The sequence below is a fragment of the Hordeum vulgare genome, chromosome 1H, assembly GCF_904849725.1.
Source record: "Hordeum vulgare subsp. vulgare chromosome 1H, MorexV3_pseudomolecules_assembly, whole genome shotgun sequence".
Lineage (NCBI taxonomy): Eukaryota > Viridiplantae > Streptophyta > Magnoliopsida > Poales > Poaceae > Hordeum > Hordeum vulgare.
Window position 1 is genome coordinate 14,058,437 of NC_058518.1, and position 72,089 is coordinate 14,130,525.

At 46.4% G+C, this 72,089-nt stretch overlaps 2 protein-coding genes across 2 annotated transcripts; one reads left to right on the plus strand and one right to left on the minus strand.

Annotated features, from left to right (window-relative positions):
- The first annotated feature begins 39,330 nt into the window (after positions 1–39,330).
- LOC123448093 (histone H2A.2.1-like) lies at positions 39,331–40,273 on the plus strand. The gene is made up of 2 exons (XM_045124900.1): positions 39,331–39,627; positions 39,759–40,273. Exons 1-2 carry the CDS (start codon positions 39,424–39,426, stop codon positions 40,038–40,040), a joined length of 486 nt encoding a protein of 161 aa, XP_044980835.1. The 5' UTR covers positions 39,331–39,423; the 3' UTR covers positions 40,041–40,273.
- A 796-nt stretch (positions 40,274–41,069) lies between these two features.
- LOC123448005 (soluble inorganic pyrophosphatase 4-like) lies at positions 41,070–44,551 on the minus strand. Its single transcript, XM_045124797.1, has 9 exons — positions 44,396–44,551; positions 42,998–43,145; positions 42,886–42,914; positions 42,551–42,616; positions 42,352–42,459; positions 42,118–42,183; positions 41,924–42,044; positions 41,506–41,587; positions 41,070–41,410 (listed from the first exon to the last, which is right to left on the minus strand). The coding sequence occupies exons 2-9, from the start codon at positions 43,134–43,136 to the stop codon at positions 41,368–41,370; spliced, it is 654 nt and encodes a 217-aa protein (XP_044980732.1). The 5' UTR covers positions 43,137–43,145; positions 44,396–44,551; the 3' UTR covers positions 41,070–41,367.
- Positions 44,552–72,089: the final 27,538 nt, after the last annotated feature.

Consider the following 72,089-nt stretch of genomic DNA (forward strand, 5'->3'; position numbering starts at 1 on the left):
TATGTCATTCCCTTTGTCCTTCGGTATGTTACTTGCCCAAGATTCGATCGTCAGTATCCGCATACCTATTTCAATCTCGTTTACCGGCAAGTCTCTTTACTCGTTCCGTAATACAAGATCCCGCAACTTACACCAAGTCACATTGCTTGCAAGGCTTGTGTGTGATGTTGTATTACCGAGTGGGCCCCGAGATACCTCTCCGTCACACGGAGTGACAAATCCCAGTCTTGATCCATACTAACTCAACGAACACCTTCGGAGATACCTGTAGAGCATCTTTATAGTCACCCAGTTATGTTGTGACGTTTGACATACACAAAGTATTCCTCCGGTGTTAGTGAGTTATATGATATCATGGTCATAGGAACAAATACTTGACACGCAGAAAAACAGTAGCAAAAAAATGACACGATAAACATGCTACATCTATTAGTTTGGGTCTAGTCCATCACGTGATTCTCCTAATGACGTGATCCAGTTATCAAGCAACAACATCTTGTTCATAATCATAAGACACTGACTATCTTTGATCAACTGGCTAGCCAACTAGAGGCTTGCTAGGGACAGTGTTTTGTCTATGCATCCACACATGTAAATGAGTCTTCATTCAATACAATTATAGCATGGATAATAAACGATTATCTTGATACAGGCATTATAATAATAACTATATTTATTATTGCCTCTAGGGCATAATTCCAACAGTGTGACTTTTGGTGCACACTCGGAGCGAGTTTTTACTTAGGCAACTCTGGGTCGCAGCTCAGTCCCCGAGTGTGACTTTTGGTGCACACTCGGAGCAAGTTGTTTACTTAGGCAACTCTAGGTCGCAGCTAAGTCCCCGAGTGTGACTTCACTAGTGGAAAACGGGCCTTTGGCCGGGACCATTTAGTCCCGGCCTGCCTCTGGGACGGGACTAAAGGCCCGGCCACGTCGCCCCAATTCTCAATGCCTCCCTCGAGGCTTTAGTCCCGGCCCGTAAGGAGCCTTTAGTCCCGGTTCGTGTCCCAAATTGGGACTAAAGGGCTACGCGGCGGGCAGTGGTGGTGGCAACCGTTCGTATCCCCTTTTAGTCCCGGTTGATGGCTCAACCCGAAACTAAAGGACTAACACGTGTCCTGCCGTAGTGGTGGCGATCGTTGGTATACACCTTTAGTCCCGGTTGGTGGCTCAACCCGGGACTAAAGACCCAAACGGTTTGCATCCCGCGTCGTTTCGGGCGATGAAAAGCACGAACCAAAGCACAGTTGCCATTTCTCTGTTTCTTCTTCTCTCTCGCTCTCCCTCTTTGTTCTTCTCCTCTCTTCTTCCCTTCTCTTCTTCCACCATGCCAACTAGCTTTCATAAGGTGCTCGCACATGGCACGACCATGATCGATGTCGTGTACACGAACCTGAGTAGCGAGGTGTCGTTTTTTCTTCAACAGTTGAAGGAAAAATAGTTTGACAACACAGTGGATCATGAGAAGTTCTTGGGGCTTGATCTGGAGTACACGGCCGATCAACGCGGTGTTGCCGTCATCCAACTATGCTTCGCACGCCATGTCTTGATCTTCCAATGGGCGAGGTAAGTTTTGAGGCTTTCTTTGATCCAACATAATGACATTGTAAGTTTATTTGTTTCAATCATAGTTGGTTCCCTTCAAATAGTTGTAGTGAAACAATTTTGATTAGTTGAAGGGGAACACAATCTAATTGGAATAGTGTTTCATAATCTGAAAAACCGTATTAGAATCAACTAGTGTTTAATATGTTCCATTGGAATCATAGTTGGTTCCCTTCAAATAGTTGTAGTGAAACAATTTTGATTAGTTGAAGGGGAACACAATCTGATTGGAATAGTGTTCCATAATCTGAAAAATCGTATTAGAATCAACTAGTGTTTAATATGTTCCATTGGAATCATAGTTGGTTCGCTTCAAATAGTTGTAGTCAAACAATTTTGATTAGTTGAAGGGAACACAATCTGATTGGAATAGTGTTCCACAATCTGAAAAATCTGATTGGTTCAATATGTTCCATTGAAATCATAGTTGTAGTGATACAATTTTATGCGGTGTTCTTTGATCCAAGGTTATGAAAATTGAATATAGCTAGTGATCTCTCTAGGTTCCATTGGATAGCAATATGATATGTCATAGTCATGAAAATTGCATATAGCTAGTGATCTCTCTAGGTTCCATTGGATAGCTATAGTGATCTCTCTAGGTTCCATTGCATATGTTCTATTTGAATCCTAAAGATAATTTTCTCTTTAGTTGTAGTGAAACATGTTTCCTTATTGCAGCAGTATGTAACATTTGTTCCATTTTAATTTGTTTCTGTTGCAGGAGTGACAAGCATTGTCCAGAACTCATGGACTTCCTTCGCAGCGGCATCACTTTTGCTAGCGTTGACATAAGGAACGACAAGCTGAAGATGAGGCACAACTTCGGTATTGAGATACCAGCTGGTTGCCTCGTTGATCTCCAAACGATATTCAGGCTTCGACATGACAGGACTTCGATGGCTCATATGGCAGTTGCCTTGATCGACGATTCATATGCTGATATGAAGACCAGTTTCCCAAAGTCTCAGCACAAACTTTGGGAGAAGGGCCCACTTGATGATATCAACATTGAGTATGCAGCAAAAGATGCATACATTTCATACGAGTTGTACCGCAAGATTCGAGTCGTCCACTATGGCCAGCGTCACCTCGAGGAAGGTGGACATTCTGATTCAGACGATTCAGACGAGTAGTGTTGTGAACGACGAACACTTGTATATATATATATCTATGGTAGCTATTATTATGTACTGTTTGGACTAGTATCATGTACTTCTTGGACCAATTTATATATGTCTAGTTTCTGTTTGTGCCATTATAGTTTCCAAATTTGAATGGTTTAGCCCTTTCTAACTTCATTTGCTACTTTTGAATGGTTTAGCCCTTTCTAACTTCATGGTATCATGCATTTCGACCACATATATATACAAAAAGTCTTCAGTTCAAATAAGTTTAAAATATGAAATCCCTTTTGTAACAGATCTGTTTTTGATTAAAACAGTCATTTAAAAATGAAATACCATTAGTCCCACGTGGCGTGCAGCGGAACCATGTGGCGTGCAGCGGAACCACGTGGCGTGCCGCGGAACCACTTTTGTTGTGGGGTCGCTTCTCCTTCTTCTCCTTGTGCTAGATATTGGTTATGCACTAGGGGAAGTAGGAGTAGCGACCATCATCGACGGTTGAAAAATGAGGTGAGCTAGTGTCCACCATATATGAGAGAAGAAGAATGTCGTCTCTTATTGTGGGGGTCGCTTCTACTTCGAGAGAGATTGTCCATTTTGTGATGTGCCTTTGAATGGTGCATTTTGAACACACAAAAAAGTATGGAGTTCAAATAAGTTCAAAAAAATGAAATCCCTTTGTAAGAGATGAGTTCTCGTTCGAAACGCTGCTACTTCAAGAGAGATTGTCCATTTTGTACACGAACTGCATCCAGTTTTTGTCGTAGCCCTCTCAACTTTTTAACACATGCTATGTGGGTGAAATGATGATAGCATGCCAACTTTCAACATTTTCAGATTTCATTTGTAGTGCTTTTCAATTTCAGGGTCAACTAGCTCAAAAAAAATAAGTAAATGCACGAAGAATACCAAATGAAGTCAGAAATTGTTGAAATTTTGTGATGTGCCTTTGAATGGTGCATTTTGAACACACAAAAAGTATGGAGTTCAAATAAATTCAAAAAAATGAAATCCCTTTGTAAGAGATGAGTTCTCGTTCGAAACGCTGCTACTTCGAGAGAGATTGTCTGTTTTGTACACGAACTGCATCCAGTTTTTGTCGTAGCCCTCTCAACTTTTTAACACATGCTATGTGGGTGAAATGATGATAGCATGCCAACTTTCAACATTTTCAGAGTTCATTTGTAGTGCTTTTGAATTTCAGGGTCAACTAGCTCAAAAAAAAATTGTAAATGCACGAAATATACCAAATGAAGTCAGAAATTGTTGAAATTTTGTGATGTGCCTTTGAATGGTGCATTTTTAACACACAAAAAGTATGGAGTTCAAATAAGTTCAAAAAAATGAAATCCCTTTGTAAGAGATGAGTTCTCGTTCGAAACGTTGCTACTTCGAGAGAGATTGTCCGTTTTGTACACGAACTGCATCCAGTTTTTGTCGTAGCCCTCTCAACTTTTTAACACATGCTATGTGGGTGAAATGATGATATCATGCCAACTTTCAACATTTTCAGAGTTCATTTGTAGTGCTTTTCAATTTTAGGATCAACTAGCTCAAAAAAATTAAGTAAATGCACGAAATATACCAAATCAAGTCAGAAATTGTTGAAATTTTGTGATGTGCCTTTAAATGATGCATTTTGAACACACAAAAAGTATGTAGTTCAAATAAGTTCAAAAAAATGAAATCCCTTTGTAAGAGATGAGTTCTCGTTCGAAACGCTGCTACTTCGAGAGATAATAGTTTGGATAGTCAAAATTATTAATTATGAAAATAAAAAATAGTTTTGCATTATTTATTCAATTTGAAACACTTTTCATTATCATAGTTTTGTCAAATTCTCAAATATGCAAAAAGAATTTTTAATAAACATAGTTTTTAATTGAAAATAACAAAATAGATAATAGTTTGGATAGTCAAAATTATTAATTATGAAAATAAAAAATAGTTTTGCATTATTTATTCAATTTGAAACACTTTTCATTATCATAGTTTTGTCAAATTCTCAAATATGCAAAAAGAATTTTTAATAAACATAGTTTTTAATTGAAAATAACAAAATAGATAATAGTTTGGATAGTAAAAATTATTAATGATAAAAATAAAAAATAGTTTTGTATTATTTATTCAATTTGAAACACTTTTCATTATCATAGTTTTGTCAAATTCTCAAATATGCAAAAAGAATTTTTAATAAACATAGTTTTTAATTGAAAATAACAAAATAGATAATAGTTTGGATAGTCAAAATTATTAATTATGAAAATAAAAAATAGTTTTGCATTATTTATTCAATTTGAAACACTTTTCATTATCATAGTTTTGTCAAATTCTCAAATATGCAAAAAGGAATTTTTAATAAACATAGTTTTTAATTGAAAATAACAAAATAGATAATAGTTTGGATAGTCAAAATTATTAATTATGAAAATAGAAAAAAATTGAAACTATATTCAAAATCATAGAGAAAATTCAATCTGAATTCTCATTTGAATTTAGATTGAATTTTCCCTACAATTTCTAATATAGTTACAATTTTCAGTGAGTTTAGGCCCGTAAGCCTGCTTTAGAGAGGAGCTCGATGGAAAAGCTGCGACGGGGCTTATAAACAAGTGTTAGTCCCCCTTGCTGGGCGAGGTGGGACTAAACTTATCGTGCAGCCGAGGAGGGGCTTTAGTCCCGGGTGGAGCCACGCCCCGGGACTAAAGACCCCCTTTAGTCCCGGTTGGAGCGTCGCGCCGGGACTAAAGGCCCCTGCTTTCCCGCCTTCTGGTCTGCCCGAAAAAGGGCCTTTAGTCCCGGGTCGTGGCTCCACCCAGGACTAAAGGGTGTCTTTAGTCCCGGTTCGAGCCCCGAACCGGGACTAAAGATCCTACTATATATACGGCGCGGACGAAAATCCAAATCCAAACGCCATTTCGTTCTCTTCTTCCTCTCGCTCGCCTCTCCTGCCCGGCACGGCAACGGACGAACTCCTCAACGCCGCCAGGCTGCCCGCCATCGTCGTCGCCCTGCCGTCCTCCTCGCCGGCGCGGGACCTCCTCGCGCGCCCTTGTCCCCGTCGTCGACGCCCTGCCGTCCTGCTCGTCGGCGCCCTCCCACTCTGGTAAGCCCCCCACCCCCTCCTCCCCATGCCGAACACGTACAAAGGACGAGCCGCCGGCGCCCGCCGGCGGGGACGCCACCGCCGCCGTCATGCTGGTGAGGAGGAGAAGAAAAGAAGAAAAAGGAGAAGAAAAGAAGAAAAAGGAGAAGAAAGGAAGAAAAAGGAGAAGAAAGGAAGAAAAAGGGGAGAAAAGAAGAAAAATATTTTTTTGTCATTTAATTCCTATTGTTATTAGGTTTGTGCTAGATTATTAGGGTTAGTAATATTTAGAATTAGGAAAAAGGAAAATAAGAAGAGGAGGAGAAGAAAAGAAGAAAAAGGAGAATAAGAAGAGGAGGAGAGGAGAAGAAGAGGAAAAAATAGAAGAAGAGGAGAAGTAGAAGAAGAGAAAAAATTAGAAGAGGAGGAGAGGAGAAGTAGAAGAAGAGAAGAGGAGAAGTAGTAGAAGAAGAAGTAGAAGAAGAGGAGAAATAGAAGATGAGGAAAAATTAGTTTAGGGTTACAAGAAGAAGAAATATTGTATAGTGTATATGCTCAAGTGTTAATAGTGTTTCTAAGATTATTGCTTAATTTTGCTATTGTATATGCTTAAGTGTTAATAGTTTAATTTTGCTATTGTATATGCTTAAGTGTTAATAGTTTATTTTTAGCAAGAAAATTAATAGAACTAGTTTATTTTTTTAGTTCATTTTACGATGCCTATCCCGCATCCTCGCCGTCGACTCAGCGGAGGACACCTGCTTGATTAGAGGGGCCCTGTCCGGGACTAGGCTCCGCACGGCTGGTATTGGGAGGTGCTACCTTCCGGGGGGCGTAGGTTGCTGAGGAGCCAGCCCGTCGTTGACCCGATCCTTGTTTGGTGGCGGTCGTGTGGGCCAGTGAGGGTGCCGAGGCTTCCGGACACCGCGGAGGTGGTACGTCACCGTGTCAGCGAGGAGGATGAGCACGTCCGTCGCTACATGGTTGCGTTGGAGGGCAGGTTCGAGCATACCTCGCAGGTTCTTCGGGAATCTCACTAGAGCTATGATCCTGTGATGGTTCCTTCTCTTTGGGTGTCCACCGCCCGCGCCGATACCCGTCGGGCGCTACGGTTCTAGATGTATCAGTGATGCTATATGTATGATAGTATCCGAGGAGTATTAGTGATAATATTCGACGATGTACGGACAAAAGTGATGATGTATTAGCTTATAATTGAATGCATGCTAATTTTAATACTACTTTATTTTACGATTTGGTTTTGCTTATTGAATGCTCAAATTGGAAAAGTACTCCTACTTTGAATACTATGCAGAAATCTAGGAGTCCCGGGTGGAGCCACGACCCGGGACTTAAGTTGTTTTGGAACGGAGTTCCTGATAGAATAATTCTTTTTTGGTACAAAGGTTAAGAGAATCCGTTTTTTGCAGAACTATGGATCCACATATCAGGAACCTCGAAGAGGAAGAACTTCTCGAAGATATAATCAAAGACGGCCCCGACGTTGAACCAGCTGAATCTCCGTCGTCATATCTAAACCAGGACGTTGGAATGGAGGTCGAGCGACACGAAGATGAAGTCGATGGGGCAGGAGATAGGTCCAATGACGGAGAAGGTGATAGCTCCACTGATGGTGAAGCCGGTGAAGAGGAGAAGTCCGGCGAGGTATACATATGAAGTTCGACAATCACTTGTAATATGTGAAAAATATTGGAGATAGCTCTATATTGTATACATATACATTCATTTGATGAATGTTTCTCCCTCTTAGGCCTCCACATCGAGCAAAACTACGAAACGAGGCCCGACTAGAAAGTTGGATGCACGGACACACTACACATTTGAGGTGATATTTCCTACGGGCGAACCCAAGCTTCCTAAGAATGTCGCTGACACATTCAAGAAGCAATGCGGAGTTCTCGTTAGGGATCACGCCCCGATCAGCGTTCGGGAGTGGAACAAGCACAAAGGGGCAGCCGATAGTGACTATGTCGCCGAAAGGTACAAAGATAATCTTTGGAATGATCTCATGTCACATTTCAACCTGCCAGAATGTGAGAATGAAGACGCCGCAGACAAACTGAGGGCCAAAGTCAAGCAGTGGACTCTAAAGAAGATGGCTGAACTGTTCCGTAGCTCGAAGAAGAAGCTATGGAAAAACTATCTGAAGACAAAGAAAGTGCCAGTATTCGAGGGGTATCTAGCCAAGCAGGCGAATCACTGGAAGGCATTTCAAGAGTACAAGGAGTCAGAAGATGCCCAGGCATTATCAGAAAAGAACAAGATAAATGCCGACAAGAAGAAATATCACCACAAGCTGGGGCCAGGGGGCTATGAGATTGCCATCCCAAAGTGAGATAAGAAAGAGCAAGATCTGATACATAAAGGCATCGTACCTGAACCACTCCGTGATGAGTGGGAATTGAGAGCAAGAAATTGGTTCCTTGCACATGATGGGTCGTACGACGAAACAATAGGGGACCTCATCTGCAATGACGATCTTAGGATACCCAGGGAGAATTGGAAAAGGATAGTGAAAGAAATTAAGGAGGGAACAAGAAAGTTCACTGCAGATAGAGATAGAGATTTGCTCACACTGGTCCTCGGCAATGACGAACATGGAGGACGAACGCGAGGCTTCGGTCCTTCTTACCCGTGGTGGCTTGGGTTTACCAGAGACCAAGACACTTACAGAAGCCGAGAGAGAGCAAAGAAGCGGCAGCATGATGAGGAGAATGACAAGTTCAACCAGTTGCTTGCCAGGATTAACGAGCAACAGAAGCAGATTGATGAGCTTAGAGGAGTACCGCGCCAGGAAGATCCTGCACTTGATATTACCGGCGCCCCATCTAAGCGGAAAAGCAGCATGGCTGAATCTGAGGCCCCGCCCGACAATGAACGAAGAATGATAGAGGGCGGTCCCGGCTACCCCGTGGATGGAATCAAGGAGTCGACATCATGTGAACTCCATCAGAAACTCAATAACATATCCATGAAGGTGGCCGTCGGACAAGCTTTACCTACTAGCCCTGATGCACGCTGGCATGGCCGTGAGATTCCAGCTGGCTTTGCTAAAGTCGGGGTGGATGAAATCATGACGGGGTTTAATGATATGGAGCTCGACATAGCTGGACCCGAAGATGAGAGGACACTCGGAAAAGTACTGGGTGGAGTCATCCTATGGGACAAGAACTACATCAAGCTTCCAGGCTCGGCCCCAAGGACAACACCGCCTCCGAGTCATCGTAGGTCGCCTGCACCTCCATTACCTCCAAGCCCTCCACATGACGTCGGCCAGCACAACACGAGTCCATCTCGATCACCGTCGCCGGATTTGGGTCGTCTGTCTCCGCCGCCGCCCGCACATGATACTAAGCGGAAGCGTGCCAGCAAGAACGCTGCATCGATGATTTCTAAGCGACGGAGCTCCCCAAAGCGCAAACTATCGCCCCTCCCAAAGGTACCTCATGCTAATCTTCCTATCAGACCTTATGATCGTACCCCCGAGGAAAATGCCAGGATAGCAAAGGAACAGCATGATGCGCAGATGAAAAAGAAGGAACCCGAGCCCCGCCCGGAATACACCAAGAAGCAAATAGCATGGGCAAAAGACTTCATAACCCTTCCATCACAGTATGACTTACACTATAAGCCTGATGACTATACACGCACATTGCAGAAGGAAGTGAAAAAGAGCAGCTCACGTGCAAGTGCAAGTGGGAGCAAATCAAGTTCAACTACAAGCAAGAAAAAATCAGACGTTCCTCAGCTTGGACAACAGGCCAAACAGTCGATCCCACCCCTCAAGGTGTTAGCCGAGAATGTTCCCCCTCCGGTGCAGGGGCAAGCTTTTGAAAGAGCAAAGGAGTTGGCGGCTGAATGTGGTATCTCGGTTGAAGATTTGCTGGCTTCCCAAGACGACAGGATACCCAAGGCTGTGGTAGCCCCTAAGCCACAGTTTGTCATGGGTGAGCCTTTGGTCAGCAAAGATGATCTCCCAACAAATATGCTTTACTTGCATAAATGGTACTTAAGTGAATCAAAGAATGGGAGAACGATGATCGTGCTGAGTGTCCCACGGGAGTACTACGGCCGCTCCGAAGAAATCCATATCGACTTTGATGAACTCTTCCAGATGTACAATGGCGACGCCCTCGACAAATCGCTTATGAGTTGCTATTGTCTGTAAGTTTTTCAATTCGTTGTCTACATATAACTTGTTTAGTTATTTCAATTCATTGTCTATATATAACTTGTACTCTGTTATGCAGAATGAAGATTCTGGATTGTAAAAGTAAGAGCATCCTAAATATTGGGTTTATTGACCCAGATAAAATACATATAGCGACGCTAACTGATAAACCCAAGGAGACAGAGGAAAACCTTCTAAGGTTTCTAACATATCAAAATTTCTGTGACCACATACTGTTTCCATACAACTTCAGGTGAGGGTCTTTACTCTGTTGTGTCCATTCACTTATAAGTGTAATTGATAAGTTACTGACACACACACACACATATATATATATATACATGTAAAGCTTCCATTGGATTCTGTTGGACATTCAAATTGATAAGGGAAGAGTTGATGCCTTCGACCCATTATCGAGACCCTTGGAACAGTTCCAAAGCCTGCAGGACATGCTCCAAGGGTAATTTCAATCATTCTTGCACTCTATCGGTCTCTTTCGATGATTTTCTGATATATCAATTAATGAAAAACTTAGCAAATCATTATCCTTGTCGGGCAGGGTTTCGAAGCGGTTCAAGTGTGTGACTCCCGGTATCGAGCATGAGAAGCTGACCTTTAGAGCGGCTCAGGTAAGTAGTAGTATGATATACTTCTATTAATTTTCAATACATTTATGATGCTAGATTATTATTTTTATTATATATATTCTATTCTCGTAAAGTGCGACCAGTAGCCACGGGGAACGCATCTATGCAGATACTATGTTTGCGAGACCATTCGCACGTTTACCTCTGAGCTCAAGGATCACAGATTCGACGTAAGAAATGAACATTCACACCTCTATTTTTACCCGTCATTCTTTGTTATCATGATTGATATTCATATTCATCTCCTCTTCTTATATAGCACACGGCCATGAGGACGAAGGTCCTACCAGAGCAACGCGCGATTGCTGTTGCAGAGGAGCTTGCGGGATTTCTGAGGACGGAAGCTATAGATGACAAAGGACGATTTAGTGTAACTAGGGGCCATTACTGATGTTCGTCCATGTAATCGAATAGACGGGCTCTAGTCCCGATAATTCAGATCTGCATATAATTGTATATATATGCTCGCTTGTAAGATAAGTTAACTTTATATATATATGCATAATTATTTCTATTTAAATTATATGAAAACTAATTCTCGAACACCAAACGAGGCATCACGTTAATCTCCCGAACACCTAAACCCTAAAACCCTAAAACCCAAAAATAATTTCATTAAAAAAAACCCAAAAACCAGCAAAATCTGAAAATCTTTAGTCCCGGCCCGTGTAACGAACCGGGACTAAAGGTCCTGCCCCTGGGGCACTACGAGGCGCCCACGTGGAGCAACTTTAGTCCCGGCTTGTAAGAGGGCCGGGACGAGAGGTTAGGCCTTTAGTCCCGCCCCTTTAGTCCCGGTTGGTGAACCGGAACTAAAGCCCCTTACGGGTCGGGGCTAAAGGCCCCGTCCCTACTAGTGCTTTAGGTGCACACTCGGAGCAAGTTGTTTACTTAGGCGACTCTGGGTCGCAGCTAAGTTCCCGAGTGTGACTTTTGGTGCACACTCGGAGCAAGTTTTTTACTTAGGCGACTCTGGGTCGCAGCTAAGTCCCCGAGTGTGACTTTAGGTGCACACTCGGAGCAAGTTGTTTACTTAGGCGACTCTGGGTCGCAGCTAAGTCCCCGAGTGTGACTTTTGGTGCACACTCGGAGCAAGTTTTTTACTTAGGCGACTCTGGGCCGCGGCTAAGTCCCCGAGTGTGACTTTTAGTGCACACTCGGAGCAAGTTTTTTACTTAGGCGACTCTGGTTCGCAGCTAAGTCCCCGAGTGTGACTTTTAGTGCACACTCGGAGCGAGTTTTTTACTTAGGCGACTCTGGGCCGCAGCTAAGTCCCCGAGTGTGACTCTTAGTGCACACTCGGAGCGAGTTGTTTACTTAGGCGACTCTGGGTCGCAGCTAAGTCTTTGAGTGTGACTTTTAGTGCACACTCGGAGCGAGTTTTTTACTTAGGCGACTCTGGACCGCAGCTAAGTCCCCAGTGTGACTTTTAGTGCACAGTCGGAGCGAGTTGTTTACTTAGGCGACTCTGGGTCGCAACTAAGTCTCCGAGTGTGACTTTTGGTGCACACTCGGAGCAAGTTTTTACTTAGGCGACTCTGGGTCGCAGCTAAGTCCCCGAGTGTGTCTTTTAGTGCACACTTAGATTTAGTTTTTTAGACCGGAGTCTGCAAACGCGGAAGAATTTCGAATCGGCAAGAAATTAATCCGCTTTGTATTACTTCGATGACATTTGTTCTTTACATTGTCTCTGTCGGCGGTTATGTGTAGAAGCGCTTCAATAGATCTCCATTCCATGCTCGCGGCTCATCCGTCTCCCTGTCGAGGTTGTAGAGTCGATACACTCCGTTGTTCAGCACCTTAGAAATGATGAACGGTCCTTCCCAGGAGGGAGCCAACTTGTGTGGTCTTTGTTGATCCACTCGGAGCACCAGGTCGCCTGCCTGGAACGTGCGGCTCCTGACGTGTCGTGCATGAAATCGCCGCAGATCTTGTTGATAAATTGTTGAACGGATCAATGCCATCTCGCGCTCCTCTTCTAAAAGGTCCACTCCGTCTTGCCTGGCTTGCTCTGCTTCGGCTTCGGAGAAGAGTTCGACTCGTGGAGAATTGTGAAGCAAGTCACTCGGAAGAACTGCCTCTGCTCCATAAACGAGGAAAAACGGGGATCGTCCTATCGATCTATTCGGAGTTGTTCGGAGGCCCCACAGCACCAAAGGCAGCTCGGTGACCCATGCGCCGGCGGCATGTCCAACTTCTCGCAGGAGTCGAGGCTTCAACCCTTGAAGAATGAGTCCATTCGCCCGCTCCGCTTGTCCGTTTGTTTGGGGGTGCGCAACGGATGCAAAATCCACTCGGATACCTTGGCCTACGCAAAAACCTTTGAACTTGTCCGAGTCAAAGTTTGTGCCATTGTCGGTGATTATGTTGTGTGGAACCCCGTATCTGGCAATGATGTCTCTGATAAATTTGATGGCCGTAAGGGCATCAAGCTTCTTGATTGTCTTGGCTTCAATCCACTTGGTAAACTTGTCGACTGCTACCAGCAGATGGGTGAATCCTCCTTGGCTTGTTCTGAATGGTCCGACTGTATCTAACCCCCACACGACGAATGGACAAGAAAGGGGAATTGTCTTCAGCGCGGACGTTGGCTTGTGGGACTTGTTTGAATAGAACTGACAACCCTCGCAACGGTCGACTATATCTTTTGCCATTTCATTCGTCTGCAACCAGAAGAAACCAGCTATGAATGCTTTGGCGACGATCGCCCTTGAGGAGGCATGATGATCGTAGGTTCCCGAGTGGATTTCTTCCAAAATTAACTGTCCCTCCTCAGGAGAGATACAGCGCTGAAGGACACCTAAAACACTTTCTCTGTATAACTGGTCATCAATGACGGTGAAGGACTTCGACCTGTGAACGATCTGCCTAGCTTGGACCTCGTCTTCCGGTAACTCGTGCCTCAGGATGTACGCAATGAATGGCACTGTCCATTCGGGAATGACAACTAGAATCTCCATGACCAGGTCAACCACGGCGGGAACCTCGACTTCAGTCTAATCTGCTGAGCTCTTCGGTTGCACAGGTTCCTCTGTAAAAGGATCTTGTTTTACCGAGGGGAGGTGTAAGTGCTCGAGGCAGACATCACTCGGGACAGGTCTCCGTGTGGATCCAAGTTTTGCCAATTCATCTGCTGCTTGGTTTTTCAGTCGGGGAACATGGTGAAGTTCCAGACCTTCGAACTTCTTTTCGAGCTTTCTTATTGCGTTTCAGTATGCAGTCATGGTGGGGTTCCTTACGTCCCACTCCTTCATTACTTGATTAACCACTAGATCTGAGTCGCCATAGACCATCAGGCGACGGACGCCGAGTGTGATGGCCATGCGCAACCCGTAAAGGAGGGCTTCGTACTCCGCTTCGTTGTTGGAAGAATAAAAATGGATCTGCAACACATACTTGAGTTTATCACCTTTCGGGGATATGAGTACTACGTCGGCGCCGGAGCCATTCAACATCTTGGACCCATCGAAGAACATGGTCCAATGAGCCGAGTGGATGTGAGTCGGTCGCTGTTGCTCTACCCATTCTGCTATGAAATCAGCAAGAGCTTGAGACTTTATAGCTTTCTTGGCTTCGAACTTGATGTCGCAGTATAGCATCTCCATTGCCCACTTTGCCACTCGGCCTGATGCGTCCCGATTGTGGAGAATTTCCGACAACGGAGCATCAGATATGACAGATACCGAGTGGTCTTGGAAATAATGAGCTACCTTCTTTGCAGTCATGTAGATCCCATAAATAAGCTTTTGATAATGGCGATACCTCTGCTTGGAAGGAGTCGGGACTTCGGAAACATAATATACTGGCCGCTGAACCTTGTACGCTTTGCATTCTTCTTCGCGTTCGACTGTCAGAACGGTGCTGACGACTTGATTTGTAGTCGCGATGTACAGAAGAAGGGGTTCTTTACTGAGCGGGGCAGTAAGAACCGGCTTGGTGGAAAGCAGGGCTTTGAGGTCGTCGAATGCGATTTGGGCTTCGTCTGTCCACTCGAAGGTATCAGACTTCTTCATGAGTCGGTACAGAGGTAACGCCTTCTCGCCGAGTCGAGCGATAAACCTGCTCAAAGCCGCTAGGCAACCTGTGAGCTTTTCTACGTCATGTACTCTTACCGGCCACTCCATTCGAACAATGGTCCCGATCTTTTCGGGGTTGACATCGATCCCTCGTTCGGAAACGAAGAAACCGAGTAACTTCCCGCTGGGAACACCGAATGAACACTTGGCTGGGTTGAGCTTGATATCGTACCTACGTAGGTTGGCGAATGTTTCTGCCAAGTCAGTCAGCAGGTCGGAACCTTTGCGTGACCTGACTACAATATCGTCCATATATGCCTCCACATTCCGGCCAATCTGGTCTAGGAGGCATTTTTGGATCATTCGCATAAAAGTTGCTCCTGCATTTTTCAAACCGAATGGCATAGTGATGTAACAGAAGCACCCGAATGGGGTGATGAAAGATGTTTTTAATTCATCTGGACCATACAGACGGATCTGATGATAGCCCGAATAGGCATCAAGGAAGGATAAGCGCTCGCAACCCGCAGTCGAATCCATGATTTGATTTATGCGGGGGAGCGGGAAGTGGTCTTTCGGACAGACCTTATTAAGGTGCTTGAAATCGATGCACATACGGAGAGACTTGTCCTTCTTGGGCACCATGACAACATTAGCAAGCCACTCGGAGTGGTGTACCTCGCGAATGAAGTTGGCTGCCAGAAGTTTAGCTACCTCCTCGCCGATTGCTTTTCTCTTGTGCGCGGCGGACCGACGCACGCGTTCTCGGACGGGCCGAGCGGCAGGATCCACATGCAGTCGGTGCTCAGCCAACTCCCTGGGTACACCTGGCATGTCAGCAGGCTTCCATGCGAAAATGTCCCAGTTCTCACGGAGGAATTGGATGAGCTCGCCTTCCTATTTTGGACCAAGGGTGGTGGAGATGTTTGTTGGGGCGACGGTGGCATCCGTCGGGTGGACGCTTACTTTCTTCGTGTCTCCCGCCGACTGGAATGCGGACTCGTAAGCTGGCTTCTTTGAACGCATCAGGTCGGCGGGGTCGGCAATCTTCTTGTACTCATCCAACTCGAGTACAGCCATCTGCTGATCTGCAATTCTCGACCCCTGCTGCAGACACTCCTCGGCCCGCTGCCGATTGCCTGTGACAGTAATCACGCCTTTGGGACCAGGCATCTTCAGCTTCAAATATACGTAACATGGACAAGCCATGAAACGTACGTATGCCGGACGGCCCGGAATGGCATGGTATGCACTCTGGAAGTCTACAACCTCGAATGTTAACTTCTCTTTGCGGAAGTTCTTGTCAGAGCCGAAAACGACATCCAACGCAATCTGGCCGAGTGATTTGGCCTTTCTTCCTGGGACGACTCCATGGAATTGCATACTGCTCTCGCTAAGTCTGGACATCGGAATGCCCATTCCCTTGAGAGTATCAGCATACATGATATTCAAGCCACTGCCGCCGTCCATGAGGACTTTGCGCAGCCTAACTCCTTCCACCACCGGGTCGACGACCAGAGTTTGCCTCCCTGGGGTGGGTACGTGTGCTGGGTGGTCTGACTGATCAAAAGTGATTGCAGTCTGTGACCACTTGAGGAACGTGGGAGTGGATGGGGTTGCCATGTTTACCTCCCTGTTGACCAGATTCAGTCGACTTTTGCTTTCTACATCAGCAAAAATCATTAACGTTGCATGGACTTGAGGGAACGAATCCTCCTTGTCCTCATCATCTTGCTCGGTGTCTTTCTCACTCGGTTGTCCTTCACCGAATCTTTGGATCAGGAGGCGACACTATCGAGTGGTATGTTTCGGCAATATGACATTGCCTTCTTCATCCGTCTTCGTGTGGATTGGACACGGTTGATCTAGGATGGAATTTCCTAACTGTTTCTTCTTGGGGGTGTACTGTTGTTTCCCCTTGCCTTTGAACTTAGCGTTTGTAACGACTGTTGCCTCTGCTTGCGGAGTGGATTGGGCTTTCTGTTTCTGCTTCCGACTGCTGCTCCCATCTCCGTCGGCGACTGACTTATGCTTGCCACTATGTATGCGGTCCTCCTCTTCGCCATTTGCATAGCGTGCGGCTATCTCCATCATCTTGCTCATGAAGATGTCGCCTGTCCGACCAAACATCAGGTATAGATCTCTGTACTGAACGCCTGCCTTGAAGGCGCAGACTGCTTGGTGTTCTGTAACATTCTCCACCGTGTGGTAGAGGGTTGTCCAGCGCTGGATGAAATTGCGCAAGGGCTTGTTTTGCTTCTCGACACAGTGCTGAACTCTGTGAGACCAGCAGGGCGTTTGCACGTACCCTCGAAGGTCCTGATGAAGACTCGGGACAGATCTGCCCAACTGTAAATGCTTGATGGAGCTAACTGGTTTAGCCAAGCTCGAGCCGAACCATCGAGCATCAGTGGGAGATGTTTCATGGCGACATGGTCATCTCCGCCACCGATCTGGACTGCCACTCTGTAGTCGTCTAACCAAGTTTCTGGTTTGGACTCTCCTGTGAATTTGTTGATTCCCGTCGCCAATCGGAAGTTGGGAGGGATGTAAGCCGAGCGGATAGCCCGACTGAAGCACTCGGGACCAGAAACAACGGTCCTGCTTCCACTCGGACGGTCTCTATCGTGACCATCACGGTGGGCTCGACTTCTATCGACTATCTTCTGAGTGATATACCCTCTTGCATCAGGCCTTTGATCATGCGCGCCACCACCCGAACGATGATCATCATAATGTCGGGGTCTGTAAGGCTTACTCTGTGGAGGAGTACGCGAACGGCGACGATCTTCGGGATGAGACCGAATGGAAGGCGGATTCCGACTCGGGTCCGTGGATCGGCTGCCCCCTCTGCATCGCTGGTGAGAGCTGGGACTGAAAACCGACCGATATGTGTTCGCTTGAACGGAACTATTGTGGATCTTGTTGTGCTACTCGGAGACCACCGAGTTTTGCTGCTGCGCCGTATGTAACAAGGCACGGATCTGCTCGATTCCTCTACCAGCCTCCGAATCAGTCGGCTGGAGAGAATCAGCGATTCTGGCGGCTGCAGCCAAGTTGAGGATGGGTGTGCGGAACACCTTGACGTTGCTCTGGCGAGTGCGTCGACTGGAAGAACGAAGGTGCTAACGACGAGCGCCGGATGATTCTCCGAACTCACGCTCGTTCCGACCAGTCCCGGGGGGACTTTCGTGGGAATCGGCCATGAATACTTCGGCTGCAGGCCCCTGACCCTGATACTCGGAAGGTAGTTCAGTCGGAACTGACTCCAAGCACTGGGATGACGGCGGGACCACAACTGATTCGAGCACCGCAACTTGAGAGGACGTGTTCTGTCGCGCTAGGGCGTGTCGCACCCAATGCTGGAGCCGCGAGCGACCGGATCGCTTGCTGCGGCGCGTGACGGGGGCGAAGATCGACACCGGGGTCGATGGCTGGAGAAGAAGAATGTCACAGGAACTGGCACGGAAGTGCGTGGCCCCGCGACTCGGAAGCGTCTCGATGTCGAGGGGCGCATCCTGAAGCCATGCCGAGTCATCGGCGATGAAGGAGAGTGCACCGAAGAGGATCTCATGACCCATGCATAGATCTCCACCGGATGACATGACAAAAAGATGAAATCGCAAACTCGCCGGAAGTCGCTTAGACGCGTGCCCCACGGTGGGCGCCAACTGTCGTGGGTATAAGTCTGACAGTAGAAGTACGGGGTACGAAAGTATATGGGCAGAGCCTTAGCTACAGCGAGGATGTATGAGTTCAGGCCCCTCTACGGTGGAGGTAAAAGCCCTACGTCTCAGTGCTCTAGGGAGCTTTGTGTCGACTGTATAAGGGGATTACAGCAAGTGCCAACCCCTATACCAGTGGTGAAGGGCGGCTTATATAGAGTGCGCTGCCCTTCATAATGGCCCGGTGGACACGGGTGGAGTAGTGGCGATTAAAGGCTGACGTTACTGGTAACGTAAGCCTTAAATGCTAGTTATGGTGTATGAAAACGTATGACCGTTGCCCTCCTGGGAAGTTACGACGTACAGAGTGGATTCCAGTCGGTACGTTAGATATGCTCCAAGTGGATCGTCGCCGACTGGATGATGGGGGCGACTTTAGTTCAGTCGGAACTGTCTAAGGGTCTTGTCCTCTATGAAGGGTAGTCCTTGGGTAGGACCTATAGGGCAGACCTATGACCCTACCGTGGGACTATAACCCCATCACGATATCTTTCATGTGCTTGGCATATGGAGACATTTTGAGCATATTAATTAACCGCATCTGGAGAAAGATGGGTCTCAACATTTCAATAAAGCGCTCAAAATCCTCATCATCCTTTCTCTTGGATGGCTTAGGAGGAAAGGGCATGGGTCTCTGAACCCATGGCTCCCTTTCTTTACCATGCTTCCTAGCAGTAAAGTCATTCTTATCGTATCTCTTAGGTTGTGGGTTATCAGGATTAACCGTAGGTTCAATCTCCACATCCTTATCATTGCTAGGTTGAGCATTATTATGAACATCGCTGTCCATATTGTCACCAGGTTCATGTTCATCACCAGATTGTGTTTCTGCATCAGACGCAGAAATATCATTTGGTTCTTCAGGTGTGACAGTATTTGGTGAACTGACATGTAGGTTTCTATCATCCTTCTTCTTCTTAGGATGACTGGGTGTATCAGCATTAATTCCTTGAGAATCTTGATCAATTCTCTTAGGATGGCCTTCAGGATACAAAGGTTCCTGAGTCATTTTGCCTCCTCTAGTAATGACTTTGACAGAGTTGTCATTTAATTCATTGAGCAAGTCATTCTGAGCTTTAATTACTTGTTCTACCTGAGTAGTAATCATAGAAGCATGTTTACTCAGAAGTTTCAGATCATTGACATTTCTATCTACACAAGCACTTAAATGACTAAGCATACGAGTACTTTGTTCCATTTGTCTGCTAACATAATCATTGAAACTCTGTTGTTTCGCAACAAAGTTGTCAAATTCATCAAAGCATAGGCTACCAGGTTTGTCAAAAGGAATATCACTCTCATTGAATCGACGCAGAGAATTCACCTCTATTACCTGTATCGGGTTATCGAGACCATGGATCTCTTCGATGGGTGGTAGATTTTTGACTTCTTCAGATCTAATGCCTTTCTCTTGCATAGATTTCTTGGCTTCTTGCATATCTTCGGGACTGAGGAATAGAATACCTATTTTCTTAGGAGTTGGCTTAGGAGGTGGTTCGGGAATAGTCCAAGCATTATCGTTGATCAAGATGTTATTCAGTAGGATCTCAGCTTGTTCTACAGTTTGTTCCCTAAAAACACAACCGGCACAACTATCTAGGTGGTCTTTAGAGGCATCGGTAAGTCCGTTATAGAAGATATCAAGTATCTCGTTCTTCTTAAGAGGGTGATCAGGCAAAGCATTCTGTAGCTGGATGAGCCTCCCCCAAGCTTGTGGGAGACTCTCTTCTTTGAGTTGAGCAAAGTTGTATATTTCCTGCAAGGCAGCTTGCTTCTTATGGGCAGGGAAATATTTCTCACAGAAGTAATAGACCATATCCTCGGGACTACTCACACATCCAGGAGAAGTGAACCAGGCTTTAGCGTCATCCTTTAGAGAGAAAGGAAACAGCTTAAGGATATAGTAGTAGCGGATCTTCTCCTCACTAGTGAAAAGGGTGACTATATCGTGTAGTTTGGTAAGATGGGCTAAGACCGTCTCAGACTCATAACCGTGGAAAGGATCAGATTCGACTAGAGAGATTATCTCAGGGTCGACAGAGAATTCATAATCCTCATCGGTGATAAATATAGGTGAAGTGGCAAACTTCGGGTCGTATTTCATCCTAGATTTTAGAGATTTTTCCTTCCACTTGAGAAGTAATTTCTCAGCGTCATAGGCATCCTTACACGCAAGAAAATCCTCAGCTATCTCTCCCTCCATAACATAACCCTCAGGTATATCAGGCAATACATATCTAGGAGAGCTAGATCCAGCAGGAGGAAAAGCAGGTTCTATCTCAATAGTATCGGCAGTTTCAGAAGCATCACGAGCATTTGCAGTAACTCTAGCAATATGAGCATCAAGGAATACCCCTAGTGGTATATCAGGCAAAGTAGTATCTCTAGCAGTATCAAGCATAGCATCATCAGGCAAAATAGCATCTCTAGCATCATCATGCAAAGCAGTATCAGGCATAGCATCTCTAGCAGTATCAGGCATAGCATCATCAGGCAAAATAGCATCTCTAGCATCATCAGGCAAAGCAGTATCAAGCATAGCATCTCTAGCAGTATCAGGCATAGCATCTCTAGCAGTATCAGGCATAGCATCTCTAGCAGTATCAAGCATAGCATCTCTAGCAGTATCGGGCATAGTAGCATCATAAGCATCATCAAGCATAGGCGACATATCAAGATTTCTAGCAGGAGGTGGTGTCGCAAACTTACTCATAACTGAAGGTGAATCAAGTGCAGAGCTAGATGGCAGTTCCTTACCTCCCCTCGTAGTTGAGGGCAAGACTTTGGTTCTTGGATCTTTCAAATTCTTCATAGTGATCAGCAGATATAAATCCCAAGTGACTCAGAGAATATAGCTATCCTTCCCCGGCAACGGCGCCAGAAAAATGTTGTTGACGTGCAACTATTCCTGACTTGATGCCTCCACGGCAACGACGCCAGAAAAGAGTTGCTCCCGAGTTGCTCAACAGTTAGCAATTGTCTTACAATGGCCCACCAGCATGTGGGATCGCGACAGTTTTCGAGGGTAGAGTATTCAACCCAAATTTGTTGGTCCGACACGATGGGAGTGAAAGAATATTCTCCAGTATTAGCAGTTGAGGTGTCGGCTCAACCACACCTGAAAGATTAGTATCTGCAAGCAGGATATAAGCAGCAAAGTAGTATGATAGCAACGGTGCTCGGAAAGATCTGTTGACAAGGCAGACTATTCCTAACTGAAGTATCAATGGCGCCAGAAAAGTATTATAGCAGGTAGCAGCAGTGTAACGAGTAATAGCAGTGGCAAGGAATAGCAGTAGTGACAGCAGTAGCAAGTAGCAGCAGTAGCAAGTAACAGTAGCAGCAAGTAACAGTAGTAGCAACAGTAGTAGCAGCAGCAACAGGACAAAGCAAGTAACAGTAGCAGCAACAGTAGTAACGGCAGAGCAAGTTATAATGGCAGTGGGACAAACTCGTAGGCAATGGATCGGTGATTTGTTAGATGACATTCATCATGCAACAGTTATAACACGGAGAGATATGTGACTAGCTCCCGTTCGTCAATGTGATATAGGCATGCATTCCGTGTGTAGTCATACGTGCTTAGGGAAAAGAACTTGCATGACATCTATTGTCCATCCCTCCCGTGGCAGCGGGGTCCAAATGGATACTACGGGATATTAAGGTTCTCCTTTTAATAAAGAACCGGACCAACGCATTATCACTTGGTGAACAAATGAACTCCTCAAACTATGGTCATCACCGGGAGTGGTTCCGGTTATTGTCACTCCGGGGTTGCCGGATCATAACACATAGTAGGTAACTACAATTTGCAAGATCGGATCTAAAACACACATATATTGGTGACAACATAATAATTTCAGATATGAAATCATGGCACTCGGGCCCTAGTGACAAGCATTGAGCATGGCAAAGTAGTAGCAACATCAATCTCAGAACATAGTGGATACTAGGGATCAATCCCCGTCAAAACTAACTTGATTACATGATAGATCTCATCCTACTCATCACCGCCCAGCGAGCCTACGAATAGATTACTCACGAACGATGAAGAGCTTCATGGAATTGGAGAGGGAAGAAGGTTGATGATGACGATGGCGACGATCTCCTTGATCCGGAGCCCAAAACGGACTCCAGATCAGCCCTCCAGGGCAAGAACGGGATGTGGCGGCGCCTCTCGATCGAAAATGCGATGAAATCTTCTCTCTTGATTTTTTCGGGACGAAAGGGAATAAATAGCGCTAGAGTTGGGGCGGCAGAGCCACGTGGGCCCCACAACCCTGACGGCGCGGCCTGGAGGGTGGCCGCGGCCACAGGGCTTGTGGCCCACTGGCTCACCCCCTCCGGTGGATCTTTGCGCAGGTGTATTCATATTTTCCAGAAATATTCTCCGTAAATTTTCAGGACGTTCCGAGAACTTTCATTTCTGCACAAAAACAACACCATGGCAATTCTGCTGAAAACAGCGTTTGTCCGGGTTAGTTCCATTCAAATCATGCAAATTTGAGTCCAAAACAAGGGCAAAAGAGTTTGGAAAAGTAGATACGATGGAGACGTATCACACCCAAGGCTATAAAGGGGTTGTCAATCCCTTCAAGATTGATTGCAAAGTAAGATCTGAAGGCGGAATGTGTAACGAAGTAAAAGAGTAAGGCTGAAAATATGGTGTGAAGTAGACCCGGGGGCCATAGTGTTCACTAGAGGCTTCTCTCAAAATAGCACTGTTCAAGAATTCGTCCGATTAACGAGTTAACTTGCCAGTTAATTGCTACTCTTAGGGTGACCGAATCGAATAACACCTATACATCGTGTTAACTTGCCATGTCGATTAATTGGCCAGTTAGACCGATTAACGAGTTGTCATACCGATTAATTAGTTGCCAGACTGATTAATCACTACTACCTACTAACTGGTGGGCAAAGGAATCCCAAAATTTTGGCACATAATGCCTCCCAACCCCTCTTTCTACTAAATACCTAGGGTATGGCCCTCCTCGCGCTTCCTCATGCTCCTTTCATCCCCTCCTAACCTGGTCGGTGGCTAGTCGTGTTCTCATCGGTGCCAGTCTTCACACTACACCTGCAAGATCTAGTTGCTCTGTCATTCTGGTCGCTTGCCTCGACCCCCACCCCCCTTGGACACTCCCCATCCTCTCCCTTGGGATGCTCCCCAATCTATTCCTCAATGGCGTCACCAGCAGGCAAGGTACTACCATCTCCCCCCATACCTTAGTGGAGAATCCAGCATTCATATATTAGTAGATTATGAATTACAATTTTGTAGATGGATCGATGGAACTGTTGGTTTTGGCTGTTGTCTGTAGTATATTGTGTGATGTATGTTAGCAAGTATATGGATAAGTTTAAATGTTTAATTGCTCATTTTGAATTTTGATATTTTATATATTTAGATGTATAAAGATTATTAATTTTACCTCTTATCTATTTTTATATGCCTACAATAGAATATTTTGGTATATTACATAGCTAGGTGCATGGAATTATGGTATGCTAAATAAAAAAATTAGATATAAGTTGGCAAGTTTCTGTTTAATCTACCGATTAATGGTCGACCGATTAATCCAGTTAATTGGCTGATTCACCGATTAATCGCTACTCCCTAGCCGACCGAGCAACTACCAGTTACCGATTTCTTGAACAATGCAAAATAGCAAATATTACGGTTGGTGAACAAATTACTGTCGAGCAGTTGATAGAACCGCGCAAAGTCATGACGATATCTAAGGCAATGATCATACATATAGGCATCATGTCTGAGACAAGTAGACCGATACTTTCTGCATCTACTACTATTACTCCACACATCGATCGCTATCCAGCATGCATCTAGTGTATTGAGTTCATGACGAACAGAGTAACGCCTTAAGCAAGATGACATGATGTAGAGGGATAAACTCAAACCAATGATGAAAACCCCATATTTTTACCCTTGATGGCAACAAACATGATGCGTGCCTCGCTACCCCTTCTATCGCTGGGTGAGGTCACCGCACGGTATGAACCGAAAACCAAGCACTTCTCCCATTGCAAGAATCATAGATCAAGTTGGCCAAACAAAACCCACAACTCGAAGAGAATTACAAGGATATGAAATCATGCATAAGAGAGATCAGAAGAAACTCAAATAAGATTCATAGATAATTTGATCATAAATCCACAATTCATCGGATCTCGACAAACACACCGCAAAAGAAGATTACATCGTATAGATCTCCATGAAGATCATGGAGAACTTTGTATTGAAGATCCAAGAGAGAGAAGAAGCCATCTAGCTACTAGCTATGGACCCGTATGTCTATGGTGAACTACTCACGCATCATCGGAGAGGTCATGGTGTTGATGAAGAAGCCCTCCGTATCTGAATCTCCCCGTCGACAGGGCACCCGAACGTGCCCCAGATGGGATCTTGCGGAGACAGAAGCTTGCGCCGGCGGAAAAGTATTTTCGTGGATCCCCCTATTTTTTAGGGATTTTAGGGAATTTATAGGCGAAGGAGCTAGGGCAGGGGAGGCCCAGGGAGCCCACAAGCCTGGGAGGCACGCCCCCTAGCCGCGCCATGGGGGCTTGTGGCCTCCCCCGGGACTCCCTGCCTTGGTTCCCAAGCTTTCTGCGTATCTTCTGTTCCGGAAAAATTCTTTTCGGAAGTTTTATTCCATTTGGACACCGTTTAAAATCCTCCTCTGAAAAGGGTAAAAAACACGGAAAAAACAGGAACTGGCACTTGGCACTGAGTTAATAAGTTAGTCTCAAAAAAGATGTAAAAGGCATACAAAACATCCAAAGTTTGACAAGATAATAGCATGAAACCATCAAAAATTATAGATACGTTGGAGACGTATCAAGCATCCCCAAGCTTAACTCCTGCTTGTCCTCGAGTAGGGAAGTGATAAAGACTGAATTTTTGATGTGGAATGCTACCTAGCATAGTTGTCCTTTGTAACTTCTTTCATGTGACATGAATGTTCAGATCCGTAAGATTCAAAACGATAGTTTGCTATTAACATGAAAACAATAATACTTCAAGCAAACTAGCAAGGTAATCATGAAGTTTCGAAATAACAAGGCCAAAGAAAGTTATCCCTACAAAATCATATAGTCTAGCTATGCTCCATCATCCCCATACAACTAATTTAAGTCATGCACAACCCCGGTATTGGCCAAGTAATTGTTTTCACACTCTTACTTTCTTAAACCTTTTTCAACTATCATGCAATACATGAGCGTGAGCCATGGATATAGCACTATAGGTGGAATAGAGTGTGGTGGTGGTTGTGAGACAAAAAAAGGAGGAGATGTTCACATTGACTCGGCGTATCAAAGGGTTATGGAGATGCCCATTAATAGATATCAATGTGAATGAGTAGGGATTGCCATAGAAAGGATGCACGAGAGCTATAAGTATGTGAAATCTCAAAAGGAGAACTAGTGGGTGTGCATCCAACTTGCTTGCTCACGAAGACCTGGGGCAATTTGAGGAATCCCATCCTTGGAATATACAAGCCAAGTTATATAATAAAGATTCCCACTAGTATATGGTGGTGACAAAGCAAGAAGCTCTCAATCATGAAGAACATGGTGCTATTATGAAGCACAAGTATGGAAAAAGATAGTAGCATTGTCCCTTCTCTCTTTTTCTCTTTTTTTATTTGGGCTCTTTGGCCTCTCTTTTTTTATGTGGGCAACTTTGGCCTCTTTTTTTTATTTCCTCACATGGGACAATGATCTAATAATGATGATCATCACACTTTTATTTACTAACAGCTCAAAGCGCAGAACGATGATGACTCTATAGGAAATGCCTCCGGCAGTGTACCGGGATGTGCAACGATCTAGCTTGGCGTATGACGTTGAAACATCTCGCTAGCTATCTTACGATCATGCAATGGCAATATGAGATTGACGACACAAGTCATGAGACGGAACGGTGGGAGTTGCATGGAAATATATCTCGGAATGGCTATGAAAATGCCATAGTAGGTAGGTATGGTGGCTGTTTTGAGGAAGGCATATGGTGGGTTTGTGCAACGACAAAAATTGCGCGGTACTAGAAAGGCTAGAAATGGTGGAAGGTAAAAGTGCATCTATACCATGGACTCACATTAGTCATGAAGAACTCACATACTTATTAGAAAAGTTTTTATTAGTAATTGAAACAAAGTGCTAAACACATACTCCTAGGGGAAGGGTTGGTAGGAGTTAACCATCGCGTGATCCCGACCGCAACACAAAGGATGACAATCAATAGATCAATCATGCTCCGACTTCCTGACATAGCGGTTCACCATACGTGCATGTTACGGGAATCACTAACTAAAACACAAGTATTTCTAGATTCACAACACCCTACTAACATAACTCTTTAATATTACCAAATGCACGTCTCAAAACTAATTGAGAGGGATCAAACTTCTCTTTCTACTCAATGCACATGAAGATGGAAGTTTTTTGTATCCTCTTTGGGTACCTATCACCTTTGGGACTACTTTCATAGCACAAACCAACTACAAAGTCACTCCGTGTTGGAATTATGCCCTAGAGGCAATAATAAATGTATAGTTATTATTATAATTCCTGTATCAAGATAATAGTTTATTATCCATGCTATAATTGTATTGAATGAAGACTCATTTACATGTGTGTATACATAGACAAAACACCGTCCCTAGCATGCCTCTAGTTGGCTAGCCAGTTGATCGATGATAGTCAGTGTCTTCTGATTATGAACAAGGTGTTGTTGCTTGATAACTGGATCATGTCATTGGGAGAATCACGTGATGGACTAGACCCAAACTAATAGACGTAGCATGTTGATCGTGTCATTTTGTTGCTACTGTTTTCTGCGTGTCAAGTATTTATTCCTATGACCATGAGATCATATAACTCACTGACACCGGAGGAATGCTTTGTGTGTATCAAACGTCGCAACGTAACTGGGTGACTATAAAGATGCTCTACAGGTATCTCCGAAGGTGTTAGTTGAGTTAGTATGGATCAAGACTGGGATTTGTCACTCCGTGTGACGGAGAGGTATCTCGGGGCCCACTCGGTAATACAACATCACACACAAGCCTTGCAAGCAATGTAACTTAGTGTAAGTTGCGGGATCTTGTGTTATGGAACGAGTAAAGAGACTTGCCGGTAAACGAGATTGAAATAGGTATGCGGATACTGACGATCGAATCTCGGGCAAGTAACATACCGAAGGACAAAGGGAATGACATACGGGATTATACGAATCCTTGGCACTAAGGTTCAAACGATAAGATCTTCGTAGAATATGTAGGATCCAATATGGGCATCCAGGTCCCGCTATTGGATATTGACCGAGGAGTCTCTCGCGTCATGTCTACATAGTTCTCGAACCCGCAGGGTCTGCACACTTAAGGTTCGACGTTGTTTTATGCGTATTTGAGTTATATGGTTGGTTACCGAATGTTGTTCGGAGTCCCGGATGAGATCACGGACGCCACGAGGGTTTCCGGAATGGTCCGGAAACGAAGATTGATATATAGGATGACCTCATTTGATTACCGGAAGGTTTTCGGAGTTACCGGGAATGACGAATGGGTTCCGGGAGTTCACCGGAGGGGGGCAACCCACCCCGGGGAAGCCCATAGGCTTTGGGGAGGCACACCAGCCCTTAGTGGGCTGGTGGGACAGCCCCAAGGGGGCCTATGCGCCAAGAGAAAGAAATCAAAGGAAAAGAAAAAAAAAAGAGGGAAGAAGTGGGAAGGGAGGGGGACTCCTCCCACCAAACCAAGTCCAACTCGGTTTGGGGGGGAGTCCTCCCCCCCTTGGCTCGGCCGACCCCTTGGGAGTCCCTTGGACCCCAAGGCAAGGTCCCCCTCCCTCCTCCTATATATATGGGGCTTTTAGGGCAGATTTGAGACGATTTTCTCACGGCTGCCCGACCACATACCTCCATAGTTTTTCCTCTAGATCGCGTTTCTGCGGAGCTCGGGCGGAGCCCTGCTGAGACGAGATCATCACCAACCTCCGGAGCGCCGTCACGCTGCCGGAGAACTCTTCTACCTCTCCGTCTCTCTTGCTGGATCAAGAAGGCCGAGATCATCGTCGAGCTGTACGTGTGCTGAACGCGGAGGTGCCGTCCGTTCGGTACTAGATCGTGGGACTGATCGCGGGATTGTTCGCGGGGCGGATCGAGGGACGTGAGGACGTTCCACTACATCAACCGCGTTCTCTAACGCTTCTGCTGTACGATCTACAAGGGTACGTAGATCACTCATCCCCTCTCGTAGATGGACATCACCATGATAGGTCTTCGTGCGCGTAGGAAAATTTTTGTTTCCCATGCGACGTTCCCCAACAGTGGCATCATGAGCTAGGTTCATGCGTAGATGTCTTCTCGAGTAGAACACAAAAGGTTTTGTGGGCGGTGATGTGCGTTTTGCTGCCCTCCTTAGTCCTTTCTTGATTCCGCGGTATTGTTGGATTGGACCGACATTACTCGTACGCTTACGAGAGACTGGTTTCATCGTTACGAGTAACCCCCTTTGCTCAAAGATGACTGGCAAGTGACGGTTTCTCCAACTTTAATTGAATCGGATTTGACCGAGGAGGTCCTTGGATGAGGTTAAATAGCAACTCATAGATCTCCGTTGTGGTGTTTGCGTAAGTAAGATGTGATCCTACTAGATACCCTTGGTCACCACGTAAAACATGCAACAACAAAATTAGAGGACGTCTAACTTGTTTTTGCAGGGTATGATTGTGATGTGATATGGCCAACGATGTGATGTGATATATTGGATGTATGAGATGATCATGTTGTAATAGAAATATCGACTTGCACGTCGATGGTACGGCAACCGGCAGGAGCCATAGGGTTGTCTTTATACTAACGTTTGTGCTTGCAGATGCGTTTACTATTTTGCTAGGATGTAGCTTTAGTAGTAATAGCATAAGTAGCACGACAACCCCGATGGCAACACGTTGATGGATGATCATGGTGTGGCGCCGGTGACAAGAAGATCGTTCCGGTGTTTTGGTGATGGAGATCAAGAAGCACGTGATGATGGCCATATCATGTCACTTATGAATTGCATGTGATGTTAATCCTTTTCTGCACCTTATTTTGCTTAGAACGACGGTAGCATTATGAGGTGATCTCTCACTGAAATTTCAAGACGAAATTGTGTTCTCCCCGACTGTGCACCGTTGCTACAGTTCGTCGTTTCGAGACACCACGTGATGATCGGGTGTGATAGACTCAACGTTCACATACAACGGGTGCAAAACAGTTGCGCACGCGGAACACTCGGGTTAAGCTTGACGAGCCTAGCATGTGCAGACATGGCCTCGGAACACATGAGACCGAAAGGTCGATCATGAATCATATAGTTGATATGATTAGCATAGGGATGCTTACCACTGAAACTACTCTCGACTCACGTGATGATCGGACTTGGGGTAGTGTAAGTGGATCATGAACCACTCAAATGACTAGAGAGATGTACTTTTTGAGTGGGAGTTTAGCATATAATTTGATTAAGTTGAACTCTAATTATCTTGAACATAGTCTAAGTCCACTTTGAATATATTTGTGTTGTAGATCATGGCTCACGCAAGTGTCATCCTGAATTTTAATACGTTCCTAGAGAAAGCTAAGTTGAAAGATGATGGAAGCAACTTTGTAGACTGGGCTCGTAATCTTAAGCTAATCTTACAAGCTGGAAAGAAGGATTATGTCCTAAATGCTACGCTAGGAGATGAACCACCCGCTACGGCTGATCAGGATGTTAAGAACGCTTGGTTAGCGCGTAAGGAGGACTACTCAATAGTTCAATGTGCAGTCTTGTATGGCTTAGAACCGGGACTTCAACGTCGCTTTGAGCGTCATGGAGCATTTGAGATGTTCCAGGAGTTGAAGTTTATCTTTCAGAAGAACGCCCGGATGGTATGAGACCTCCGATAAATTCTATGCTTGCAAGATGGAGGAAAACTCGTCTGTCAGTGAACATGCGCTCAAAATGTCTGGGTACTCAAACCGTCTAGCTGAACTGGGGATTGAACTCCCACAAGAAGCTATCACTAACAGAATCCTTCAATCACTGCCGCCAAGCTATAAAGGCTTTGTGTTGAACTACAACATGCAAGGGATGAACAAGTCTCCCGGCGAGTTGTTTGCGATGCTGAAAGTCGCAGAGTCTGAACTCCGTAAAGAGCATCAAGTGTTGATGGTGAGCAAGACCACTAGTTTCAAGAGAAACGGCAAAGGCAAGAAGGGCAATTCGAAGAAGAGCGGCAAGCCTGTTGCCAATCCGCCGAAGAAACCCAAGGCTGGACCTAAGCCTGAAACAGAGTGCTTCTATTGCAAGGGTATGGGTCACTGGAAGCGCAATTGCCCCAAGTATCTGGCAGATAAGAAGGCGGGCAAAGAAAAATCAGGTATATTTGATATAAATGTTATTGATGTGTACTTAACCGGCTCTCGTAGTAGTGCCTGGGTATTCGATACCGGTTCTGTTGCTCACATTTGCAACTCGAAGCAGGAACTGCGGAATAGACGAAGGCTGGCGAAAGACGAAGTGACGATGCGCGTAGGAAACGGTTCCAAGGTTGATGCAATCGCCGTCGGCACAGTGTCACTTCAACTACCATCGGGATTAGTGATGAACTTAAATCATTGTTATTTAGTGCCTGCGTTGAGCATGAACATTATATCTGGATCTTGTTTATTGCGAGACGGTTACTCTTTTAAATCTGAGAATAATGGTTGTTCTATTTCTATGAGTAACATCTTTTATGGTCATGCACCGAATATGAGAGGATTGTTCATATTGAATCTTGATAGCGATACACATATACATAACATTGAGACCAAAAGAGTTAGAGTAAACAATGATAGCGCCATATTTTTATGGCACTGCCGCTTGGGTCATATTGGTGTAAAGCGCATGAAGAAACTCCATGCTGATGGACTTTTGGAGTCACTTGACTTTGATTCACTTGACACGTGCGAACCATGCCTCATGGGCAAGATGACTAAGACTCCGTTCTCCGGAACAATGGAACGTGCAAGTGACTTGTTGGAAATCATACATACCGATGTGTGTGGTCCGATGAGCGTGGAGGCACGCGGCGGATATCGTTATTTTCTCACCTTCACTGACGATTTAAGTAGATATGGTTATGTCTACTTGATGAAGCACAAGTCTGAAACATTTGAAAAGTTCAAGCAATTTTAGAGTGAAGTGGAAAATCATCGTAACAAGAAGATCAAGTTCCTACGGTCTGATCGTGGGGGTGAATATCTGAGTTTTGAGTTTGGTACTCACTTAAGACAATGTGGAATTGTTTCGCAGTTAACACCGCCTGGAACACCACAGCGTAATGGTGTGTCCGAACGTCGTAATCGTACTTTGTTAGAGATGGTGCGATCTATGATGTCTCTTACTGATTTGCCGTTATCATTTTGGGGTTATGCATTAGAAACAGCTGCATTCACTTTAAATAGGGCACCGTCAAAATCCGTTGAGACGATACCATACGAACTGTGGTGTGGCAAAAGACCAAAGTTGTCGTTTCTTAAAGTTTGGGGATGTGATGCTTATGTCAAAAAGCTTCAGCCTGATAAGCTGGAACCCAAAGCGGAAAAGTGCGTCTTCATAGGTTACCCAAAGGAGACAGTTGGGTACACCTTCTATCTCAAATCCGAGGGCAAAGTGTTTGTTGCTAAAAACGGAACTTTTCTCGAGAAAGAGTTTCTCTCGAGAGAATTGAGTGGGAGGAAGATAGAACTTGACGAGGTTGTCGAACCTCTCATCCCTCTGGATGGTGGTGCAGGGCAAGGGGAAACCTCTGTCGTTGCGACGCCGGTTGAGGAGGAAGTTAATGATGATGATCATGAAACTCCAGTTCAAGTTTCTGTTGAACCACACAGGTCGACGAGATCACGCGCTGCTCCAGAGTGGTACGGTAATCCCGTCTTGTCAATCATGTTGTTAGACAACAATGAACCTGCAAATTATGAAGAAGCAATGGTGGGCCCAGATTCCAACAAATGGCTAGAAGCCATGAAATCCGAGATAGGATCCATGTATGAGAACAAAGTGTGGACTTTGGAGATACTACCTGAGGGCCGCAAGGCTATTCAGAACAAATGGATCTTTAAGAAGAAGACGGACGCTGACGGTAATGTGACCGTTTATAAAGCTCGACTTGTGGCAAAGGGTTTTTCACAAGTTCCAGGAGTTGACTACGATGAGACCTTCTCACCCGTAGCGATGCTTAAGTCCGTCAGAATCATGTTAGCAATAGCTGCATTTTTCGATTATGAAATCTGGCAGATGGATGTCAAAACGGCGTTCCTTAACGGTTTCCTTAAGGAAGAGTTGTATATGATGCAACCCGAAGGTTTTGTCGATCCTAAAAATGCTGACAAGGTGTGCAAGCTCCAGCGATCCATTTATGGACTGGTGCAAGCATCTAGGAGTTGGAACAAACGCTTTGATGAGGTGATCAAAGCATTTGGGTTTATACAAGTGGTTGGAGAATCTTGTATTTACAAGAAAGTGAGTGGGAGCTCTGTGGCGTTTCTAATATTATATGTGGATGACATATTACTGATTGGAAACAACGTAGAGCTTTTGGAGAGCATAAAAGGTTACTTAAATAAAAGTTTCTCTATGAAGGACCTAGGAGAAGCTGCTTACATTCTAGGCATTAAGATCTATAGGGATAGATCAAAATGCCTGATAGGACTTTCACAAAGCACATACCTTGATAAAGTTTTGAAGAGGTTCAAAATGGAACAGTCCAAGAAAGGGTTCTTGCCAGTGTTACAAGGTACGAGATTGAGTAAGACTCAGTGCCCAGCAACTGATGAAGATAGAGAGCATATGCGCTCCGTCCCCTATGCTTCAGCCGTAGGCTCTATCATGTATGCCATGCTGTGCACTAGACCGGATGTTAGCCTAGCCATAAGTATGGCAGGTAGGTTCCAGAGTAATCCAGGAGTGGATCACTGGACGGCGGTCAAGAATATCCTGAAGTACCTGAAAAGGACTAAGGAGATGTTTCCCGTGTATGGAGGTGACGAAGAGCTCGTCGTAAAAGGTTACGTCGATGCAAGCTTTGACACAGATCCGGACGACTCTAAGTCGCAAACCGGATACGTATTTATTCTTAATGGGGGTGCAGTAAGCTGGTGCAGTTCCAAGCAAAGCGTCGTAGCAGATTCTACATGTGAAGCGGAGTACATGGCTGCCTCGGAGGCGGCTAAGGAGGGTGTCTGGATGAAGCAGTTCATGACGGATCTTGGAGTGGTGCCAAGTGCACTGGATCCAATAACCTTGTTCTGTGACAACACTGGTGCCATTGCCTTAGCAAAGGAACCAAGGTTTCACAAGAAGACCAGACACATCAAACGACGCTTCAACCTCATCAGCGACTACGTCGAGGAGGAGGACGTAAATATATGCAAAGTGCACACGGATCTGAATGTAGCAGACCCGCTGACTAAACCTCTTCCACGGCCAAAACATGATCGACACCAGAACTGTATGGGTGTTAGATTTATTACAATGTAATTCACATGGTGATGTGAGGGCTAGATTATTGACTCTAGTGCAAGTGGGAGACTGTTGAATTATGCCCTAGAGGCAATAATAAATGTATAGTTATTATTATAATTCCTGTATCAAGATAATAGTTTATTATCCATGCTATAATTGTATTGAATCAAGACTCATTTACATGTGTGGATACATAGACAAAACACCGTCCCTAGCATGCCTCTAGTTGGCTAGCCAGTTGATCGATGATAGTCAATGTCTTCTGATTATGAACAAGGTGTTGTTGCTTGATAACTGGATCACGTCATTGGGAGAATCACGTGATGGACTAGACCCAAACTAATAGACGTAGCATGTTGATCGTGTCATTTTGTTGCTACTGTTTTCTGCGTGTCAAGTATTTATTCCTATGACCATGAGATCATATAACTCACTTACACCGGAGGAATGCTTTGTGTGTATCAAACGTCGCAATGTAACTGGGTGACTATAAAGATGCTCTACAGGTATCTCCGAAGGTGTTAGTTGAGTTAGTATGGATCAAGACTGGGATTTGTCACTCCGTGTGACGGAGAGGTATCTCGGGGCCCACTCGGTAATACAACATCACACACAAGCCTTGCAAGCAATGTAACTTAGTGTAAGTTGCGGGATCTTGTGTTACGGAACGAGTAAAGAGACTTGCCGGTAAACGAGATTGAAATAGGTATGCGGATACTGACGATCGAATCTCGGGCAAGTAACATACCGAAGGACAAAGGGAATGACATACGGGATTATACGAATCCTTGGCACTAAGGTTCAAACGATAAGATCTTCGTAGAATATGTAGGATCCAATATGGGCATCCAGGTCCCGCTATTGGATATTGACCGAGGAGTCTCTCGCGTCATGTCTACATAGTTCTCGAACCCGCAGGGTCTGCACACTTAAGGTTCGACGTTGTTTTATGCGTATTTGAGTTATATGGTTGGTTACCGAATGTTGTTCGGAGTCCCGGATGAGATCACGGACGCCACGAGGGTTTCCAGAATGGTCCGGAAATGAAGATTGATATATAGGATGACCTCATTTGATTACCGGAAGGTTTTCGGAGTTACCGGGAATGTACCGGGAATGACGAATGGGTTCCGGGAGTTCACCGGAGGGGGGCAACCCACCCCGGGGAAGCCCATAGGCTTTGGGGAGGCACACCAGCCCTTAGTGGGCTGGTGGGACAGCCCCAAGGGGGCCTATGCGCCAAGAGAAAGAAATCAAAGGAAAAGAAAAAAAAAAGAGGGAAGAAGTGGGAAGGGAGGGGGACTCCTCCCACCAAACCAAGTCCAACTCGGTTTGGGGGGGGAGTCCTCCCCCCCTTGGCTCGGCCGACCCCTTGGGAGTCCCTTGGACCCCAAGGCAAGGTCCCCCTCCCTCCTCCTATATATATGGGGCTTTTAGGGCAGATTTGAGACGATTTTCTCACGGCTGCCCGACCACATACCTCCATAGTTTTTCCTCTAGATCGCGTTTCTGCGGAGCTCGGGCGGAGCCCTGCTGAGACGAGATCATCACCAACCTCCGGAGCGCCGTCACGCTGCCGGAGAACTCTTCTACCTCTCCGTCTCTCTTGCTGGATCAAGAAGGCCGAGATCATCGTCGAGCTGTACGTGTGCTGAACGCGGAGGTGCCGTCCGTTCGGTACTAGATCGTGGGACTGATCGCGGGATTGTTCGCGGGGCGGATCGAGGGACGTGAGGACGTTCCACTACATCAACCGCGTTCTCTAACGCTTCTGTTGTACGATCTACAAGGGTACGTAGATCACTCATCCCCTCTCGTAGATGGACATCACCATGATAGGTCTTCGTGCGCGTAGGAAAATTTTTGTTTCCCATGCGACGTTCCCCAACAACTTGCATGTTACGGGAATCACTAACTAAAACACAAGTATTTCTAGATTCACAACACCCTACTAACATAACTCTTTAATATTACCAAATGCACGTCTCAAAACTAATTGAGAGGGATCAAACTTCTCTTTCTACTCAATGCACATGAAGATGGAAGTTTTTTGTATCCTCTTTGGGTACCTATAACCTTTGGGACTACTTTCATAGCACAAACCAACTACAAAGTCACGCACCGCCGTGCTCTAAAAGATCTAAGTGAAGCACATAGAGCAAAATTATCTAGGCTCAAAAGATATAAGTGAAGCACAATGAGCATTCTAGCAAATTCACGATGAGTGCATGTCTCTCTCAAAAGGTGTGCAGCAAGGATGATTGTGACACAACAAAAAGAAAAGACTCCTACGATACAAGACACTCCAAGCAAAACACATATCATGTGGTGAATAAAAATATAGCTCCAAGTAATGTTACCGATGGATTGAAGACGAAAGAGGGGATGCCTTCCCGGGGCATCCCCAAGCTTAGGCTTTTTGGTGTCCTTGAATTTGGCTTGGGATGCCTTGGGCATCCCCAAGCTTGAGCTCTTTCCACTCTTTATCCATTTGTCCATGAGAACATCACCCAAAACTTGAAAACTTCACAACACAAAACTTAAACAGGAACTCGTGATGTCATTAGCACAAGAAAACAAACTACCACCTCTTTAGGTACTGTAGAAATCTTAATTTCTATTTATATTGGTGTTAGATTACTGTATTCTCACTTTTCCATGGCTAGTACCCCCCGATACTATCCATAGTTTCATCAAAACAAGCAACCAACTCAACAAAAACAGAATCTGTCAAAAACAGACAAGTCTGTAGAAATTTGTATACTTTGTATACTCCTGGTACCTCAAAAATTCTGAACAAATACGAATGCCTGGGAAAAAGGCATATCAAGCAGCAGCAAAAAGAATCAACTCAAAATCTCTTTCTGAATAAAAATGAAAAATAATCTCGTGAGCGAAACGTTTCTGTCTTTTTCCAGCAGGATCAAACAACCATCACCAAGACTAGTCATAAAGGTTTTGCTTAGCTCAAACACAAAAAGAAACACAAAATACACAATCATAACAGTATTATGATGGTGTGGACGCAACAAGACAGAAAGGAAAAGATAAATACATTGGGTTGCCTCCCAACAAGCGTTATTGTTTAACGCCCTTAGCTAGGCATTGATAATTCAATGATGCTCACATAAAAGACAAGAATTGAAGCACAACGAGAGCATCATAAAGCATGTGAAAATCATATCTAAGTCTAACATGCTTCCTATGCATACGCATTTTATAGGAAAACAGATTGTCAAGACAACCAATAGTTACCATATGCAAGGAAGAAGAGAGAGACAATAGCAATCTCAACATAACGAGAGGTGATTTGGTAACATGAAAGTTTCTACCACAATATTTTCCTCTCTCATAGCAATTACATGTGGGATCATAATCAAATTCAACAATATAGCTATCACAAAGGATATTATTTTCATGATCCACATGCATGCAAAGTTGTCGCTCTTCAAAAATAGTGGGATTATCATCAACTAAAGTCATGACTTCTCCAAACCCACTTTCAATAATATTGCAAATATCATATTCATCTTGAGGTTTACTTTTTTTTCAAGATCATAAGAAAAATAATCACCCCATTCATGATCATCGCAACAAGTAGAGGACATAGCAAAACTAGCATCCCCAAGCTTAGGGTTTTGCATATTTTTAGCATGATTGACACTAGTAGGATTTATAGTGAAACCATTGCAATCATGCTTTTCATTAAAGGAGCCCTCGTGAATCACTTCATAAATTTCTTCATCACGATTTTCAGATTCACGCATCTCAAGCAAAACTCCATAGAGAAAGTCAAGTGCACTCAACTCACTAGCAATTGGATCAACATAATTGGATCTCTTAAAGAGATTAGCAAGTGGATGAGGATCCATATCAATAGATTTTCAGCAAGCATATTGAAGGCACATGGCAACACAAGCAAACAGAAAGCAAGAAAGGGCGAACGAAAAAGGCAAACGAAAAAGGCAAATATTTTTGTAAATTTTTGTTTTTCAGAAGTGGGGGAGAGGAAAACGAGAGGCAAAAAAGTAAATGCAAGAGATGAGTTTGCGACACTTACTTGGATGAGTTCTTGACTTGATCCTCCCCGGCAACGGCGCCATAAATCCTTCTGTTACTTCTCAAACAACAGCGCCAGAAATTGGCACGTTGACGGAGACTTGGCTTGCGTTGGTTTTCCCTTGAAGAGGAAAGGGTGATGCAGCACAGGAGCAGTAAGTATTTCCCTCAGTTTGAAAACCAAGGTATCAATTCAATAGAAGAATCTCGTCAAGTCCAGAGTACATGCGCAAACACAAAAGTGTCGATTGTATCCATGTTCTTAGCCAAAGTGTCGATTGTATGCATCTTTTCATCTACCATAGTGTTGAAAACCTTTTGTGAATTAATGAATTCTTTAATGGCGTTTTCGAGATAAGAGGAGTACTTAATATTATTGGTAGAACGATTTCCATAAGAACTACCATAACCACTAGAAGGATTACCCGGATATGGCCCAGTATTGAAATTACCCCTATATGGTGACCCTTCTTTTTTCCATGTGGTGGAAGGGTGCGAGGGATTGATATGTTTTTATACACCGAATGTTGCTGACTGATTTGAAAAAAAAATTGGCACGGTCAAAATCGCACACCAAATAAAAAATTGAATACATTGAATGAAAGAGCTTCAAAATTAATGAACATGGTGAACTAAAAGAATTGAACGGAAGAACTCCTTGAGGCTGGTTGTAATGGGTAGTATCATATAGTAGTATCATGCATATATACTCCCATTACGGACAGCCTGAGTAATTAGTTGGCATGCATGATACTCCCATTACGGACAGCCTGAGTAATTACTGACCCCGTCAAATCGAGTGATGCAATTCTAAATTAAAGATCTTAATTAATTCTCTGACCTTAAAAATTAGAAAGCATAATGTATAGTATAAAATTACTAAATGAGAAAGCTTTAAGAAATTATTGGCTCAATCAAAATTAGATATCAAATTTCAATTAATCAATTAAAGACTTTAATTAAATGTGAGCTCTTTAAAATTAGGAAGATATAAAGCATTATTATATTTAACAAAAGATATAAAGGATATGATAGAAACTGGTATGTCAACTGATGTACATGCATCTCAAGTATCCACCTCAATTTGCTGGCCCATGGTCACGAGAGAGCTGATAGCCGAGGCTCAAGACCTCACCTGCTCTATTCTTCGGCTGTGGCAGTCCCGCTCCTCTGATTGGCCGGCGGCCTCCTCCCACGGATCACTCCCCCAAGCGAACATCCACCGTCCACGCCTCCGCCATCCAACGGCCCGCGCACAGCATCACGCGGATCGCCCCCGGACTCCCGCGGGTATATAACCCCATCCCCGGCGGCTCCATTTTCAAACCACCAAACCGAGCTCCCCACTCCACAGCTCACCAACCCTCTCGCCGGAGTCTAGCGAAGCAAGCAAGCAAGCAGGCCAGGAAGATGGACGGCAGCAAGGCGAAGAAGGTGGCGGCGAAGAAGCTGGGCGGGCCGAGGAAGAAGTCGGTGACCAAGTCCATCAAGGCCGGCCTCCAGTTCCCCGTCGGCCGCATCGGCCGCTACCTCAAGAAGGGCCGCTACGCCCAGCGCGTCGGCTCCGGCGCCCCCGTCTACCTCGCCGCCGTCCTCGAGTACCTCGCTGCCGAGGCAAGCCCCGCGCCGCCGTCTTTCTCCCTTCCCTAGCTCTCTTCCGACGAACCACCGCCCTTCTCTCCCTCTCTTTCTTCCGACGTAGCTTTCTCCCCGGTCTGAAACAAGCTGCCGATCTTGTTTTGCAGGTGCTGGAGCTGGCCGGCAACGCGGCCAAGGACAACAAGAAGACCCGCATCGTACCGAGGCACCTGCTGCTGGCCATCCGCAACGACCAGGAGCTCGGGAGGCTGCTCTCCGGCGTCACCATCGCCCACGGCGGCGTCATCCCCAACATCAACCCGGTGCTGCTCCCCAAGAAGTCCGCCGAGAAGGCCGAGAAGACCGAGAAGGCCGGCGCCGCCGCCAAGTCGCCCAAGAAGGCCGCCAAGTCCCCCAAGAAGGCTCCCAAGAAGGCCACCAAGGCCTAGATCCGGGCGGGCGGAGCGGCCGCGCAGACGAAGCTGAACTGACGATGCTCCGTCGGCCCTCGCGTGCCTAGCGTCCCTGTTAAGTTAGCTATGTTATTATGGTGTGTTCCCAGGGAGTGTTAAAGCTTGCACTTTTGCTTTGCCCCCGCCATGTAATCCTGAACGAAGAGGAAACCTCTGGCTTCCTCTGTTCCTATGAACCAATCTGGTATCCAATGCAGCGCTTGCTAAAACGCCGCTGATTGTCTGTTCTCAGTTTAACTGTATTCGCATTTGTTGGGTGAGCAATGTCGAGAGAGTTGCCATTGCTCACAGATTTCATGACTGCGTGGCAGCTCGAGCTCAGCTGGTTATCCGTAGTCAATCCCACATGAATTTGTAGCTTGGTGCATTTTCTGATTTGGCTTGGTAACAACTTACAGTGGTCGTCTTCGCGTTCTTGCGAACGAGTCCTGTGTTACGGATGCTTCCTCTGTTCTTCTGAATAGTGCAGTGTTTGTTAAAACGCCACTGAATTTCCGTTCTGTGTTAACTGCATTTGCGTTTGTTGTGCCATTGCTTGCAAATTCCATGATTGCCTCCAACTGATTTTCTTTAGGCGATTCTTTGGAAAGTTGTATCTGGGAACAATTTCTGATTTGGTCGACTAGTTATCGGTGTTCGTCTCTGCATTCTTGCAAATGAGTTACCATAGACTGAATATTTGAAACGACGGCAAATACAAATTGCATTTTTTATGCCTGGTACATGCCAGGTCACACCAGCAAATCTACAGTAGTCAGTACTTATTTTGTATGGAGTATTGTTAAATGGCCATTGTGCGTGTTGATTTACAAGCAAAGGAGAGACATGGTTCATTTTGCAAATGAACAACGAACCTTGCACTGCAATGTACTCCTACTAGAGACGCCAATCTATTTTCTCATTTTCTGTGGGTGAAATTTATGTCATTCTGGACGAAATTCTGCTATCAGGAATCATCTCTGTATTTTTATGCTGTAAAGGAATCAGCAGCCATGACATACTTGATTTTCTGACCATGAGAAATTGACAATGAATTTCTTACGCATGACTTGAATCCTCAAGAGAACCAACATCAAGGTAACAACAACACAGTGGCACCAAGGCCACAAAAGAATATTTCACCACTCTTTTTGTGCCAACTACTACTTTCAAGGTCATAAAAACCAGTGGTACATATGCCAACACCAACAAAATAACAGTACTTAGTTCGTAAGGTGACAGTGTCTCATTCTCCGGTTTTCGTCAACATGTCCCAGCCCGACGACAAGGAGCAGCGCATCGAGCCGAGCCTCCGGGTAGCAGCCTACCTCCGCAGGCCCTCCACGACGTAAGTAGCATACAGATCCCTGTGAACAGAACACCAGCAAGACCGGCGTCAGCTCAGCTCCAAGATTATTGAGGATGCAGTCATGCCGAGGGGATTCAAGAAAGAAACACTCACATGGAATGCTGAATGGCCTCGTAAGCAGCAGTGGCGGGCAGAAAGTCGTTCACTGCAACCTCCTTGTTCTCATTCTTCTTGTCTAGGCGTCACGGTTAAAGAAATCATTTGATCTAAGAGGAGGCATGTACTATCGAACTTGCATTGTCTGATCTCGAAAAAAAAACTTGCATTGTCTGACCGTTTATGCATGATATAATATCCATGTGTCAGCTATCAACAAACTACGAATGCACATAGCTATGCACCAGTAGTGCATCAAAGAGGCGAGGACCAGTAATTTTCCTACAAGTATCCTGCAGGTTCAAACTTAAGGCATTTTTTTCAAGTAAAACAAAAATAAGTTTTTTTTTTGTGTGTGTGTGTGTGTGGAATGTTTTCTAGTCATATCTAAATATAAGTGGATCAACAAGGATACAGTCCTCAAAGAAGCGCCGGATTTCAGCCAAGCGATGAGGTGGGAGCTCCTTGATGTCATTGAAATGCTTGTATTCAGGGTCGTCAGCACACACTGCAATGATCTTATCATCTGCTTCTCCCTGTTCAAAGAAATACTGATCAGGGACTCTGCTTTCTTTGGACTGCATTGTTGAGAGATGAAAGCAAACCTACCTGGTCTATCATAGGCATGAGGCCAATGGCCTTTGCGCGTAGGAAACAACCTGGCACAACTGGCTCCTGTATCAACGAATATAAACATTTCAGATGCTGTCCCAAACAAGGGTAGAAGTGATAAATAGAAAGATTTGCGAATGTATATTGATACTGTTCTACAACCAACTAAAAGATTCTACAGTAAAAAGCACAACGACATTCTGTTCAGAAAAGGGAAGTAGTAAAACCTACCTGCATGATAACTAGCACATCCATCGGATCACTGTCATCACACAGTGTGCGGGGAATGAACCCATAGTTGTGGGGGTACACAACTGATGAATAGAGCACACGGTCCACCTGTACACATGCATATAGCCAACGAAAACCATAAGAACGATTGAGCAACAGAGATTCAAAATAGGAGGGAAAACGAATAGCAATGCTTTACCATTATCAGTCCAGTTTTCTTGTCAAGTTCATATTTAACCTTGCTGCCCCTCGGTATCTCAATGACCTGGCATAAAATAGCATCCATTTTTTAGTTTGTGGTTCAGACCTCCTGAGCATTTAGGATAACAACTAATTAAACAAAATTGAGAAGCATGAAATGACATAGGTGGCTTGAAAGATGAAATATTTTATATGAGGTGGAACTTAATCCTATTGGATATGCTATTGATACGAGCTTGTAGCATATAAATATACAACAATTTATTTTAGATAATTATACAGCAAAATTAGAAGGAAAGGAAAAACACTAAGAATATACTAGCGTGGCCTTACACAGTTGAAGATAGTTGGTGCATCAGGGCCTGCACAAAGAAGTCCAAAACATAAGTTTTCAGAAGAGGGGAACAACGAAATCGACGTCTTGTCAAGATCAAATGTCAAGTACCTATCTCAAGATCATGCCATGAATGCGCTGAACCAGGTCTCCGGGTCATGGATGACAGTATTCTTTCATTAAGAACAGGAGGCTTAACGGGTGCGCTTGCCAGCTTGACCTTCTCCACGGCTTCAATAGCGGGAGCCATCACAAAAACCTGAAAACAATCGTATGTTTGCCTCCATTACAAAACTGTAAATACAGGGTTCCAATTAAAGCTGTTCCGACAGAAGTTAAGTTAATGTTATAATAAAGACACAACAATGTGAACTGAAAAGGTTATCGTTATAGCTTTAACGAAGACAAAATCTATGACAATACCATGCAAGGGGATCATAGGCACAAATGAGCAAACAATAAAATAAGAAACTGGCAAACCAGGACCCTCAAAAGAATCGACCCGATTGGCAGACCATGATTGACTATGCTGACAGCAACAACCAAATAGTAGAATCGACCCAAGCAACCCAACAAAAGCAGGAACTCGATAGAGATGGATGGGTTCATACCCCTTGTATGAAGGTTAGTATGCATTTTAGTTTATCCACGGAACAAGCATAGGCAAATGGATCAGCATCCTGCCATTAGTAATTAACTGTATGATGAACAACATAGATGTTGTGAATGTGCGGCGATGAAATCGACATGCTTATGTCTACACAGCAACGGAAAATGACCAACCCACACCGTTCAGTTTGCAGGTGAGGATAAATAGATTTTTGCAAAACAGGACTGTTTCTTGTGGATCAAATAACTGATTTAGAAACTAGTAATAAGTAGGACCGGTGTGTTTTTTCACTGGAAAACACTATTTCTTATTTAACCAAATAAATGATTTAGAAACCATTAACTAGTACTAGGACTAGAGACCTTTTTTTTGCAGGGCAAGGCTGATGATTATCTGTTGGAACACCATTAAGTAAGTCAGCAAGACTAGTGATTGTTTTAGAAACTGTATTAGATAAGTGGTGTGGTGACTCCTTTGGAAACCATTAAGCAGGACCAGTGACTTGGTCGTTTCTTTGGCAGAAACCGTTTAATAAATAAGACTGCCTACAACTCGATCTGTGTATAACTACCAACAATGAAGCATTGAGCCTACATGAATCACGAGGATGCGGTAATACAAGCCGCATGGTGCAGGCTTGATTCATGTCGGCAGCATCCCTGTCAAACCAATGCGTAACAAATACTGTACAAACTCGCGCACTTGAGTTTCCCCGGCCAGATTCGTTCGGTCATTTCGCCGCCGGAACCGCCGAAGGGATGCGCGCGCGGCCGCCGGAATGGACCGACTGTGCCAACGGAGGAGGCGGAGCGAGCAGAGCAGGCGCCGGCCGGTCCGCTCGCCTCCATCCAAACACACTGGACCCGCAAACGCGAGGCGAGGAAGAAGGAGAGACGCACCTGGGAATGGATGGTTGTGCAGAAAGGAGACCGGCTCGCCGGCGCCGACGAGGGGGGAAACCCTAGCTAGCCGAGGAGGCGGAGCAGAGGAAGGCGTTCGTGTCGTACTTCCCGCCGCTCCTGCACTGCTGCTCTGCTCGCTGTTGCTGTGCGCTTCTTTTGCTGCACCATTTAAAGCCGCGCGTCGCGTGCTCGGGCGCAGAGACGGACGTGCGTATCTTACCGGCAGGTCCTCCGGGTCCCCTCGTAATCGCGTTTTGGCCCCTGGCTCGCTCTACCGGCGGGAGAGAGAGGATCGCGGCCGTCGGTGGGCGGATCGGACGCGCCGGGGCCGGCGGTGGGCTGTCGGTCGGGCCGCGGGGATCAAATCATATGGAGAGGGAGAGGGATGGCGTGGAAGCGACGCTCCGTTGGCGAGCTGGTCGCGCGCTCGACTTTTTTTTTAAAAATCGTTTGTTTACGGGTTACGGAAAAGGTGCACGGTGCGGACTCGTCCGTGTCGGTGCGACCGCGCGGCGGGCGGGCCGGTGGCAGGTCCCGCTCGTCAGTCGGTTGCGGCGTCGGCGCGGTGCGGTGCGGGATGGTGGCAGGTCCCGCTCGTCAGCTGGTTGGCGGTGCGACGTCCGGCAGGCCGGCCGGCCGGCGAGAGTGCGCTTTACGCCTCAGCTGACACAGAGGCTCGCCGGCGTCGGTGCGCGGCCAGGTTGCTTCCTCGTGGCGCATGGGAGCGGATCGCGTGGCCGGGACGCGCAGCGTACGTAGATACGTGCCAGCTGGGAAGCAACGGCGACGGTGGACGGCACGTAGCCACGTACTACTACGTATACCTATACATCGTCTGGTGTATACATACATACAGTATAATAATACCATGACGGTACGTAGTACGTGCTGCTCCACCCCACCGGGCGTAGTGCGCGTCTTTTCCAATACGTACGGCACGCCTTGCGCGCTACCTCGTGCCGTGCCGCCATGTGTTCTCTTCTCTGCCTTGATCGCCTTCACATCCCGTCACGTGCATGGCCTTGCATGACTCGTACTCGCGTGCATCGCGATAAGCAAGCAATGATCGCGCCCAAAGTCTTCCCGGGCAGGCAGCAGATCCCGGTTCAGTCGGGTGCTCGGGTTGACTGCTACCCTGCCTCCAGCTGTGTATAGTGGAGTACGCCTCGATGCACGCGACGAGGTTTGACCTCGCAGAGCACGGCGCGACCGTACTTTCGACGTCGTCCCACGTACGTCCTGCCCGTCCGGTGAGCCGCACCGCCCGTCGTCACGTTGCTCCTGGCCGCTACGGATAGTGGACTAGTGGTACATGCCACAGCAGATCCTCCGGCTTCTCCAGCTGCTCCAACGAAACCAATCAACTTCTCTTTCGATGGTGTGAAAAATCGGGAAAAATTCAAAACAAACCTTGAATTTATAAGCGAAAGCTAAATCAAATCCTGAACTTTCAATCCCTGAAATCAGCACACCAAACTTTATTATCCCGGTCTATTTTGAACCTCGAGAGGATTTCACCAGGATTCGCTCAGTTTTGACCGGCCCGTTAACACACTCGCTCGTGCCGCTCTGCTTTTTTTAATGCTTTTTATCTTTGTTTTTTTTTCCTTTATTATACTTTGCTTTTCAGTAGTTTTATTATGGGTTTTTTCATTATACTTTTACCGTAATTTATGTCGACGTGAGGATACCAAATTATTCGGTGAGCCCAATAACCTCGTGAGAAAAAAAATGAAATGAAACGGATTTGCTGAGATTATCAATTAAACTTTTCGTTCATGGCAAACGTAGATTGCCAAAATAAAAACAATCGGTTTGTCATGGTTAAAATACGAGCGGATTCCGGTTTTTACCTCGTGTTTTGACAATTTTGACACAAATTACTCCATTTAATGAAAATTTATTCGTTTTACCTATTTAAAAAATATTTTGCTATTGGTTACCCTTTTTAAAACTTTGCGAGCGTTCTGCCACATGAACCTTTTTTCTGTCTGTTTTTCTTTTTGCTGAACCGGTCATCACAACTTCTTTCGATCAGGCCCGGCCCAATGAAGGTCGCTCGCATCACGTCCAACATACAATGTTCGAGTCGGCCGCGCGTCACACTCGTCCCAAGTCGATTGCACTGTTGGCTCAGACCCGACGTCGAGTACTTTCCGACGGGGGCGATACGCGACGACGAACGACGAAGACGAAGAAGCAAGCCGACGTGATCTGACCGATCCATCGTACTGCAAAGTTAGCTTCTTCTAGCTAGTCTTGCTCTTGATCGATGAGGTGTCGTAGTTGCCGCAAGCAACACAAAATAAGACACGTACGTATACAACGGTCCGCCGGTCGGAAAGCACGCTGTCGTGGGTATAAGTCTGACAGTAGATGTATAGGGTACGAAAGGATGGGCAGAGCCTTAGCTACGGCGAGGTTGTATAAGTTCAGGCCCCTATACGGTGGAGGTAAAAGCCCTACGTCTCAGTGCTCTTGGAAGCTTAGTGTCGAGTGCAATATAGGATTACAGTAAAAGCCAACCCTTGCACCAGTGGGGAAGAGCGGCTTATATAGAGTGCGCTCACAACGGCCCCGGTGGACAGGGGTGGAATAGTGGCGAATAAATGCCTACGTTACAGGTAACGTACGCCTTAAATGCTAATAATGGTGTATGAAAACGTATGACCGTTGCCCTCCTGGGAGGTTACGATGTACAAAGTGGAATTCAGTCGGTACGTTAAATACGCTCCGAATTCTCGTCACCGACTGGATGATGGGGGAGTCCTTAGTTCAGTCGGAACTGTCTAAGGACCTTGTCCTTTATGAAGGGTAGTCCTTGGGTAGGACCTATAGGGCAGGCCTATGACCCTACCCTGGGACTATAACCCCATCATTAGTCCCCGAATGGATCGGGGTTGGAACGATGAAGTGATGCCCCGAGTACGGATCCGACTGGTATGGATGTGACTTTGGCGTTGTTTGCCTCGATCCATTTTATCCTCTCAACCAGTGATCCGAGTGAATATACCAGTGAAACGAACCGTCAGGGACCGAGCGCTTCCGCGGAATCTTTCGATGAGACCGGTCAAACTGACAGCGGCGGATTTTCTGGGATCCTCAAATTTCGGTTGCCGCGCGCTCAGCGGGGATGACGACATCGCCATCGAGTAGTTTCTGCCGCCTCGATTACCGCACCTTTATCTTCTCCACTAACATCGCAGCAGCCGGTCGGGGGATAAGATTTCGGGGCCACCTGTTAGTGACTCAGTCGGAAGCTTATTTAAGTCTTTCCGGCGGGGATTTCTTGTTGCGCTGCCCTTGTTCCTCGCATTCACCTCGCTCCTCCCGTAGCTCCCTGCGCGCTCCAAGCCTCCTCCTTCCTCTCCTCCTCTGCGGATTTGTTGCCTTCACCATGACGAAGGGGCAGACCAGCAAACTCGAGTCGCAGAAGAAGAAGAAGAAGAAGAAGGGGGCGGCCCCTGCTCAGCGGCGACAGCGGGCACTGCCGGCGGGTTGGATCCAGGGGGATTTCCTCCCTTCCACGGTGACGGCGGACGACTTGTTGGAGCTAGTGGAGCACGGCATGATCGCCAACAAGTCGTGGAGGCTGCCGGCGAAGGGCGAGACGGAGCCGGTGCCGCAGGGGGAGCGCGTCTTGCTGCTCAGCCACGTGTTGAGGGGCTTCTCCTTGCCTCCCCACCCCTTCTTCAGAGGTATTATGAATCACTTCGGGGCGCAGCTCCATCATTTTCCTCCGAACGCGATAGCCCACCTTGTTGCATTCGTCACCCTTTGCGAGTGCTTTATTGGATGTCCCCCCACTGGGGGCTCTTTAAGTACATATTCTCCACTAGGTCCCAAACTGTTAAAAAGCTTAGTCAGTCGGACGATAAAACCCATCTCCTCCAGCTCTGCGGGGGCTTAGGCTTCCAGAAGAAAACGAAGAGTAGCTACCCCCCTCTCCAGTTGTCCGAGTCAGTTAGGAACTCGTAGTCGACCTGGTTCTATTGCCAGGACATCGCTTGTCCGAATGCTGCGACTGGGTTGCCACCTTTTAGCCTAGACCGTCCGGTTCCTCCCAAGCAGCTTGCGCTTTCAGAGGTGGAAAAGATCCAGATCCAACCTCTGGTCGACGCGCTGATAGCTGTCGTCCGCAAGGGGGTCACCGGCACGGATTTGCTGGAGACTTTTCTGGGTCGGCGCATCCAGCCGCTACAAGCCCGACATCACGCCATGTGGCACTACGCGGGGCCTGAGGATTCCACTCGGACTCATCCAGAATGCGTGAGCGGGGAGGTTGTGACAGCGTGGGTCCGCGGCATCACAGGCGCATGCGACAATCCCCGAGGAGCCCGACGGGTGAAGCCCTTCCGCGCCGATAATCCTCCTCCGAATGAGGTGAGCACATCTTGTCGAGTGCTTTCAATCTTCTTAGATTTATCGCTTTTCTTGTACCGCCGCCTGACGTCTGACGTTGCCGACTGTGTTTTGTGCAGGAGTGGACCAACTGGTATTCTCCCGTCTCGAACGGGAATCCAGCTGAGGAAGAGGAGGGCAGCCAGGAGGGCAGCGTGGATAGCGCCGAGTACATCTCCGACAGTGGGGAGACGGAGGAGGAGACTGAAGAGGAGGAGGGGAGGTTGGGGAGCAGAGCTCGCCGCCTCCATCATCAGAGCATCGAACTAAGCGCCGTCACGAACCCGCGACTCCGCCGGCTCCTCCAGCGGCCCCGAGTGCTCCGCCAGCTCCTCCCGTGGCTCCGAGTGCTCGGAGCGTGAAGAGGACCAAGGACGCTGCTGCCGAGCCCACGGATCAACCGTCCAAGGTGGCCAAACCGAGTGGGCCTAAGCCTCGGAAAGCTTTGCCTCGGATGAGGATCGCTGTTCCAATTGCCTCAGCGTAAGTGTCTTGTTCTCCCATCCTCTTTCAGTATCTGATTGAACTCATGCTTATCGGTCGAGTGGATTTTACTCGACAGAGCTGCTACCTCCGCCACCTCTCTGCCACGCCACAACGATGATCCCATGGATACGGATAACACTGCCACATCCCAGCAAGGTACGTTGTCACGACTCCGAGAGTTTGTATTATTGTTTCGCGAGTGTTGTCTTTAATCTTGCCCTTTTTCTGTAATCTCATGTTGTTCAGTCGGGCTTCCTTCGGAGGTGATTCATCTGGAGGACGACGACCAAAGGGGGTCAGGGCCAGCTTTGGCGCCTGTCCTTGAGGTTGTCCCATCTGCTGCTGCTCCCACCATGGACGCGCCGCCGACTGAGATGATGCCGCCGACTGAGACGGTGCCTCTCGCGGCGGAACCGACTGGAGAGGAGCTTGGGATGCCCAAGGAGTCTTCTGTCGTGCCGGGTCCGTTGATCGTTCAATATGACGCCCGACACCTCCCGGAAGACCAGGTGGGGGCCGCCAAGGAGGCCATGGTGCAGGTGGAGCTGATGGTGGTTGACGCCAAGGGAGCGTATGACTCCATCGCGTCTTTGTACAAGAAAAGCTTGGAACTCCGGGACGAAATCCGAGTAAGTGCGCTAGTATGTGTTTACTTTCCTCTTGTTACCCACTGGGGGTTTAAGTGATATACTCGGATACAGTAGGATTATTTTGCAGTGGGTTCACTCCGAGTGAACCCAGTGGGTGTAGTCCCCGAGACTTCTGTCGAGTGCTTGCACCGGCAGTTGTCTTTACATGCATTTTCCGTGACCTGATCAGATCAGAGCTGATCTGCCCGAATGGTACCAGTGGGGGCACTCCGAGTGCACCCACTGGGTGTAGTCCCCGAGAGTAGTGTTACTCAGGTCGGGTAATAGTAGTCTCATAGGTTTGTATGTTTGTCATGTAGCTCAATAGGGCCGACCTGTTCGAGCTTCATGCCAGTGGGGTCACTCTTAGTGAACCCACTGGGTGTAGTCCCCGAGACCGCTGTCGATTGCTTGCATCGGCAGGGGTCTGAAGACTTTGAGCTTTAATTGTTTTCCTTGTTGAATGTGTGTGATCTTCCCTTTGTGCTTATTTGGCAGAAGACTTGCGAAATGGGATCCGCGTACAATGCTTTGAAGGCTGAAAATATTCAGCATGCTGCGGACTTGGAGGTGGCTGTGAATGACCTGGCTGGTGTGAAGGGGGCTCTTGCTGACCGAGAGAGGTCTTTGAAGGAGTCCCGGGAGACCAATAAGGCATTGGTAGCCGAAATTGAAAAATTGAAGAGTCAAAGAACCGAACGGATGACTCAGCTGAAGTTGATGAACAATCGGTGCATGGCGCACGAGAAGTACGTCAGCGACTCGGCAAGGAAGATGGTTGCACTGCTCGGTGGTAAGCTTTTTGCCGAGTGCTTCTCGACTTTGGAGTTCATTCTGCGCTTACTTTCTGCTTGTCTTTTCTTTGCAGATTTTTGCCTGGACGCTGAGGCTGAAGCAGCCGACATTGAACGGTCGGTTGTTCCGAATGTTCCACTCGGTGACGAAGCCAACCGGGACTTGCTCCAAGCGCATATTCGCCTTGGCAGAGTGGGACCTTTCATTGGCCGCCTCAGAGAAGTCATCGGCCGGATCGACAAGGAGCTGTGGCCCGAAGACGATTCACAACGAGAAATAGAAGGGTTGATGACTCGGCTGGAGGACGTCCCGAACTGACGGACGTGCGTATCTTACCGGCAGGTCCTCCGGGTTCCCTCGTAATCGCATTTTGGCCCCTGGCTCGCTCTACCGGCGGGAGAGAGGATCGCGGCTGTCGGTGGGCGGATCGGACGCGCCGGGGCCGGCGGTGGGCTGTCGGTCGGGCCGCGGGGATCAAATCATATGGAGAGAGAGAGGGATGGCGTGGAAGCGACGTTCCGTTGGCGAGCTGGTCGCGCGCTCGACTTTTTAAAAAAAAATGTTTGTTTACGGGTTACGGAAAAGGTGCACGGTGCTGACTCGTCCGTGTCGGTGCGACCGCGCGGCGGGCGGGCCGGTGGGCGGTCCCGCTCGTGGGTCGGTTGCGGCGTCGGCGCGGTGCGGGAGGGTGGCAGGTCCCGCTCGTCAGCTGGTTGGCGGTGCAACGTCCGGCCGCTGGCGAGAGTGCGCTTTACGCCTCCGCTGACAGAGAGCCTGGATGGGTGGATGGATGCATCGTCGGTGCACGCGCGGCCAGGTTGCTGCCTCGTGGTGCATGAGAGCCCCGGTGAGAAAACGATCCTCCCTCCACCGTCCACCCCACCCCCATCCAGTCGGCGCATGTATAAGAGCATCTCTAGTGGAAAGTGTAAATTTGAACGTGTACACCTTCATATAGACATCCATATACACCTTGCTAACCGGGAAAGCAACGGCGGCGTAGCCACGTATGTACGTGCTCCTATGCATACATTTTTATTTTCTTTTGCCGACGTGTATACATGTCAAGCTTTTTTCCAACACAATACAGACGCAAAGCATTTATAAACACATGCATACTTATCCGTAGCGGGAAAGCAACGACAGCTACGAACGGCACGTAGCCACGTGATGCCTACATACGTCCTTCCTTCTCTGTTCTGAAATAAATGATTTCGAAATTACCGAACTTTATGCTAAAGTTAGTGCAAAGTTGAATCATCTTTAAGTCATTCATTTTCGGACGGAGGGAATATATATACTTCCTCCGGTTTTATAGGTTTCATTTAAAAAATACATACGGGTGTATATGAACATATTTTATGTTATATATTCGCTCATTTTATTTCATATGTACTCCCTCCGTTCCTAAATATAAGTCTTTTAAGAGATTTCATTAGAAGTCTACATACGGAGCAAATGAGTGAATCTACACTCTAAAGTATGTCTATATACATTCGTATGTAGTCTGTTAGTAAAATCTCTAGAAAGACTTATATTTAGAAACGGAGGGAGTAGTTCCTACTATTTTTTTAAAAAAAACTTATATTTAAAACACACACAGTGTATTGTATACTCCATTCGTTCCTAAATATAAATATTTTTAAATGCTTCATTAAAAAATTACATACGGATGTATATAGATATGTTTTAGAGTATACATCCATTCACTTTGCTTTTTATATAGTTTTTTAGTAAAATCTTTAAAAAAGACTTATACGATCTTTAAAAGGACCGTATAGTAAACAATGTCGTAACAATAGTAAACAATGCAGTCTTCGTCACCTTCATGCAGCCAGCCCACCAGGTGAACGCCGTGCGCCGGGGCTCCATCCGTGTCCACGGCGCCTGCTTCAACATCTGCCCGTGGTACGAGCACGACCTCGCCACGTTCGACTCCCTTCTGCTCCACGTCCGCGTCGTCATCGAGAAGGTTCCCATGCACTTCTGGTCGGTGGAGGGGGCGGAAGAGATCCTCAGCAGGCGGGTGCGCGTCGACCGTCTCGACAGCTGGACCCTAGAGCGGGGTCACACCAAGACCTTTGCCTGTTGGGTCTGGGCCACGGACATAGCTGACATTCCGACGTCGCACACTCTGGGGGTCCTTCCTCGCGGAGCCGGTAGGGTGGAGGAGATGAAGGGATTCTCCCCACCAGACAGGAGAGTTGCGCCGCCGTCGGCGTCGGCGGAGTACGCCATGCTCATTCACGTCGACAGGGTGGAGGACTGGACGCAGCCCTCTCCGCGCTCATCCCACTCCGCACAAAGCGGTCTGCCATCGTCCGGCTCCGACGACGAGGACCCTCCTTTCCCGTTGGTGGCCCCTGCGTCTTGGACGCTGGGGGTGGAAGATGGCGAGGGGGGAGACCGCTTGCAGTGCCTGCCTCATGCACCCGTTGCCAGCCTAGGGTGCCGGGGCGGACCTAGAGACGGTCGTCCGAGGGACCGTGATGACGAGGGAGGACCGGGTGCAGGCGGTCGCAGGTCCTGGAAGGACGTCCTCCTTCGCCGCGGTGCCTCACGTGCCCCTCGCGCTTCACCTTCGCAGCGCCGTCGTAGCAGATCCCCGCCGGCCAGACGCGGGTTGAGGGAGTCCTCGGACCGTCGCTCGGGGGCTGGGAGGAACACTGCGCCAGTCGAGGCGCTCTCGTGAGAGAGCAAATCCGGCAGGGGTTGCCAAGACCGCGGGCTCCGCTGCTCCGGCCACCCAGCCCACACCAGTCGCGAGGACCAGTGCCAGCGGCAAGGACCCGGTCGAGGAGTTCTTCAGGACCGCACAGAAGCCCACCTTGGCCTCCGTCGTCGTCGACGGCCTAGCGACCGACGTCCACATCGCCGCGGAGGCGGCAGTGGCAGCCCCCTCGAGTTCGTCGACGCCACCCTGCTCCAGGCCTCGGGCGAGTCAGTGCAGCTGGACGCCTTCAGTCCAACGCTGTCGGCCGCGGCCTCCGAGCTGGGACAGTTTCATAAGGCCACCCCATCAGCAGCTACCACGATGGAGATCCAGCTCGGGGCGGTTACTGGACGCGTCAGGGAGCTGGAGATCGGAGGAGCAGTAGCCGGGCCGGAGTCGCGGGGCCTCTTCCGGACCTCCAAGCAGCAGCCTCTCATTGCCACTGCACCCGCGCGCCGTCCCGCGGCGCCACCGAAGACTAGGGCCACCTCTACCCCGACTCGCTCTAGCGCGTGGCAAGCTGCCATCGGGTCGTCAGTGCCAGTGGCACAGCGCGCTTCCTTGCGCATCGTGAAGGAGCTCGGTCTGCTCGGCCCTCGGGACAGGCTGACGGCAGAAGTCGCGAAGGCGCTCCTACAACGTTTCGAAGAGCCCGTGTCCGACAGCGACATCTCGGTCATCGCCAGGTTGACCCACCTGGATAGCGAGGCACTGCGGGTCATGGCTCGCATGAACGGCCCCGACGGAGCTGCCGATGAGGCCACCGTGTAATCATGTTAGTCGTCCATAGTTTCTATCTCCGATGGCGACCGATCCCTGACCGGTTCAATCTAGTTTGGTTCCCAGTTCGTATGGGCAGTAGGATAGATCATCAGCGCCGGCGCATCTTGGGTTCTGCTGGTGGGCACCGGCCCCAGCTTTGTATGATGGTGGTGTAGGGGAACGTCGCATGGGAAACAAAAAATTTCCTACGCGCACGAAGACCTATCATGGTGATGTCCATCTACGAGAGGGGATTACCGATCTACGTACCCTTGTAGATCGCACAGTAGAAGCGTTAGTGAACGCGGTTGATGTAGTGGAACGTCCTCACGTCCCTCGATCCGCCCCTCGAACCGTCCCACGAACCGTCCCGCGATCCGCTCCGATCTAGTGCCGAACGGACGACACCTTCGCGTTCAGCACACGTACAACTCGATGATGATCTCGGCCTTCTTGATCCAGCAAGCGAGACGGAGAGGTAGATGAGTTCTCCGGCAGCGTGATGTCGCTCCGGAGGTTGGTGGTGATCTAATCTCAGCAGGGCTCCCCCCGAGCTCCGCAAAAACGCGATCTAGAGGTAAAACCATGGAGGTATGTGGTCGGGCTGCCGTGGCAAAAGTTGTCTCAAATCAGCCCTAAAACCCCACTATATATAGGAGGGAGGGAGGGGAGGAGGCAGCCTCAAAACCTAAAGGTTTGGCCGAAATTGGAGGTGGAGGAGTCCTACTCCAATCCTACTTGGAGTAGGATTCCACCTTCCCACTTGGAAACTCTTTCCACCTTGTGTTTTTTCCTTCTCAAACCTTATGGGCCTTAGTGGGAACTTATTCCAGCCCACTAGGGGCTGGTTTATCTCTTCCCATAGCCCATGAGACCCCTTGGGGCGTGACACCCCTCCTGATGGTCCCGGCACCCTCCCGGCACTCCCAGTACACTACCGATGAGCCTGAAACTTTTCCGGTAATGCACGAAAACCTTCCGGTAACCAAATGAGGTCATCCTATATATCAATCTTCGTTTCCGGACCATTCCAGAAACCCTCGTGACGTCCGTGATCTCATCCGGGACTCCGAACAACATTCGGTAACCAACCATATAACTCAAATACGCATAAAACAACGTCGAACCTTAAGTGTGCAGACCCTGCGGGTTCGAGAACTATGTAGACATGACCCGAGAGACTCCTCGGTCAATATCCAATAGCGGGACCTGGATGCCCATATTGGATCCTACATATTCTACGAAGATCTTATCATTTGAACCTCAGTGCCAAGGATTCATATAATCCCGTACGTCATTCCCTTTGTCCTTCGGTATGTTACTTGCCCGAGATTCGATCGTCAGTATCCGCATACCTATTTCAATCTCGTTTACCGGCAAGTCTCTTTACTGGTTCCGCAATACAAGATCCCGCAGCTTGCAAGGCTTGTGTGTGATGTTGTATTACCGAGTGGGCCCCGAGATACCTCTCCGTCACACGGAGTGACAAATCCCAGTCTCAATCCATACTAACTCAACGAACACCTTCGAAGATACCTGTAGAGCATCTTTATAGTCACCCAGTTATGTTGCGACGTTTGATACACACAAAGCATTCCTCCGGTGTCAGTGAGTTATATGATCACATGGTCATAGGAACAAATACTTGACACGCAGAAAACAGTAGCAACAAAATGACACGATCAACATGCTACGTTTATTAGTTTGGGTCTAGTCCATCACATGATTCTCCTAATGATGTGATCCCGTTATCAAGTGACAACACTTGCCTATGGTCAGGAAACCTTGACCATCTTTGATCAACGAGCTAGTCAACTAGAGGCTTACTAGGGACAGTGTTTTGTCTATGTATCCACACAAGTATTGTGTTTCCAATCAATACAATTATAGCATGGATAATAACCGATTATCATGAACAAAGAAATATAATAATAACGAATTATTATTGCCTGTAGGGCATATTTCCAACAGTCTCCCACTTGCACTAGAGTCAATAATCTAGTTCACATCACCATGTGATTTCAACGAATCCAACACCCATATAGTTCTGGGGTCTGATCACGTCTTGCTCGTGAGAGAGGTTTCAATCAACAGTTCTGAAACTTTCAGATCCTTGTGTTCTTTACAAATCTTTATGTCATCTTGTAGATGCTGCTACTATGTGTTATTCGGAAATACTCCAAATCTCTACTCTACTATACGAATCCGTTTCACCACTCATAGTTATTCGCATTAGTGTCAAAGCTTGCATCGACGTAACCCTTTACGACGAACTTTTTAACCACCTCCATAATCGAGAAAAAATCCTTAGTCTATTTAGTTACTAAGGATAACTTTGACCGCTGATCAGTGATTCAATCCTGGATCACTCTGTGTACCTCTTAACAGACTTGCTGCAAGGCACACATCAGGTGCGGTACTCAGCATGGCATACTTTAGAGTCTACGGCTAAGGCATAGAAGACGACCTTCGTCTATTCTCTTTATTCTGCCGTGGTCGAGTTTTGAGTCTTACTCAAATTCACACCTTACAACACAGTCAAGAACTCCTTCTTTGCTGATCTATTTCGAATTCCTTCAAAAACTTGTCAAGGCATGCATCTTGTTGAAACTTCTATTAAGCGTTTTGATCTATCTCCATAGATCTTGATGCTCAACGTTCAAGTAGCTCAATCCTAGGTATTCCTTTGAAAACTCTTTTCAAACAACCTTGTATGCTTTACAGAAATTCTACATTACTTCTGATCCACAATATGTCAACCACATATACTTATCAGAAATTCTATAGTGCTCCCACTCACTTCTTTGGAAATACAAGTTTCTCATAAACCTTGTACAAACACAAAATCTTTGATCATCTCATCAAAGTGTATATTCCAACTCCGATATGCTTGCACCAGGCCATTGAAGGATCGCTGGAGCTTGCATACTTGCTGGTATCTTTAAGATCGACAAAACCTTCTGGTTGTATCACATACAATGTTTGCTCAAGGAAACCGTCGAGGAAACAATGTTTTGACATCCTATGTGCAATATTTCATAAATAATGCAGCAACTACTAACATAATTCTAACAGATTTTAGCCTCGCTACGAGTGAGGAAGTCTCATCATAGACAAATGTTTGATCTTGTCGGAAACATCTTTGCGACAAGTCGAGCTTTTCTTAATAGTGACTTATCACCATCATCGTCTGTCTTCCTTTTAAAGATCCATCTTTACTCAACAGTCCTATGACCATCAAGTAGTTCTTGCAAAGTCTACATTTTGTTTTTATACATGGATCCTCTCTCGGATTTCATGGCTTCCAGCCATTTGTCGGAATCCGGGCCCACCATTGTTTTCTCCATAACTCGTAGGTTCATTGTTGCTCAACAACATGACCTCCAAGACAGGGTTACCATACCACTCTGCAGTAGTACGCGACCTTGTCAACCTACGATGCTCGATGATCACCATCATCAGCTTTCACTTCAATTGGTGTAGGCGCCACAGGAACAACTTCCTGCGCCCTGCTACACACTGGTTGAAGTGATGGTTCAATAACCTCATCAAGTTCTACCACCCTCCCAATCAATTCTTTCGAGAGAAACCTTTCCTCGAGAAAGGATCCGTTTCTAGAAACAAACACTTTGCCTTCGGATGTGAGATAGGAGATGTACCCAACTGTTTTGGATATCCTATGAAGATGCATTTATCCGCTTTGGGTTCGAGCTTATCAGACTGAAACTTTTTCACATAAGTGTCGAAGCCCCAAACTTTCAAGAAACGATAGTTTAGATTTCTCTAAACCTCAGTCTATACTGTGTCATCTCAACGGAAACACACGGTGCCCTATTTAAAGTGAATGCGGTTGTCTCTAATGCATAACCCATAAACAATAGTGGTAATTCGATAAGAGACATCATAGCATGCACCATACCAAATAGTGCGTGGCTATGACGTTCAGACACATCATCACACTATATGTTCCACGTGGCATGAACTGCGAAATAATTTCCACATTGTCTTAACTGCGTAGCAAAACTCGTAACTCAGATATTCATTTCTATGATCATATCGTAGACAGTTTATCCTCTTGTTACGACGAACTTCACTCCTGAAACAGAATTGAACCTTTCAATATTTCGGACTTGTGACTCATTAAGTAAATACTCTTGTATCTGCTCAAATAGTCATTGAAGTAAGAACATAATGATATCCACTGCGTGCCTTAGCACCCATTGGACTGCATACATCAAAATGTATCACTTCAGACAAGTTACTATCTTGTTTCATCTCAATGAAAACAAGGCATTGCTCATGTGGTATGATTTGCATGTCTCAAGTGATTCAAAATCAAGTGAGTCCAAACGATCCATCAGCATGGAGCTTCTTCATGCATTTTACACCAACATGACTCAAGTGGCAGTGCCACAACTAAGTGGTACTATCATTATTACTTTTTATCTTTTGGCACTATTATTATGAACATGTGTAACACTACGATCGAGATTCAATAAACCATTGAGGGTAATTATTCAAGCAAATAGAATAACTATTATTCTTTTAAATGAATAATCGCATTGCAACAAACACGATCCAATCATGTTCATGCTCAACGCAAACACCAAATAACAATTATTTGGGTTTCACCACCAATCTCGATGATAGAGGGAGCGTGCGACGTTTGATCATATCAACCTTGGAAACACTTCCAACACGTATCGTCACCTCGCCTTTAGCTAGTCTCCGTTTATTCCGTAGCTTTCATTTCGTGTTACCAATCACTTAGCAACTGAAACCGGTATCCAATACCCTCGCGCTACTAGGAGTACTAGTAAAGCACACATCAACATCATGTATATCAAATATACTACTTTCGACTTTGCCAGCCTACTTATCTACCAAGCATCTAGGGTAGCTCCGCCTCAGTGACCATTCCCCTCATAACAGAAGCACTTAGTCTCGGGTTTGGGTTTAGACTTGGGTGTCTTCATTAGTGCAGCAACTGTTTTGCTGTTTCACGAAGTATCCCTTCTAGCCCTTGCCTTTCATGAAACTTAGTGGTTTTACTAACCATCAACCATTGATGCTCCTTCTTGATTTCTACTTTCACAGTGTCATACATCACGAATCTCTCAAGGATCATTGTATCTATCCTTGATATGTTATAGTTCATCACGAAGTTCTCACAGCTTGGTGGCAGTGACTTTGGAGAACCATCACTATCTCATATGGAAGATTAACTCCCACTTGATTCAAGTGATTGTTGTACTCAGACAATCTGAGCACACGCTCAACGATTGAGTTTTTCTCCTTTACTTCATGGACAAAGAATCTTGTCGGAGGTCTCATACCTCTTAACAAGGGCACAAGCATGAAATCACAATTTCATCTCTTTAGAACATCACTCATGTTCCGTGACGTTTCAAAACGTCTTCGGCGCCACGCTTCTAAGCCATTAAGTATTTTGCACCGAACTATCGCGTATTCATCAGAAACGTGTATGTCGGATGTTCACAACATCCACAGACGACGCTCGAGGTGCAGCACACTGAGTGGTGCATTAAGGACATAAGCCTTCTGCACAGCAACGAGGACAATCCTTAGTTTTACACACTCAGTCCGCAAAGTTTGCTACTATCAACTTTCAACTAAATTTTCTCTAGGAACATATTAAAAACAATAGAGCTATAGCGCAAGATACATCGTAATTCACAAAGACCATTAGACTATGTTCATGACAATTAGTTCAATTAATCATATTACTTAAGAACTCCCACTCAAAAAGTACATCTCTCTAGTCATTTGAGTGGTACATGATCCAAATCCACTATCTCAAGTCCGATCGTCACGTGAGTCGAGAATAGTTTTAGTGGTAAGCATCTCTATGCTAATCATATCAACTATACGATTCATGCTCGACTTTTCGGTCTCATGTGTTCCGAGGCCATGTCTGCACATGCTAGGCTTGTCAAGCTTAACCCGAGTGTTTCGCGTGTGCAACTGTTTTGCACCCGTTGTATGTGAACGTTGAGTCTATCACACCCAATCATCACGTGGTGTCTCGAAACAAAGAACTGTCGCAACGGTGCATAGTCGGGGAGAACACAATTTCGTCTTGAAATTTTAGTGAGAGATCACCTCATAATGCTACCGTCGTTCTAAGCAAGATAAGGTGCATAAAGGATTAACATCACATGCAATTCATAAGTGACATGATATGGCCATCATCATGTGCTTCTTGATCTCCATCACCAAAGCACCGGCACGATCTTCTTGTCACCGGCGTCACACCATGATCTCCATCAACGTGTCGCCATCGGGGTTGTCGTGCTACTCATGCTATTACTACTAAAGCTACGTCCTAGCAATATAGTAAACGCATCTGCAAGCACAAACGTTAGTTTAAAGACAACCCTATGGCTCCTGCCGGTTGCCGTACCATCGACGTGCAAGTCGATATTAACTATTACAACATGATCATCTCATACATTCAATATATCACATCACATCGTTGGCCATATCACATCACAAGCATACCCTGCAAAAACAAGTTAGACGTCCTCTAATTGTTGTTGCATGTTTTACGTGGTGACCATGGGTATCTAGTAGGATCGCATCTTACTTACGCAAACACCACAACGGAGATATATGAATTGTTATTTAACCTCATCCAAGGACCTCCTCGGTCAAATCCGATTCAACTAAAGTTGGAGAAACCGACACTCGTCGGTCATCTTTGAGCAATGGAGTTACTCGTAGCGATGAAACCAGTCTCTCGTAAGCGTACGAGTAATGTCGGTCCGAGCCGCTTCGATCCAACAATACCGCGGAATCAAGAAAAGACTAAGGAGGGCAGCAAAACGCTCATCACCGCCCACAAAAACTTTTGTGTTCTACTCGAGATTACATCTACGCATGAACCTAGCTCATGATGCCACTGTAGGGGAACGTCGCGTGGGAAACAAAAAATTTCCTACGTGCAGGAAGACCTATCATGGTGATGTCCATCTACGAGAGGGGATTACCGATCTACGTACCCTTGTAGATAACACAGCAAAAGCGTTAAGAAACGCGGTTGATGTAGTGGAACGTCCTCACGTCCCTCGATCCGCCCCGCGAACCGTCCTGCGATCCGTCCCACGATCCGCTCCGATCTAGTGCCGAACGGACGACACCTCCGCGTTCAGCACACGTACAGCTCGACGATGATCTCGGCCTTCTTGATCCAGCAAGAGAGATGGAGAGGTAGATGAGTTCTCCGGCAGCGTGATGGCGCTCCGGAGCTTGGTGGTGATCTAATCTCAGCAGGGCTCCGCACGAGCTCCGGAGAAACGCGATCTAGAGGTAAAACCGTGGAGGTATGTGGTCGGGCTGCCATGGCAAAAGTTGTCTCAAATCAGCCCTAAAAACCCACTATATATAGGAGGGAGGGAGGGGAGGAGGCAGCCTCAAAACCTAAAGGTTTGGCCGAAATTGGAGGTGGAGGAGTCCTACTCCCATCCTACTTGGAGTAGGATTCCACCTTCCCACTTGGAAACTCTTTCCACCTTGTGTTTTTCCTTCTCAAACCTTATGGGCCTTAGTGCGAACTTATTCCAGCCCACTAGGGGCTGGTTTATCTCTTCCCATAGCCCATGAGACCCCTTGGGGCGTGACACCCCTCCTGATAGTCCCCGGCACCCCTCCCGGCACTCCCAGTACACTATCGATGAGCCCGAAACTTTTCCGGTAATGCACGAAAACCTTCCGGTAACCAAATGAGGTCATCCTATATATCAATCTTCGTTTCCGGACCATTTCGTAAACCCTCGTGATGTCCGTGATCTCATCCGGGACTCCGAACAACATTTGGTAACCAACCATATAACTCAAATACGCATAAAACAACGTCGAACCTTAAGTGTGCAGACCCTGCGTGTTCGAGGACTATGTAGACATGACCCGAGAGACTCCTCGGTCAATATCCAATAGCGGGACCTGCATGCCCATATTGGATCCTACATATTCTACGAAGATCTTATCGTTTGAACCTCAGTGCTAAGGATTCATATAATCCCGTATGTCATTCCCTTTGTCCTTCGGTATGTTACTTGCCCGAGATTCGATCGTCAGTATCCGCATACCTATTTCAATCTCGTTTACCGGCAAGTATCTTTACTCGTTCCGTAATACAAGATCCCGCAACTTACACTAAGTCACAATGCTTGCAAGGCTTGTGTGTGATGTTGTATTACCGAGTGGGCCCCGAGATACCTCTCTGTCACACGGAGTGACAAATCCCAGTCTCGATCCATACTAACTCAACGAACACCTTCGGAGATACCTGTAGAGCATCTTTATAGTCACCCAGTTACGTTGCGGCGTTTGATACACACAAAGCATTCCTCTGGTGTCAGTGAGTTATATGATCTCATGGTCATAGGAACAAATACTTGACACGCAGAAAATAGTAGCAACAAAATGACACAATCAACATGCTACGTCTATTAGTTTGGGTCTAGTCCATCACATGATTCTCCTAATGATGTGATGTCATTATCAAGTGACAACACTTGCCTATGGTCAGGAAACCTTGACCATCTTTGATCAACGAGCTAGTCAACTAGAGGCTTACTAGGGACAGTGTTTTGTCTATGTATCCACACAAGTATTGTGTTTCCAATCAATACAATTATAGCATGGATAATAAACGATTATCATGAACAAAGAAAAATAATAATAACTAATTATTATTGCCTCTAGGGCATATTTCCAATAGGTGGTGTCATTTCTAGGCCTATGGCCGTCTAGTTTTAGTCATCGGAGCTCCTTTCGTGTTTTAGATGTATGACAAGATCCATCCCATAATGTGCTGGAATGTTTGTGGCTTGAACAATCCAGCCAAGAGGGCAGCAGTCGGGGAGCTGGCGGCCGCCCACCGCATAGCCATTCTCTGCATCGAGGAGACCAAAATCGCCGCCTGGTCACCGGAGTTAGTCCGCGAGATAGGGGGCGCTAAGCTCACAGGATGTATCGCTCTACCGGCAATAGGCACTAGCGGAGGTGCGGCGATCCTTTGGGACAGGGAGCTAGCCACAATCTCATCGCATGCGATAGGGATCTTTGCTATTACAGCTAAAGTGACCTTCCTCGGACAGGCCCAGAATTTCTGGTTATCGAGCGGACGACGCGAGAAAGGAAGATTTCCTTCGGGAACTTTCACTCTCGGCGCCACAACCCAACGATCCTTGGCTTATCAACGGGGATTTCAACCTCATATACGAGGCGCGAGACAAGAACAGCACCAATCTCAACCGTAGGTTGATGGGTAGGTTCAGATCAGCCATCAACGCGAAGGTCTTAAAGGAAATTAAATGTAAGAACCGTAGATACACGTGGAGCAACGAGCGTCAAGATCCTACCCTAGTGAGCATCGATAAGTTCTTCTGCAATACTTCCTGGGAATGCATTTTCCCATCGGTGTCACTCATTGCAGCGTCGACAGCAACATCAGACCACTGCCCGTTGATTCTAGCTGACACATCCGCCTCCCCCCGGACATCCCTCTTCATATTCGAGAGCTTCTGGCCGAGTTTCCCTCGCTTCCATACCACGGTGGAACGGGCGTGGAACAGGCCGGCGCAGTCCTCTTGTCCCTTCGAACGTCTCGCCACCAAGATGGTTAGGACTGCCAGGGAGCTGAAGAGTTGGAGCAAGAGTTTCTTTAGTCAAGCCAAGATGCAATTCCACATGGCGGCAGAAATAGTGCTACGTCTGGATGTCGCACAGGAGAGACGTCGTCTCTCAGACGCGGAGTTTACCCTCCGTAAGCTGCTCAAGCTCCGTCTGCTGGGACTCGCGGCACTAGAACATGCTCGCAGACGACAGGCCTCACGGCTCACCTGGCTTCGGCTCGGAGATGCGGGCACAAAGTTCTTTCATGCCAAGGCGACAACCAGGAAGCGGAAAAATTTTATCCACTGCCTCCGAGTAGGGGATGACGTACTTACGGCTCACGAACACAAGGACGAGGCCATTCACAACCACTTCAATCTCTCCATGGGTAGCAGGGCAGCGCGACCACTACAAGTAGACTCGTCAATCTTCGACCTACCTTCTGTCCGCAATAGAGGTTTAGACAACCCTTTCTCTGAGGAAGAGGTTTGGGAGGCGATCAAAGCATCACCGGCGGAGAAGGCCCCAGGTTCGGACGGTTTCTTTGGGGTCTTCTACAAATCCTGCTGGCACATTATCAAAGAGGACATCATGGCAGTATTCACTAATTTCTACAACCTGACTAGAGGGGACTTCGCCAAGTTAAACACAGCTCTGGTAATACAGTTATCAAAGAAAGACGATGCAAATACGATCGAGGATTTCAGACCTATTAGTCTAATTCATTCGGTGGCCAAGCTCATCACCAAAGTCCTCTACAGGCGCCTATCCTCGGTGATCAGTAGCATAATTGTTGGAATTATGCCCTAGAGGCAATAATAAATATAGTTATTATTATAATTCCTGTATCAAGATAATCGTTTATTATCCATGCTATAATTGTATTGAATGAAGACTCATTTACATGTGTGGATACATAGACAAAACACCGTCCCTAGCAAGCCTCTAGTTGGCTAGCCAGTTGATCAAAGATAGACAGTGTCTTCTGATTATGAACAAGGTGTTGTTGCTTGATAACTGGATCACGTCATTAGGAGAATCACGTGATGGACTAGACCCAAACTAATAGACGTAGCATGTTGATCGTGTCATTTTGTTGCTACTGTTTTCTGCGTGTCAAGTATTTATTCCTATGACCATGAGATCATATAACTCACTGACACCGGAGGAATGCTTTATGTGTATCAAACGTCGCAACATAACTGGGTGACTATAAAGATGCTCTACACGTATCTCCGAAGGTTTTAGTTGAGTTAGTATGGATCAAGACTGGGATTTGTCACTCCGTGTGAACGGAGAGGTATCTCGGGGCCCACTCGGTAATACAACATCACACACAAGCCTTGCAAGCAATGTAACTTAGTGTAAGTTGCGGGATCTTGTATTACGGAACGAGTAAAGAGACTTGCCGGTAAACGAGATTGAAATAGGTATACGGATACTGACGATCGAATCTCGGGCAAGTAACATACCGAAGGACAAAGGGAATGACATACGGGATTATATGAATCCTTGGCACTGAGGTTCAAACGATAAGATCTTCGTAGAATATGTAGGATCCAATATGGGCATCCAGGTCCCGCTATTGGATATTGACCGAGGAGTCTCTCGGGTCATGTCTACATAGTTCTTGAACCCGCAGGGTCTGCACACTTAAGGTTCGACGTTGTTTTATGCGTATTTGAGTTATATGGTTGGTTACCGAATGTTGTTCGGAGTCCCGGATGAGATCACGGACGTCACAAGTGTTTCTGGAATAGTCCGGAAACGAAGATTGATATATAGGATGACCTCATTTGATTACCGGAAGGTTTTCGGAGTTACCGGGAATGTACCGGGAATGACGAATGGGTTCCGGGAGTTCACCGGGGGGGCAACCCACCCCGGGGAAGCCCATAGGCCTTGAGGGTGGCACACCAGCCCTTAGTGGGCTGGTGGGACAGCCCAAAAGGGCTCTATGCGCCAAGAAGAAAAAATCAAGAGAAAAAAAGGAGGAGGTGGGAAGGAAGGGGGACTCCCTCCCACCAAACCAAGTCCAACTCGGTTTGGGGGGGGAGTCCTCCCCCCTTGGACTCGGCCGACCCCCCTTGGGGCTCCTTGAGCCCCAAGGCAAGGTCCCCTCCCTCCCACCTATATATACGAAGGTTTTAGGGCTGATTTCAGACGACTTTTCCACGGCAGCCCGACCACATACCTCCACGGTTTTTCCTCTAGATCGCGTTTCTGCGGAGCTCGGGCGGAGCCGTGCTGAGACAAGGTCATCACCAACCTCCGGAGCGCCGTCACGCTGCCGGAGAACTCTTCTACCTCTCCATCTCTCTTGCTGGATCAAGAAGGCCGAGATCATCGTCGAGCTGTACGTGTGCTGAACGCGGAGGTGCCGTCCGTTCGGTACTAGATCGTGGGACTGATCGCGGGATTGTTCGCGGGGCGGATCGAGGGACGTGAGGACGTTCCACTACATCAACCGCGTTCACTAACGCTTCTGCTGTACGATCTACAAGGGTACGTAGATCACTCATCCCCTCTCGTAGATGGACATCACCATGATAGGTCTTCGTGCGCGTAGGAAATTTTTTGTTTCCCATGCGACGTTCCCCAACAGTGGCATCATGAGCTAGGTTCATGCGTAGATGTCTTCTCGAGTAGAACACAAAAGTTTTTGTGGGCGGTGATGTGCGTTTTGCTGCCCTCCTTAGTCTTTTCTTGATTCCGCGGTATTGTTGGATTGAAGCGGCTTGGACCGACATTACTCGTACGCTTACGAGAGACTGGTCTCATCGTTACGAGTAACTCCGTTGCTCAAAGATGACTGGCAAGTGTCGGTTTGTCCAACTTTAGTTGAATCGGATTTGACCGAGGAGGTCCTTGGATGAGGTTAAATAGCAACTCATATATCTCCGTTGTGGTGTTTGCGTAAGTAAGATGCGATCCTACTAGATACCCATGGTCACCACGTAAAACATGCAACAACAAAATTAGAGGACGTCTAACTTGTTTTTGCAGAGTATGCTTGTGATGTGATATGGCCAATGATGTGATGTGATATATTGGATGTATGAGATGATCATGTTGTAATAGAAATATCGACTTGCACGTCGATGGTACGGCAACCGGCAGGAGCCATAGGGTTGTCTTTATACTAACGTGTGTGCTTGCAGATGCATTTACTATTTTGCTAGGATGTAGCTTTAGTAGTAATAGCATGAGTAGCACGACAACCCCGATGGCAACACGTTGATGGAGATCATGGTGTGGCGCCGGTGACAAGAAGATCGTGCCGGTGCTTTGGTGATGGAGATCAAGAAGCACGTGATGATGGCCATATCATGTCACTTATGAATTGCATGTGATGTTAATCCTTTTTTTGCACCTTATTTTGCTTAGAACGACGGTAGCATTATGAGGTGATCTCTCACTAAAATTTCAAGACGAAATTGTGTTCTCCCCGACTGTGCACCGTTGCTACAGTTCGTCGTTTCGAGACACCACGTGATGATCGGGTGTGATAGACTCAACGTTCACATACAAGGGGTGCAAAACAGCTGCGCACGCGGAACACTCGGGTTAAGCTTGACGAGCCTAGCATGTGCAGACATGGCCTCGGAACACATGAGACCGAAAGGTCGATCATGAATCATATAGATGATATGATTAGCATAGGGATGCTTACCACTGAAACTATACTCAATTCACGTGATGATCGGACTTGAGCTAGTGTAAGTGGATCATGAACCACTCAAATGACTAGAGAGATGTACTTTTTGAGTGGGAGTTTAGCAAATAATTTGATTAAGTTAAACTCTAATTATCTTGAACATAGTCTAAGTCCACTTTGAATATATTTGTGTTGTAGATCATGGCTCACGCGACAGTCATCCTGAATTTTAATACGTTCCTAGAGAAAGCTAAGTTGAAAGATGATGGAAGCAACTTTGTAGACTGGGCTCGTAATCTTAAGCTAATCTTACAAGCTGGGAAGAAGGATTATGTCCTTAATGCTGCGTTAGGAGATGAACCACCCGCTACGGCTGATCAGGATGTTAAGAACGCTTGGTTAGCACGTAAGGAGGACTACTCAATAGTTCAATGTGCAGTCTTGTATGGCTTAGAGCCGGGACTTCAACGTCGCTTTGAGCGTCATGGAGCATTTGAGATGTTCCAGGAGTTGGAGTTTATCTTTCAGAAGAACGCCCGGATCGAGAGGTATGAGACCTCCGATAAATTATATGCTTGCAAGATGGAGGAAAACTCATCTGTCAGTGAACATGTGCTCAAAATGTCTGGGTACTCAAACCGTCTAGCTGAGCTGCGGATTGAACTCCCGCAAGAAGCTATCACTGACAGAATCCTTCAATCACTGCCGCCAAGCTATAAAAGCTTTGTGTTGAACTACAACATGCAAGGGATGAACAAGTCACCCGGCGAGTTGTTTGCGATGCTGAAAGTCGCAGAGTCTGAACTCCGTAAAGAACATCAAGTGTTGATGGTGAATAAGACCACTAGTTTCAAGAGAAACGGCAAAGGCAAGAAGGGTAATTCGAAGAAGAGCGGCAAGCCTGTTGCCAATTCGACGAAGAAACCCAAAGCTGGACCTAAGCCTGAAACGGAGTGTAACTATTGCAAGGGTATGGGTCACTGGAAGCGCAATTGCCCCAAGTATCTGGCAGATAAGAAGGCGGCCAAAGAAAAATCAGGTATATTTGATATACATGTTATTGATGTGTACTTAACCGGCTCTCGTAGTAGTGCCTGGGTATTCGATACCGGTTCTGTTGCTCATATTTGCAACTCGAAACAGGAACTGCGGAATAGACGAAGGCTGGCAAAAGATGAAGTGACGATGCGCGTAGGAAATGGTTCCAAGGTTCATGCAATCGCCGTCGGCACAGTTTCACTTCAGCTACCATCAGGATTAGTGATGAACTTAAATCATTGTTATTTAGTGCCTGCCTTGAGCATGAACATTATATCTGGATCTTGTTTATTGCGAGACGGTTACTCTTTTAAGTCAGAGAATAATGGTTGTTCTATTTCTATGAGTAACATCTTTTATGGTCATGCACCTAATGTGAGAGGATTGTTCATATTGAATCTTGATAGCGATACACATATACATAACATTGAGACCAAAAGAGTTAGCGTAAACAATGATAGCGCCATATTTTTGTGGCACTGCCGCTTAGGTTATATTGGTGTAAAGCGCATGAAGAAACTCCATGCTGATGGACTTTTGGAGTCACTTGACTTTGATTCACTTGACACGTGCGAACCATGCCTCATGGGCAAGATGACTAAGACTCCGTTCTCCGGAACAATGGAGCGTGCAAGTGACTTATTGGAAATCATACATACCGATGTGTGTGGTCCGATGAGCGTGGAGGCACGCGGCGGATATCGTTATTTTCTCACCTTCACTGACGATTTGAGTAGGTATGGCTATGTCTACTTGATGAAGCACAAGTCTGAAACATTTGAAAAGTTCAAGCAATTTCAGAGTGAAGTGGAAAATCATCGTAACAAGAAGATCAAGTTCCTACGGTCTGATCGTGGGGGTGAATATCTGAGTTTCGAATTTGGTGCTCACTTAAGACAATGTGGAATTGTTTCACAGTTAACACCGCCTGGAACACCACAGCGTAATGGTGTGTCCGAACGTCGTAATCGTACTTTGTTAGAGATGGTGCGATCTATGATGTCTCTTACTGATTTGCCGTTATCATTTTGGGGTTATGCATTAGAAACAGCTGCATTCACTTTAAATAGGGCACCATCAAAATCCGTTGAGACGACACCATACAAACTGTGGTATGGCAAGAGACCAAAGTTGTCGTTTCTTAAAGTTTGGGGATGTGATGCTTATGTCAAAAAGCTTCAGCCTGAAAAGCTGGAACCCAAAGTGGAAAAGTGCGTCTTCATAGGTTACCCAAAAGAGACAGTTGGGTACACCTTCTATCTCAAATCCGAGGGCAAAGTGTTTGTTGCTAAGAACGGAGCTTTTCTCGAGAAGGAGTTTCTCTCGAGAGAATTGAGTGGGAGGAAGATAGAACTTGACGAGGTTGTCGAACCTCTCATCCCTCTGGATGGTGGCGCAGGGCAGGGGGAAACCTCTGTCGTTGCGACGCCGGTTGAGGAGGAAGTTAATGATGATGATCATGAAACTCCAGTTCAAGTTTCTGTTGAACCACGCAGGTCGACGAGATCACGTGCTGCTCCAGAGTGGTACGGTAATCCCGTCTTATCAATCATGTTGTTAGACAACAATGAACCTGCGAGTTATGAAGAAGCAATGGTGGGCCCACATTCCAACAAATGGCTAGAAGCCATGAAATCCGAGATAGGATCCATGTATGAGAACAAAGTGTGGACTTTGGAGATACTATCTGAGGGCCGCAAGGCTATTCAGAACAAATGGATTTTTAAGAAGAAGACGGACGCTGACGAGAATGTGACCGTTTATAAAGCTCGACTTGTGGCAAAGGGTTTTTCACAAGTTCCAGGAATTGACTACGATGAGACTTTCTCACCCGTGGCGATGCTTAAGTCCGTCAGAATCATGTTAGCAATAGCTGCATTTTTCGATTATGAAATCTGGCAGATGGATGTCAAAACGGTGTTCCTTAACGGTTTCCTTAAGGAAGAATTGTATATGATGCAGCCCGAAGGTTTTGTCGATCCTAAGAATGCTAACAAGGTGTGCAAGCTCCAGCGATCCATTTATGGACTGGTGCAAGCATCTCGGAGTTGGAACAAACGCTTTGATGAGGTGATCAAAGCATTTGGGTTTATACAAGTGGTTGGAGAATCTTGTATTTACAAGAAAGTGAGTGGGAGCTCTGTGGCGTTTCTAAATTTATATGTGGATGACATATTACTCATTGGAAACAACGTAGAGTTTTTGGAGAGCATAAAACGTTACTTGAATAAAAGTTTCTCTATGAAGGACCTAGGAGAAGCTGCTTACATTCTAGGCATTAAGATCTATAGGGATAGATCAAAACGCCTGATAAGACTTTCACAAAGCACATACCTTGATAAAGTTTTGAAGAGGTTCAAAATGGAACAGTCCAAGAAAGGGTTCTTGCCAGTTTTACAAGGTACGAGATTGAGTAAGACTCAGTGCCCAGCAACTGATGAAGATAGAGAGCATATGCGTTCCGTCCCCTATGCTTCAGCCATAGGTTCTATCATGTATGCGATGTTGTGCACTAGACCGGATGTTAGCCTGGCCATAAGTATGGCAGGTAGGTTCCAGAGTAATCCAGGAGTGGATCACTGGACAGCGGTCAAGAATATCCTGAAATACCTGAAAAGGACTAAGGAGATGTTTCTCGTATATGGAGGTGACGAAGAGCTCGCCGTAAAAGGTTACGTCGATGCAAGCTTTGACACAGATCCGGACGACTCTAAGTCGCAAACCGGATACGTATTTATTCTTAATGGGGGTGCAGTAAGCTGGTGCAGTTCCAAGCAAAGCGTCGTAGCAGATTCTACATGTGAAGCGGAGTACATGGCTGCCTCGGAGGCGGCTAAGGAGGGTGTCTGGATGAAGCAGATCATGACGAATCTTGGAGTGGTGCCAAGTGCATTGGATCCAATAACCTTGTTCTGTGACAACACGGGTGCCATTGCCTTAGCAAAGGAACCACGGTTTCACAAGAAGACCAGACACATCAAACGACGCGTCAACCTCATCCGCGACTACGTCGAGGAAGAGGACGTAAATATATGCAAAGTGCACACGGATCTGAATGTAGCAGACCCGCTGACTAAACCTCTTCCACGGCCAAAACATGATCGACACAAGAACTGTATGGGTGTTAGATTTATTACAATGTAATTCGCATGGTGATGTGAGGGCTAGATTATTGACTCTAGTGCAAGTGGGAGACTGTTGGAATTATGCCCTAGAGGCAATAATAAATATAGTTATTATTATAATTCCTGTATCAAGATAATAGTTTATTATCCATGCTATAATTGTATTGAAAGAAGACTCATTTACATGTGTGGATATATAGACAAAACACCATCCCTAGCATGCCTCTAGTTGGCTAGCCAGTTGATCGATGATAGTCAGTGTCTTCTGATTATGAACAAGGTGTTGTTGCTTGATAACTGGATCACGTCATTGGGAGAATCACGTGATGGACTAGACCCAAACTAATAGACGTAGCATGTTGATCGTGTCATTTTGTTGCTACTGTTTTCTGCGTGTCAAGTATTTATTCCTATGACCATAAGATCATATAACTCACTGACACCG

Coding starts and splice junctions, on each gene's coding strand:
- LOC123448093 (XM_045124900.1), top strand. CDS start 39,424: ATGGACGGCAGCAAGGCGAAGAAGGTGGCGGCGAAGAAGCTGGGCGGG. Junction 39,628..39,758: donor TCGAGTACCTCGCTGCCGAG/GCAAGCCCCGCG, acceptor CTTGTTTTGCAG/GTGCTGGAGCTGGCCGGCAA.
- LOC123448005 (XM_045124797.1), bottom strand. CDS start 43,136: ATGGCTCCCGCTATTGAAGCCGTGGAGAAGGTCAAGCTGGCAAGCGCA. Junction 42,915..42,997: donor ATGGCATGATCTTGAGATAG/GTACTTGACATT, acceptor TTCTTTGTGCAG/GCCCTGATGCACCAACTATC. Junction 41,411..41,505: donor GAGGCCATTCAGCATTCCAT/GTGAGTGTTTCT, acceptor TTCTGTTCACAG/GGATCTGTATGCTACTTACG.